We start from the raw sequence: 72089 nt of genomic DNA, 5'->3' as shown, positions 1-72089 counted from the left end.
GGTAGTCCTTTGCAGTGTCTCCCATGTCACATAATTGATTCCAAAGTTCTTCAGAGAAACCTTAAGAGTGTCCTAGTATCACTTTTTCTGACCTCCATGTGGGCACTTGCCTTGTGTTAAGTTGTCTGTCAAATAGTCTTTTAGGCAAACATATGTTTGGCATTTGAACAATGTGGCCAGCCCATTGGAGTTGCATGCTCTTACAGTAGAGTTTGAATACTGGGTAGTTCAGCTCAAGAAAGGACCTCAGTATCCAGTCCTTATCCTGCCAGATGGTCTTCAGGATCTTCCTAAGACATTTCAAATGGAAGCAGTTCAGTTTCCTGGCATAGTGTTGGTAGACTGTCCAGTTTTTCCAGGCATACAACAATGAAGTCAGCACAATTGTTCTGTAGATAGTTTATTCTGATGTCTCATATTTTCCTGTTCTTTCTTTCCACTTTTTTTCTTTACCTCCTTTATCCACTTTACAAGATCATGAGTGAAGCTACAAGGTAACTTACTAGTCATCTAGTCTAGTGGTTCCCATTTAGTGGTTCTTTAATTCTTTGGGAGTTAGTTCATGATAATAGTGCTAGGGCTTATCACAAAAATTCTTTAATGCTTCCTTAAGCTGGAAATAATTATGTTATGAATATATATTTTCTTCTGTGACAACAAGCACGTGAGTGTTTGGAGAATTATAGGTTTGTTTCTGCAGTAATTTGAGACAGTCATGATTATGTGTGTAATGATTTTGGTGTTCATTGACTGATTACATCAGTCTCTCCCAGCTTCTAAACTCATGTGGAACCCCTATCCCAAGGCCATTAGTATGGGGCTCTTTCCTTATTGATGAAGATGAATGCCCTGCCCTATGTGAAGGGTGGAGCAAGAGTTGGTGAGAGTGGGAGAGCTCCAGTTTCCTTCTGTCCTCTTTGGGATTTTTCAGGTTTCAAGTCTTCTTTGACCTTTGAGTCTCTTTGGGTAATTCAAGCTTCAAGATTCTAGAGGGAAGATGGAAGAGGTCAAGCCCAATCCAGGTTGCCAAAGGAAAAGACATGGGAGGAGTTGGCAATCTCCATCATTTCCCCATTCCTAGCTTACTACAGTAGAGACTTCAGGGAGTTTCCCTTTATGTGAGATCAAGGATTCTCTTTTGGTTGAGCTGAAGCATCTTCCAATAGCCGAGCTCCTTTACTCTCTCTCTATCTATATCCCGTGTTTATCTTTTTTGATTTCTATTTTGCTATGATTTGGATAAACAAGTCTTCTTGTTCATTGTGGAACTGATATTTGGTAAGAAAGGGGTCAAGCCTTAGATATAGAACTTGGGGGTCCTGCTTCCCCCTAAGTAATGACAAAGCCATCAGAAGTTAGAAGCTGATCATGTACCCAAGACTAATAATATTTGGTTTTTTGGTTGTTTGTTTGTTTTTTTTTAGTGAGGCAGTTGAGGTTAAGTGACTTGCCCAGGGTCACACAGCTAGTAAGTGTTAAGTGTCTGAGGCCGGATTTGAACTCAGGTACTCCTGACTCCAGGACCAGTGCTCTATCCACTGCGCCATCTAGCTGCCCCTAGACTAATCATATTTAATAGATATAATTCTAGCTCAGTAGTCCTTCTCTCTGAGGAGAGCAGAGTGATCTCTGACCCCAACTTCCTGCTTCCTGTCCTGGCAGGAATGAAATTCTCTCTTGGAGAAGGGTGGTGGGAGAAGAGGCTAGAGATGTCTATTCTGCCTGCCTGCCTTTAAGCCACACAAAGACAATCCTTGCCACATGTGGGCCTTACTACATGTGGATCTTCTCCCTACACATGTTTTTGCATTTTCTCAACCTTTCATTAAATTGTTTCTAGACCAAGAGACAAGACAGACAAGAGTCTGAAATTCAAGCGCAAACTGATTCCTAAAAGATGATCAGATGCATGTGCATACCCTCAACTGTGTACAGAAGTACACTGCCACAGAGTAATTCCCTCATTCCTCTCTGTTATCCTAGAATCATACCTCATCATCTGTATTATCACATGATTGAGATGTTTGAATAGTTGCATTCTTGCAGTGTAAATGTTAGGCTGTTTGAAAACCATGTTCTCAGGATATGCATTAGTTGCCATCTTGAACCATCATGAACCATTACAAACATACTGCAAGAAAAAACCCAACAAAACCTCATATTGTCTTCCCCTACCATATTAAGCCTTTTTTTTTCTGCTTTAAATTTGTCCTCTGATTATGTTATTCTTCTCTCTGGAGAATTTTCAAATGTATTAGTTGGCAAAAATGGTCAGTCAGCAGAATTTTTGTGAGAGTATAGTTGGTATGCCAGTGAGAGAACAGAAGTTGTATCTGAAGAAATTCTTTCTTTCTGTAGGTCAGTCTATTATCTGAACATTGTTAAAAATGAAGGCATATCATTCAACTTTAAGCCAGTAGAAAAGTAAATATTTTTTCTATTTTAATTAGCTATTCATTTTCATTGGTTGGTTAGGTGGCTGGATATAAAAATTAATTTCCTTTCCTTAGCAAGAGAGCTTCACAAGCTTTTGTCTACCATTTCTCCTACTATTTTCAACCACATATTTTTATGAACAAGCATTTCCACTCTCTTCTTGTTTTAAATTTAAATACAGAAATAAACTTATTGTGGAACAAAATTTAAGACCATTTTGATCTGGTATTATGCCAAACATAACAAGGTTAAAGGTTTAAATAAAAATGGCTAATATTGAAATTAAACATCTGTGATTATTATATTATGTTAAACATTTTCCAAGTTGTGACTTATTTCATCAAAAATATTTATAGTAAACAAAATTTGCAAAATAAAATCAATATGAAGTCTTACAAATAATAGTAAACATGTAAGACCTTGTAAGATGACTTATTTTAATTCTTACATAATGTCTCATTTGAAATATTAATTCTTTTACAACTAGAGTTTTACAATTTTATATTTAGACTTTTCATAATTATAGGTAGAATAAAAATGTATATTTTATACTTATATAATATACATCTTAATTTGGAGCTTTTGGGGACAAAAGTTATTACTGTAACCACTTAATGGATATATCAAAAAGATTATTATGAGCAGTATATTCAATTACCCAGGGGTCTCACAACACATTTATTTTGGGAAAGGTATTCTTAGTACAAAAACCCTTGGAAACCATTGATCTAGTGCAACTCTCTAATTTTACAGATGAAGAAATTGAGGACCAGAAATTGACTTATCCAATATCACACAGGTAAGTGGCAGAGTTGGGATTTGAACCCAAGTTCTCTAATTTCAAATCTAGCAAGTAGTCTTTCCTCTCCCCCATTTTTATCATGGGTAGTAGTTTTATTATGGGTTAGTGTCCTTTCATATAATTATGGTTCTTTACTCCCCACCTTCCTACTTCCCACCCTTTTTCCAGTTTTCTGAGAGATTCATCACTTTCTTTACTAATCTCCCTCCCCATAAAAATGACAACTACCACCACCAGCACCACCACTGACTGGGAAGGGCTCCGTAACCTCTTTTGCATGGTGAGGTAGTTCTTCTTTTTCTTCTTCTTCTTCTTTTTTTTTTGGGCGGGGCAATGAGGGTTAAGTGACTTGCCCAAGGTCACACAGCTAGTAAATGTCAAGTGTCTGAAGTAAAATTTGAACTCAGGTCCTCCTGAATCCTGGGCCAGTGCTTTATCCACTGTACCACCTAGCTGCTCCTGTGGTGAGGTAGTTCTTACACAGAGGTGTTCCTTAATAAAATCAGCTGCCTCACAACAAGCTCATAGACCAATGTACGGTACTATGAATCTGATCCTCCTAACTTAAGGGAATACATAATAATAATAAAGGGAAGACAGGGAGGCAAGAGGAACTGCACCTGACACCAGGAGCAGGGGAGACAGGGAAAGGCTTTAGACATTGTAAGACACCAAAGGATCCCAGAATTGACAAATGAAGAAAGAACTTACTCATTGATCTTGAGAGTCTTGCTGAAATAAAAACAGAGAAATCATTGTAGGTTGCCTGGCACAAGGAATATACAAATTACCACTTATAAATTTTTGAGGGGAGGAGAGGGAAGAGAATAAGCATTTCTTTAGTGCCCACTATGTTCCAGGAACTGTGCTAAACACTTTTACAAATGTTCTTTCATTTAAACTTCAAAATAACCCTTGGAGGTAGTTGGTATTATTATCTTCATTATACAGTAGAGGAAACTTAGGCAAGTGACTTGCCTAGAGTCACACAGCTGAGGCCAGAATTGACTTAGGGCTTCTGATTCCAGGCCCAGCACTCTATCCACCAGTACTTTTATTGATTGTGGGAATGAATATTAAAACCAGGATTTCTAAAGAGCACCAAACCCTGAATGTCAACCATAGTGGTAATATCTGAACAAGTCATCATGTGGGTGTGATAGGACAGTTCTAGTGGCTTCATGGAACTACTGAATTTGAATGACAAAAGATAAGAGATGGATCCCCTCACTTCATTGATTTCTTCCAAAGTAAAGAAATTAGAAATATCCTATTTATGGCTATTGTCCTGTCTTTATTTCCTTCTTCCCTCTTTTCCCCCCCTCTTATTCATGTTCCACACACACACACAAAAATTCCTTTCTTCCTAACTTCCTTCCTAGCATCCATCTGTCTGGTGGGATCATTTACTTTGTTATTGTCATGTCATTATCATCATGAACAGGGCAATGTCAGTCTGTTTTTACTATTTCTCTTAATTTGTGGAGTTTTTGAGTTCCACAAAGCCATCAATACCCCCTTGAACTCCTTTTTTTCTAGTTTAGGGGACAACTGTCCATCATTAGTTGCTGTACGTAATTTTAATTTTTCATTCTATTACAAACCTGGAGTCTGAAAAAAACACCAAATCACTACATTAACTGAGTATGACTGTTCCACCTCTGCAAAGAAGGGAAGGAGGTCTATTTTCTCGTATCATCTCTGAAGCCAAGCTTACTTATTATAAATTTTTTCATTTTTCTGTTCTTTACATCTATGTTATAGTCATTGTGCATATTTATTTTCCTGGTTGTGCTTTCTTCATTCTGCCCCAACTCATAGTCTTCCTATATTTCTCTTTTTTTTTTTTCGTGAGGCAATTGGGGTTAAGTGACTTGCCCAGGGTCACACAGATAGTAAGTGTTAAGTGTCTGAGGCCGGATTTGAACTCAGGTACTCCTGACTCCAGGGCTGGTGCTCTATCCACTGTGCTACCTAGCTGCCCCTATATTTCTCTTAATTTTTCATATTCATTGGTTTTGGTTACATAGGGATATTCCATTACATTTATGTATCACAATTTATTTGACCATTTCCCAATTGACAAGTCTGCTCTCTTAAGGCAGTCTCAGGTCACATTAGCTTTTTTGACTGCTGTTTCATGTTGTTGATGAATATAATAGGGCTCTAGAGGATGAGTTTTCCTAACTCTAGGTCTGGAACTCTATCCACTGTCCACCTAGCTGCACTTGTGCATCATTAGTTCACACTTTTTCTGAATGATTATAGTTCTCATTCCATGAGTTGCTCCAGTGCCCTGGAACTTGATGCAACCACAACAATGCCATCCACAAATAGAAGCATCTGGGGCAGCTAGGTGGCGCAGTGGATAGAGTACTAGCCTTGGATTCAGGAGGACCTGAGTTCAAATCCAGCCTTAGACACTTGACACTTACTAGCTGTGTGACCCTGGGCAAGTCACTTAACACCCATTGCCCTGCAAAAAACAAACAAACAAAAAACAAAACCAAAAAGAAGCATCTGGAGGATCTATAGAGCAAAACTTCTTAAATGGTAGGTTGTGTAACTGAATGTAGGGGTCACAAAATATTTGGCAGTAAATGTTTGATTTGTATATCTATTTTATATACCTATATACCCAGGGTTATGTAAAAATTTCTTGGGTGAAAAGGGGTCGTAAGTGGAAAAAATTTAAGAAGCTCTGTTATAGAGAATCTCCATTTATTTTGGACTCTATACTTTATTGTCTTCATGACAGGGACAAATTTATCAATTATATATGTTAAATCATGCAAAACATTTCCATGTTAGACTTTTTTTTTTTAAAGTGAGGCAATTGGGGTTAAGTGACTTGCCCAAGGTCACACAGCTAATAAGTGTCAAGTGTCTGAGGCTGGATTTGAACTCAGGTCCTCCTGACTCCAGGGCCAGTGCTCTATCCACTGCGCCACCTAGCTGCCCCTTGACATTTTTTTTTAAAGCAAGAAAAAAAAAGAAAAAAAGCTTAAAAATCAAGAAAAATAAATTGAGAAAATGATACTTCAGTTTGCATTTAGAGTTCACTAGTTTTCTCTCTGGAGGCAGATAACATTTTTTCATCATGAGTCTTTTGGAATTATCTTGGATCATTATATTGATCAGAGTAGCCAAATCTTTCATGATTGGTCATCATCACAACATTGCTGTGACTGTGCACAATGATCTGGTTCTTCTCACTTTACTTTGCTTCAGTTCATAAAGGTCTTCTAGGCAAATCTCTTAATCTCTCAGTCTCCCAGACAGGTCTCCAAGGCTATAAACTGCATAGTAGGTGCCAATCTGCACTGGCAGAGAGTTTTCAAGACTTATCAAGAGTTTTCTATGCCAATAACATAATAGGTACTCTCCACTTCTCTCCATTTAGTTGGGATATATCGTGTGTGTGTGTGTGTGTGTGTGTGTGTGTGTGTGTGTGTGTGTGTGAGCTAGGTGGCACAGTGGCTTAGAGTCAGGAAGCCTCATCTTTCTGAGTTCAAATCTGGCCTCAGACAATTACTAGCTCTGTGATCCTGGACAAATCATTTAGCCCTGCTTACCTCAGTTTCCTTATCTGAAAATTGAGCTAGAGAAGGAAATGGCAAACCACTCCAGTATGTTTGCCAAGACAACCCCAAATGGGGTCACAGAGAGTCAAACATGACTGAACAATAGCAACAAATCTTGTTGAAAGAAAAACTACCAGGTGACATTTTCTCTATCAAATCAAAAGCTTTCTTTAGTTTTGTTTTGTAATCATCATAAGCTCAGTGGGATATTGTATTTATCTCTTTTAGTCAATTGTCTGATGGTGGAGATATGGTTCATTGTGGAAAGAAAGTCTTTCCTGTTTCCTATTAACATTCTCATAGATAAATAGCAATTGTTTCTGTTATGACCAGAAACCCTGAGGGTCTTCCCCTCCCAGATTGATTTTTATTTTTTGAGTAGGCAAACTAGGCCATCTTCTTCCATCTTCTTTCTTTTTCTTTTTTTTCTTTTTTTTTTTTTTTAGTGAGGCAATTGGGGTTAAGTGACTTGCCCAGGGTCACACAACTAGTAAATGTTAAGTGTCTGAGGCTGGATTTGAACACAGGTACTCCTGACTCCAGGGCTGGTGCTCTATCCACTGTGCCACCTAGCTGCCCCCTGCCTTATTTCTTATCCAAGCCTTAAATCATTTAATGGGTCTTGTCTCAGGCACATTGAGACCCGGGAAAGACAGCATAAAAAGACCAAGGTCTCCTGTTGCATCTGGGACCATCCTCTTAATGGTTAAGCATAAAGTGCTGGGAGTTTTGAGAAGGAAAAAAAAAAAGACATGGATGTGTACTGTGTATTGTGATTAGGGCTTCATCCATGTCCCATTCCTGATAGTATGAGATGGATAGTGATCTTGCTTGTATGTGTTAGGTGCAAGATAGTTTCCAGTCATGATAAGATAGAACAACAATGCCACATTAGAAGCTAATGTATGAATTGGCTAACAGGTCCCATAATTGTTTCAGGTGTGTCTCAGCCTTCCCAAAACCTATTGTCAATATCCAAGTCATAATAATGAATAATTGCTTTGCTTCCCCTTTTGTGACTTGGAAGCTGTATGAAGAGCCAAGAGCAATCAGACTCTAACCTGGAGGGAGTCAGGGAAATACTGATTCTAGCCAGCATAGGGTGTGTGTGTCAAGGAATGGAGATATAATGGGGTATTGGAGATGGTTTTGGAGTTGAAGTAAGTGTGATGGCCATTTTTTGTTTGTTATAAAGGCTGTCCCAAAAGTCTTAGTGAATTTTAGAGCTATTAAAGCTTAAAAACACATTAAGACTTAATAGACCTTATGTTACATTGCATGATGATAATTCATTACATTCCCATGCTTTTCCTAATCTAGCATTTATGTACAAGTTCGTGAATGCACATGTATGTATGTGTTAGAGACAAAGAGAGACAGAAAAAGGGATAGAGAAACCAAGGGACTGAGAGGAAATATGGTGTGACACTTTGCTTTTGGTTACTATTTGAGGTTTAAGTGATCTGTTAATAACAGCTATATCTAAGAGATAGAAGTTTCTAGTGAGAAAAATGACTGAAATAATGTATATTATATTAAATCTAATCCTGAGTAGATTCAAGAATAATGGACAGGGGGGCAGCTAGGTGGCACAGTGGATAAAACACCAGCCCTGGATTCAGAAGGACCTGAGTTCAAATCTGAACTCAGACACTTGACACTTACTAGCTGTGTGACCCTGGGCAAGTCACTTAACCCTCATTGCCCTGGCCCCCGAAAACAAACAAACAAACAAACAAATAAATAAATAAAAAAGAATAATGGACATGGAGATTTCCTTTAAATCCCTGAAGAACCTGTTACGTTATTTTAAAAAAAGTGAATTTTCTATTTTCTAATGTTTCATTAATAACGCAGAGGTACATGTGCAGATAATGGGGAAGGAAAAGCTGCTGAGAAATATAAACCTTGGGAAATGGCAGTGCATATACCCCTTCTTCTTTCTCCTCCCCTCAAAGACTAAAGGATATAAGATATGATAAACAGATAAAAATCTTACCCCTCTCTCCACCTAAAAGAAACAAAAAGAAACAAACACAAAGAGATAGATCAGTGAGATGATTTAGCACAAAGACAGAGAATATGCTTTCCATTCTTTCCACATTACCACTTTTCAGTGGTTGCTCAATATGAAATGGGGTGGAGGTTTAAGCATCCTAGTCCCTGGTCCTGCAGTTCAGGTCTAGGAAGATCTATTAATATGATTGTGAGCATGTAAGAATCACCCCCCCTCCCCCCCCCCCCCCCCCCCCCCCCCCCCCCCCCCCCCCCCCCCCCCCCCCCCCCCCCCCCCGCCACCACCAAAAAAAAAGAGAAAACTCCCTCTTCCCTGTCCTCTCAGTCTCTGATCCACAAAAGATGGAGACTCTTCAGGAAACTAGAACAATCTTACTCTTAAGAACTTTTAATACCTCTATTTTTCTCCCTATTTTTATTTTTTATTCTGTCCTTTGTTTCTCCGTCTTTTCATTGTCTCCCGTTCCTCCTCCATCTACTTTGGAGATTCATCCTGGGCCAGGAGACTTTTGTCCTTTTCTCAGTTCTTTTCTGTAACCAGTGAAGCTTCTACTTTCTGAAAACCCATCAATAACCTAAGGGCTACTTACTGGGAGATGGGGAAAATAAGAAGAAAGAGAAACATGAACTTCAGATCAGGGTAGGAAGTGGAATCAGGCAGGGCAGGGCAAGCTCTCCCCAGACACTACAGGAGATTATAGTTACCAGAATGGAGAAAAAAGATAAGGGACTAAGGTTCAGCTAAAAAAAAAAAAAGCTAGACAGTTCAATGAGGCTTCTGTGGCTCAAGGAAAATTTATTCTTCAGAAATATTTCTAGGGCCATTTTCATAAATGGATCATAAGATCATAGATTTAGAACTGGAAATAACCATAGAGATAATCATTTCCAAACCTCTCATTTTACAGGTGAGGAAACTGAGGGACAGAGAAGGTGAGTGACTCAACTAAGGTAGCATTTGAAGCCAGAATTTCCTGATCTCATCTTGACTGTCCCATTACCACATCACACTACCTCTTCTAGTCCTCAGGTTGCACCAGATCTTCCTCTGTCAGCCTCAGTATTTGCAGAGTGGAGGGCTTGCTAGAACCTTAGTAAGGAGGGCACGAGTCTTTGGCCAAATTTCATGTAGAAAATCTTTAGCAGCCCTTGGAGTTTTTCCACATTTGGGAACTCACTGTATTTTCTTCTCAAACCACTACTCAGGTTTGGAGTCTTCCATGAGATTGAAGGCATTTCATAAAATTTAAAATGCTGTCTACATTTGCCTCTCCCATCCTTTATCTCCTCATTCTTTGCTGCCTGCCTCCTTGTCACCTTTATTTTTCTCCTACTCATTGTCTTTTACCTTGGAAGATGTTTCAGTTTGATATCGATTTCTTTTTTTGAACAGACTTGTGATTTCACACTTAAAGAAATCCTGGGTGAGGAAACTCCCTCTACTGATGATCACCGATACTTAAACATTTAAAGTCTTAGGGATTTGCCTAGAACGTTAAGTGGTTACTTGCCTTTCCCAGAATCACATAGCCAGTATAGAATCTGAACCTAAGTTTTCCTGATTTTGAGATCAGTTTTCTATCTATTATGCCTTGTTGCCTGTCCTTGATATTGATAAACTAGAAAATAATAGTATCACCAAAGTGTTTGCCTCTGTCCTTTCTTCTTCATTTTATCTAATGGGATTTATACTGTGTAAAAATTACTTATAACCTAAGTTAAATAATGACAAAGCAAGCCAGGTTGAGAAGCATGGGCTTAAGTCTCATAAATAGAAATAGAGCCAGTGCAGGAACATTTCCTTTAGACACCAGAAGAGGTCAAAGGGCACCAAAGTGGCAAAACAGATGAGGAACTTACTTAGGCTGGTTGAAGATGCTGCTAAAAAAGAAACAGAAACAGAAAAATCAGTGTTGCTCATCTGACATAAGGAGAGCACAGTTCACACAAACACTCTATCCAAAAAAATATTCCAGTGTGTACCAGACCCTCCAATGTAAGCTTCAGTGAAATGTGGATGATAGAGGTGGGAGACAGGGAGATGCTCAGAAGAGTGGTTATACAGTTACTATGTCTTCTTCCTGTTCCTTGGAACAATCCTACCAAAAAAAATGGGGAAAAACAATCTCTAGCAATATCAAGAAAAATGAAAATAATCCTTAAAAAAATCAAAGGAAGAGTGAGAAACAGAAAACATACCCTACTGTGTAGACAAAAAGGCAATGTATAGTGAAAAGAGAAAGGACTTGAAGTTTGCGAGACCGGGATCTGAGTCTTTGTCTTGCCACTTATTCAATTCAATAAACATTTATTGGTCACTTTTTGTGTGCCAGACACTGTGCTAGGCACTAGGGTTACAAAGACCAAAAAAACCAACCAAAACAAAACCCCAAACCCCCCCCCCCCGAAAACCAAAAAACAAACAAGGCTATTCTTGCCCTTTAGATACATTCTGCTGGGCATAGAACACATCCTCAGACAACTAAATACAATATTTATATAAAATAAACATGAGTAATTTTGGGCATGGGAACATTAACAACTAGGGGAACGAGGAAAGGTCTCTTGTAGGAGAAGGCACGTGAGCTGAGTCCATTCCTCCTTTGAGACACAGTCTGACTAATCCAGTCCTTAGAGACAATCTTTATTCTGAGTTTTGAGATTAGAGCCTCATAAATAAAAGAAGATCCTGTGACTTAGAGTGGAAACACACATGACTTTCAGCCCCTGAACATCTAGACAGGAAAATGTCTGGGAAAGGGAAGAATCGCACAGATACTGTAGTACCAGAGGACACCAGAGTTAAGCACATACAGACACACACATACACACGAAACTTACCTGGAATGTAAAAGGAGGTTGTAGATTGTGCTATTTAAATGAAAACAAAGAAATCAGAGTGAACTTTCTGTTAGAAGAAAATTGCCATTTCTATTATTACTTTGTCCAAGGGGGAAACCTCAGAAATGGGAACTTCAGAGAATACCAAATCCTCTGTGACACAGAATCATGGAATTTAAGATTTGGAAGAGACTTTTTTTTTTTTTTAGTGAGGCAATTGGGGTTAAGTGACTTGCCCAGGGTCACACAGCTAGTAAGTGTTAAGTGTCTGAGGCCGGATTTGAACCCAGGTACTCCTGACTCCAGGGCCAGTACTCTATCCACTGCGCCACCTAGCTACCCCTGGAAGAGACTTCAGAAAATGTTTGGTCTACCACATAGAAAATATAATTATAATTATATATTATAATCATTATATACTTTTATTTGTATTTATTATGTAATAATATTTTATTATATATTTATATATTATAAGCGACAAGTCTCTGCTTCAAGCCTCTGCTTGAAGACCTCAAAGGAGGGGGTGTTAACACACTTCCTTGAGAAAGCCCCTTCCAGTTTGGGACATTTACAATTTATTTATTTGGTTTTTTGGTGAGGCAATTGGGGTTAAGTGACTTGCCTAGGGTCCCACAGCTAGTAAGTGTCAAGTGTCTACAATGAGAATAAATGATCACTTAGGATTCTCTGACCAACACAGCAGAACATCTCATACCTTCAGTCCTCAATGTCATTACTACTAATGGGTCCATATAGAAAGGACCTAGGAAAGGTGTTGATTGGGCTCAGGTGCAGTTCTCATGCATATGAAGTGACTCCAATTCCTGATCTCATTCATGAAGCCAGTCTAGTCCCACTCAATTTCTTATAAACTAGGACCTGATTCTTCTTTCAAGTACCCTCAGAACATGTGTGGCCATCACATCACATTTGTGGCAGATGATAGCTCTATCTCATTGGCAATGTTTTGGTATTGATGTTTTTACCTTGAGCTATCATGACCACTGGAGAAGGAAATGACCAACCACTCTAGTATCTTTGCCAAAGAAACACACCATAGACAGTATGCTCCCTGTGGTCATGAAGAGTCAGACATGACTGAATGATTGAACAACATCACCACCACCATGACCTCTGGTCTCATAGTACTTTGTCTTTCTGGGAAGATTAGTTTTGCCCACTGTTCTATGTTTCAGAAGGCTTTCCCTGAACTTTTTACTTCTGATCTAAGGTGATTACAGGTGATCTCTTGTCATTTTCCCATTACACATATGTGAGAAGATGCCTTAGAGTCCCATTGCAGGCGTCTCTTTTCAATAAGCTTCCCCCCTCAAATGATTATATTGCCTCTAGTAATTTATTACATCTAATCTATGGTTTCACCCTTTTAAGTCCAATAAGGCACCCTTATAGCTGTGGCTACCTGACATATAGTTTGCTATTTATGTGGGATACCTTAACAGTGCCTACTTCCATCTCTGCTGCTTTCTTGACTACTAGCTCTTGAAACAGGATGTCTGCACACAGTGGGAACTCTGATTAGAAATGTCTCAAGGAACTGGACACAAGCTCATCGAGGAGTCTCTGCTTTGTCAAACAGCTTCTCTAGACTTTGTGATCCTTTTAACCTTGCCATAAGAAGGTGCTCTGATTTCAGACCACATACAAGATCAAATGTTTGAAATTTAAAAAAAAAATTTGAAATTTTGAATTTTGAAATTTGAAGTTTGAAATTTCCCATTCGTCTCTGTCATTTCCCTGCTTTACTCTACTTTCTTTACTGCCACCACTGTTGGTTGTTGTCCTTTGTACTTGAAGAGGACCAAAATGACATCAATATGTCAGGGTCAGGGTAGTGTGTGTGACTTTTGGCAGATCAGACCAATATGAGCTCAGAAGGCTCTACTACAGATTGGGTACAAATATGCCATTTGGAGTGGAGGTGTCCCTAAAGTTGCATATCTCACATTTCTTTTGAGGTACTACAGTTCTGTTTTGCTCATAGAACACAGTGCCTTCTGTGATTGTGGGCACTCCATGCTGGGTGGTCCTGTGCCAATGTCTTTCATGTCTCACAATTGATTACAAAGTTCTTCAGAGACCTTGAGAGTGTCCTTGAATCACTTCTTCTCATCATATGAGCACTTGCCTTGTGTGGGTTCTCTGTAAAATAGTTTTCCAGGCAAATGTACATTTGGAATTCAAACAATGTGGCCAGCCTATTGGAGTTGTACTCTCTGTAGTCTAGTTTGAATGCTAAGCAGTTCAGCTCAAAAAAGGACCTCCGTATCTGGCACCTTATCTTGCCAGTTGATCTTTAGAGTCTTCCAAGGACAATTCAAATGGAAGTGATTCAGTTTCCTGGCATTGGTATATTGTTCAGGCTTTAGAGGCATACAGCAATGAGGTCAGTACAATGGCTTTGTGGGCCTTCAGTTTGGTAGGCAACACAATAACCCTTTTCTCCCACATGTTTCTTCAGAGCCCCCCAAATACTCAGCTAGCTGTGGCTATGTGTGTGTCAACCTCATCATCTATATGTACATCCCTGGAAAGTAAGCTGCATAGGTAAGTGAACTTTTCCACAGCATTCCAAATTTTTCTTTTTGTTGCATGGTCTTGGCTGGTGAAGGACCTTTGTTTTCTTGGTGTCAGCCAAAATTAGCACAAGCAGCTGAGAATCAATTCATACTCAGTTGTATCTCAGAGGCTGCATTGAAGGCACAATCTGTAAACAAAAAGTTGTGTACCAACTCTCCCTCCACTTTAGTCTTGGCTTGTAGCCTTTCAAGTTAGTTACTGTCAGTGAAGTAGTTGATGTTGATGCCTTGTTGAAGCCATCTGACATCATCACTGAAAACATTATCTAAAAACATGGGAGTAAACATATAACCCTGCATCAGTCCATTGGTGAATAGGAAAGTGCAAGAGTATTGTCCATTATCCAGAACGCATGCAAGCATGCTGTCATGAAACTGACGTACAACCACTGCTGTACTATTTTAATGTCAATTCTTCTCCAGAATTCAAATGGTTCCTTTCCACATGGCCTCAGCATCTCTCCTAAGGAAGCGTGTAACTTACAAAGCAGAATTCTCACACTGGCTTTTATCCAATGTGTTCTCCATCTCCAGATACTGATTTTCTTTCATACATGGGTCTCACAGCATCCTCAGACAATTCCTCACACTACAGCAGAGTTTTCAGCTTTTTTATATCTCTTCTTGAATATATATTTCTGTGCATGTTGTATATATGTTTATGTATGCATGCATGCGTGTGTGCATGCATGTGTGCATGCATGTATTTGGGGGTAGAGATCTAGTGTCAAATTTACAGATATTTTCCCAAACATTTATTTCTCCAGGGATGCTGGAATATGCAACTGATTCAACTAACATATTACCGAGTTCCCTGTTTGCCTCCTTGAGATGTTGAATAAATATTTCTCATTCCTCCTAAAGTATTTAAGGAGTCATGAAGGGCAACCTTAATGTCTTTTCCCTCAGTACTTGGAGGCCCTTCTAATATAAAAAATTCTTCGTGGAGACTTGATTCTCAAGTCTTGCAGCTGTGCTCTAAAGTCTGCTTATTTTACCTAAAATCATGCACAAGCATATGTAACAATGCATATGTAACAATGCAACAGATTTCAATGCTGAAGCACAAAATCAAGCAAAGTAATAAGCAAGATGGTACAGTTAAATAATGAAATGAGAGGCACAGTTAAATTCAGCAGGTATATTCAGAATGGGATTCCCAGTAAGAATAAACAAAGAAAAATTCTTTCAAAAAATTTCTAGGTAAATATGTAGACTGCTTTAAGCTTATTAAAAACCCCATGTTCCAATAACAAACAAGTAAATAATAACTCATATAAAGTACCATCAGGTGAGCAAGCTAGGGGATTTTTTTTTTTTTATTGCCAATGGCTGACCCTATACTACAGTGAAGACCAGGTGCTATCAAGCACTTATTAATGCTATAATGCACATGACCTATCAATAGAGGGTGATCTGAGGTAACTTTAAACTCTGGTTCCCAGTTAACTGCTTTCTTCCCTTCCCTTAGTTCTGTCCCTTAGTCTCTGCAGTCCAGATTTATTATATGTAGATTACCCAATCAAATTTCATGGCTTTACTCCTCATCCTACTGGCTTCTCCCTTTTATCATGTCATTGGCTGTGTGCTTCATTGATTCAGTTACAAAATATCCCATAAAAATATTCATCAGAGGGCAGCTAGGTGGTGCAGTAGATAAAGCACCAGTCCTGGATTCAGGAGGACCTGAGTTCAAATCCAACCTCAGGCACTTGACACTTACTAGCTGTGTGACCCTGGGCAAGTCACTTAATCCTCATTGCCCCGCAAAAAGCAAAAACAAAAAATATTCATCAGAAAGGAATGAAGTCAATGATATCAAAGAATCAATTCACTGCAAAGACCACCCCAAGCCATGAGCTCTTCCTTTAATCAGACAGCAACTCTTTGTAGTAAGCAGGTCCTTCCTCAAACTCCTTCAGTTCTCTCCACCCCACCCCTCCCTACTGTTCCCATGGAGAGGGTTTTTTTTTCCTGGCCTCTCCTTCCCATAGTGACAAAAAGCTCCAATGTTCCAATCTGTTGGAAGTGATTCAGGAACTCATGGGACTTTCTGTTCATCCCTGAAGGTGGCCCAGGCTCTGCAGACAGACTGCTGCCCTTAACTTTGGATCTTTATCTACAGCAATTTTCAGATTCATTCCTGCATTACAGAGGAATGCTCCCTTATGGGGCACAGCCAGCCTGGGCCTTGCAGTCTTTTCCAGGCCCTTGGAGGAGGAAAAATACCCAGACTGCCCTAGCCTGCCATGCCCTCAATATTTCAAGCACTCTTTAAATCTACTTTGGTGTTTTCTGTCATGGTCTGGCTGGAAGCTTTGTAGGAGGGGCAGGGACATAATTCTGGCACAACACTGATTTTTACACTTCCTTGCTGTTACTTTCCCCCTCTTCATTCCTTTCTATTTTTATTTCCATTTCTGTCTTTGTTTTCTGAGTTCCATCAACTTTTTTGTTGAAAAGCTACAATAACCATTTATATCCAGCAGATGTCACTGTGACTGTTATGTAGCATTGATAGAAATTTTTTTTTTCATCTCTAAATACTATGGCTAATTTAAAGTGTGTGTGTGTGTGTGTGTGTGTGTGTGTGTGTGTTATGCATGTGTGCACAATGATCAGTGACAACTGGTGAAGACTAAAGTCTTTCTTAGAGTGATGTTTTTGAAATAGTATTATAAAGGAAACCAATCATATTGAAATACCGTCATCAAAACACATATTTTAAAAACATTTCCCAGACCCCAGATTAAAAATTACTGCCTTGGGGTGAGGCTGCTAGGTGTTGGAGAAGATAGGTTCCATTTTGGCCTGGCAAGGGGAATATATAGTAGGAACCCTGAGAGGCATAATTTCGGTCTGAATGAAATTATCTCCAGTAGCTGTCACAGGTGAAGATGGGACCTAGTCCCAGAAGGTTTCTACCTTAAATGGTGAAATTGGGGCATCCGGGCAATAGCGAGGCAAGGGACTGAGGCGAAAATCCTTTTGCCCAGAAATGAACATAGGTAATGTCAGGAAAACATGCCAAATTCTCTAGGGCATTATTTCCCAGTCTAAATGAAATGATGGTAAGAAAACATTTCTCTACTTTAGACCATGCTACACCCAGCAGCTTCAGCTCTGTGATCTGCAGACCAGCAAGGCCTTGTAGGGAGGGTCCTTGTGGCAACTGAGGGTGGGAGGAGCTCAAAGCAAGAAGAATCAGTTTTCTAGCTTATGTCTCTTCAATTTGGCTTTGATAGTCATTTCTTGTTTAGAACAGGTGGTTGGGAAACACTAGATGCCTAGAGGTAATAAAACTGATAAAACACTTACAGATGGATCTCTCACACCGAGCTAAAAATAAAAAACACAAAGATACACGTTAAATAAGTTTTTGGAAATAAGATGAACACAGTTATTTCTCAGGGTGATGGAGGGGACCCTTTGGAGAAACAAGTAAACTGTAAAGCATTGAGAAATGGAATGTGTGCTTTTCTTTGGGTAGAGGGGTGATATTTTTTCCCCACCATTCCCACTCCCACAAGATAGCCCTAGTAGGCCTGGGTCCAGTTAGAGGACACTGACTGTGAGAAATAATACAATTGATCAACTTGTTGGGGTCAGTTAGAGGGTACTCTTCCCTTGAAAAAGCAAAGCAGTTAGTCAACCAGATAGTGAAGTAGTCGTGTCAAGGGTACTCAGAAATTAGGCACCTTGAAATTTATAGCAGGAATCTAATAGGAACCCAGATATTCTTATGATGTGACTTTGACCAGGTAGTGAAGATAACCTCATGGCCCCTACCTGTTCCTACTACCTAACAGCTGTAACTTTTCATTTTCAAGTCTCCCCTAACCTCCTTATAAAAACATTGTCTTTCTTCTGGCTGATTGAGGAACATGCCATAAATCTGCTCCTCTCCAGAAGTTGAATTCTAGACTTCTTCCAGCCATATCCCCTTGTGCCAAATAAAAAAGACTTTTACTTTAAATTCTGATTGGATCTTGTGTGCAAGTAATTCTTTAATAGAGGAATATCTAAGATCCAGTTTTCTGGTGACAATAAGTATTGAATAATATTGTTTGATGAAATGCAAAGAATTGCACTGTTATCCCTTTATTAAATGTAAAGATTTCTCTCTGGTAGGATTAGAGGATCACAGGCTATTGGCTGAATGGAGATTGGCCATGCCTGTCTCTAACTAATAACTGTCTGCTAGTGTCCTACTCCTCCTGTAATTTATTTTGCATCCACTTATTTATATAAATAGTTCTCCCTTGATAGAATAGACAGGGGGAGAGAGTAAGAATCTGTGCAGTGCCTACTATTGTGCCAAGTGCTTTAACTTTACAACAACCCTGAGAGGTATGTACAGTTATTATCTCCATTTTTACAGTTGAAGAAACTGAGGCAAGTTAAGTGAACTTGCCTAGGGTCAAACAGCATCTGAGGCTGCATTTGAATTCAGGTTTTCCTGACTCCAAACTCAGTGTTCTATCTATTGGGTCACCTAGTTGCAACTTCAGTTTTGTCTTTATTTCTTTACTGCTTTCATAGTTCCTGACACTTAGTAGGCACTAGTAAAATTCTTATTAAGAAAAGTTAATTGTGAGTCCAAGATTCCTTCTATTTGGCTTTTCTGAAAGAATACATAATCCTTTCCTATGAGTTGATACATAGGTAGATGAATATTATAATAGTCAGACCTACACTAATCTAGCAAGACATGCTGCAAAGGAGACACTATTTTATTTTGTCCTTTGGTGCATATAAATCTTCATTTAGTCACCTATCAGTTTCAAGTCTATTACCTTTCCGATCCTGGCAATTCAAAAGACACTCACCTGAAAAAGAGAAGAGAGATGAGATTCCATTATTTTAACTTATTTTACATAATATGTAGTAATGAAGTCTACATTTATCTATATAGACCCTAGTGGGCTTTATTTAAGACATTCAACGAGGCAAATAATTCATATTCAAATAGTTCTTTATGTTTGCAAAGCCCTTTACACATATTATCTCATTTAAACTTTCCAACAACCTCATGAGGTAGGAGTTCAAGTATGATTGTCACTACTTCAACAATGGAAAAATTGCCTAAAAAGAAAGAATTTTTTATTCAACTTCAGTCTTTTATTTGGTATCATCTTCTCATCAGAGCTCTCTCATCTCTCAGCTCCCAAGATATTATACTACTCTGGTTCTCTTCCTACCTTTCCAACCAATATTCTCCTCTGTTCTTTTTGCCCCTGCATTACGGGGGTGTTCCTCAAAATTTGATCCTTAGTTCTGTGATCACAACTTCTTAGAAAATTTATCTATTCTCTTGACTTGGACTCTGACTTGCAAATATTCCATTCTTGAACTTTCCTACAACAGGATATTTATACCTCAAACTCAAACTAACTAAAAGTGAACTCATTTTCTTCAAATCAGTTTCACCTCCTAGCTCCCCATTTCTGTGTTACCATTCTCTTCATAAGCATGGGATTTTTTTTTACTACTATATCACTATTATTTATCATATGCATTCAGTCACCAAGTTCTATTATTTTGAGACCTCTTTTTTCTCTTGTCCATTTTTCTTATTATTACTCTGATTGAAGTCTTCCTACTCTATAACCTGAATTTTTGTAGTTATCTCCTGATTGGACTTCTCTCTCTTCCTACTTCATACCACTGCCAAATCATCCCCCAACTCATTTCAGCATGTAACTCTCCTACTCCCAAAATAGAATGTGTTGTTTACCTCAGCAACTAGTGAGATTTTCTGGCTGATGAGTAACTATTAGAAGCACTCTTGTGATGCATGTTGTGGGAAACAATACTCAATGAGCATCAGATATGCCCTTAACATTGAACTAGGTGGGGTGGATGGAGGAGTACAAAAGGAGAGAGAGAGTCCCTGTTCAGGGGCACAACCAATTCATGATCATGAAAAAGGTATTCAAGCATTTCTGAAGCGGTGTCCAGGTGTATACAGAAATAAAGAAACATAACATCAATCATACCACATATTCGCTGTGTGACTTGATGCTAGGAAACAAAGCACTATTGTAATGATTAGTGATTATCTGTGTAGGGGCATCATTAGATAGGGAAATTCTAAGGAACTGAGTCACCCTAACCTATTTGTTAAAATTTAGGATATAAGAGTCAGGTAATAAAGACAGTAAAATGTAAGCTTTCAGACTTCAAGTGGTAATATATGCACCTTGTAAAGGATAGTCTCTTTTTAGATTTTGAACTTATTCATTTGAACCTCACAAATTGCACCCTCATAGCCTATAAATTACCATTTTTAAAAAAAACCAGATTTTTCTTGTTATCTTTTGCTTTGACATTGCCTGAATTTTACCCTGTATCTTCCTCCCTTCCTTCCAGAGACTAATCCTTTATAAGAAAGAAGAAACAAGAGAAATGTTTTGGTTTTGTTGGTTTTTTGGTTTTTTGTTTGTTTGTTTTAGCAAAAGAAAGAAATAAAAAAAAACCAAACCAAAACTTGTAAGAAATGTTCCCTATAACTTGACCCCACCTCTTCAAAGGATGTGGAGTTGAGTGAACTTATAATTATTACTTCTTTGGTAGCAAACTCTCTATTTATAATTTCAAATCATTCAGTTTCAATTGTTTTGTGGTTCTTTCCATTTACCTTATTGTAGTCAATGTATACATTATTTTCCTGGCTCTGATTACGTCATTTTATATATTTCATATAAGTCTTTCCACATGTAATAAACTGAGCCAGTAGAGGCCCAGTCCTTGGAACATGCTCTATTTACTCTGCCTGGTGGCAACCCATATGGATAAGGGAATAAACATTTATATTGTACCTACATGCCAGTCACTGTGCTTTTTACAAATATGATCTCATTTGAACCTTACAACAATCCTGTAAGGTAGACAATATTATTATTATTTTTTAATAATAAATATTTTAATTAAAAATTTTGAGTTTCAAATTTTATCCCTCCTTCCTTTCCTCCCCTACTTCCTCCCTGAGGCAGCAAGCAATTATATATAGGTTATGCATGTACAATTATGTAGAACATCACCATAGTAGTCATTTTGCATAAGAAAACTTGAATAAAAGAAAAAAGAAAGAAAGTGAAAAATAGCGTGCTTCAGTCTGTGTTCCATCAATATCAGTTCTTTCTTTGGAGGTGGATAGTATGCTTCATCATTAGTCTTTTGGGATTGTCTTGGATTATTGTATTGCTGAAAATAGTTAAGTCATTCACAATTCTTCATCAAACAATATTCCTATCTCTGTTCACAATGTTCTCTTGGTTTTGCTCACATCACTATACATCATATATATCATATATCAATATATATAAATATATCTCTATTTCTATCAGTTCATACAAGTATTTCCAGGCTTTTCTGAAATCATCCTGCTTGTCATTTCTTATAGCACAATAATATTCCATCACCATCATATACCACAGCTTGTTTAGCCATTCCCCAATTAATGGACATTCCTTTGATTTCTAATTTTTAGCCACCATAAAAGAGTTGTGTTAAGGGCTAAAATTCTAGCTAAACTGTCTAAAATATCTAATGAGTGGTCGCCAATAAATTATAAGCTTTAGCAAGAGTTAGACTTTTAAACATTTATTAAGGAGAATAAGAATTTGGTAAAGAGAGAGAGAAAGGCCTAGATTTCTATCTATTAAAGGGAGAGCACATTTCTAGCTCCACTCTCCACCAGCGTCCTCAGGAAAGAGAGCCCGAGACAGAGTGTCAGTCTCTTCCTTCTTCCTCCCACTATCCAACGTCACTTCCTGATGCCAAAGAAAAGACTCTTGGTCTTGCCCTCAAAGACTTTTGCTTCATGGGTGGAACTCTTCTACAGTAAGTCTCCAGCAGGTGTTGTCATTCCAATCGTTACAGTTGCTATAAATATTTTTGCACAAATAGGTCTTTTTTTTTGTATGAACTGATATATAGTGAAATGAGGAGAACCATGAGAACATTGTGCACAGAGATGCACATTGTTTGATGAAAAATTGTGAATGACAACTAGTCTTAACAATACAATGATCCAAGACAATCCCAAAGGACTATTGATGAAGTATACTATCTACCTCCAAAGAAAGAACTGATACTGATGGAACACAGACTGAAGCATGTTATTTTTCATTTTCTTTCATTGTTTTCTTTTATTCAAGTTTTTTTGTCCAGAGTGACTAATGTGGTAATGTTTTACATAATCATACATGAATAACCCATGTCTGCTTGCTGCCTCAGGGAGGGAGAGGGAAGGGAAGGGAAGGAGGGATGAAAATTGGAACTGAAGTTTATAAACGAAGACTTTTTTATCTAAAAAAATAAAATTTAGAGTGGAAAAAAAGAATTTATTTGCCTCACAAAAGGAACTTAATAGATTGCTTTCCTTCTCAAGTTAAAAAAATTTGTAGTAGTATGGATATTAGTTGTTTTTTAAAAGTTTGGCAGAATTTTTCCACAAATTCATCAAGACCACTACTTTCCCTTTCTTTGATAGTTTCTTAATAGCAAGAACTTTTGCGAGATTAGATTATTGGTGTTCTGTTATCTTATTCTAAAAGTAATCCTTTATTTCTTTTGTCTTCTTAGTTTTGTTGATATATGTAAGTTCTAATAATTATGTTTCTTTTTATTTTGTTGCAATTTCACTTTGTTCACTTATTTTATTGATCCGATTTTCTTCACCTCTTTTAAATCAAATTAGGTAAAGGTTTATCAATGTTAGTTTTTTCAAAGAACCCGTTTTTCATTTTATTTGTAAGTTCCATAATCTTTTTTGGTTTCATACACATATATACACACATATATATTTCTCCTATGATATCTGAGATTTCCTTTTTAATCATATTTGTTTTCTAATTTAAAAAGGATATTTAATGCATTAACCTTCTTTTTTTTCTATTTTTGTTAACATAAGTTTTCTGGATATATATTTTCTTTTTCTTTCTTTCTTTCTTTCTTTTTTTTTTTTGGTGAGGTAATTGGGGTTAAGTCGCTTGCCCAGGGCCACACAGCTAGTAAGTGTCTGAGGCAGGATTTGAACACAGGTCTTCCTGAATTCAGGGCTGGTGCTTTATCCACTATGCCACCTAGCTTCCCCTTGGATGTACATTTTCTAAGACAGCTTTAGCAGCATCCCAGACATTTTGGTATATCGTCTCATTGTTTTGCTTTAAAAATGTTTTTGTTCTGAACTTTACAAAAAACAACAAAAAAAGCCAACTTCATAAATCTTGTAGAACAGAAAAAGTAGATTGTACATGAAACTACAGATCTCTATTATGTGCAGCTTACACTTCTTTTTTAGGTATGTAATGAGTACAGTCTGTAGTTTTCAAAGCTTTCCTACTCATCTTGCATTTTTCCGGCCTTCCTTCTGTTATCTACCCCGAATTTTTTTTTCAGGGCAATGAGGGTTAACTGACTTGCCCAGGGTCACACAACTAGTAAGTGTCAAGTGTCTGAGGCTGGATTTGAACTCAGGTCCTCCTGACTCCAATGACAGTGCTTTATCCACTGTGCCACCTAGCTACCCCTACCTTGAATTTTTAATAAATGTTTCTATGACCTTCTTTTCTTCTGTTCTTCTCCACCTCCCCTTATCCCTATCCACCATTCCCTTCCCATTTTCCTGCTCCCACTGGGAAAGGAAAAAGAAAAACAAGGTCTTTGTATTAAATATGCATAGTTAAGCAAAACAAATTGCCACTTTATCTGTATCCAAAAATATATGTATTTTGCATTTTGAGTTCACCACTTCTCTGCTGAAAGGTAGATAGCACACTTCATAATCAGTGTTCTAGAATCACAGTTGGGTATTATATTTATCAGAGTTCTCAAGTCTTTCAAAGATATTTTCCTTTATAATCCAGTTAATCATATTGAGTGCTTATTTTGTGCCAAGTACTGTAATAAGCATTGAAAATACAAAGAAAAGGAAAAACATGGCTCCCTCAATCAGCTCGAATTCTTATGGATGAGACAACATGTAAGCATTCAAGACATACACAGTGTTAAATGGGAGGTAATCTTAGAGGGAATCACTAGCAATTGTTGGGGTGGAGAGGGAAGTGGACGACAACTAGAAAATACTGTTTTTAGAAGATGAGATTTGATCTGATTCTTGAAGAATGCCAGGGAATCAAGGAGCCAGAAGTGAAGGGGTGTGCATTAATATTTTTGTACGTTATTCTCTTGGTTCAGTTCACTTCATTCCGCATCAGTTCCTGAAACTGAGCATTTTATCCTTTCTTAGGATCCAATAATATTCTTTCAAAGTCATAGGAAAAACCATTCTGGAGAGCAATTTGGAACTATGCCCAAAGGGCTGTAGAACTGTGCATACCCTTCAATCCAGCACTTACCACTTAATATATCCCACCAAAACAGAAAAAAGACCTATTTGTACAAAAATATTTATAGCAGCTCTTTTTATGGTGGCTAAAAATTAGAAATCAAAGGAATGCCTGGCTAAACAAGCTGTGGTATATATGATGGTGATGGAATATTATTGTGCTATAAAAAATGACAAGCAGGATGATTTCAGAAAGGCCTGGAAAGAATTGTATGAATTGATGTATACTGAAATGAGCAGAACCAAGAGAACGTTGTGCACAGAGACAGCAATATTGTTTGATGAATGACTTAACTATTCTCAACAATACAATAATCCAGGGCGGCTAGGTGGCGCAGTGGATAAAGCACCGGCCCTGGATTCAGGAGTACCTGAGTTCAAATCCGGCCTCAGACACTTGACACTTACTAGCTGTGTGACCCTGGGCAAGTCACTTAACCCCCATTGCCCCACAAAACAAACAAACAAAAACAATACAATAATCCAAGACAATCCCAAAGTACTATTGATGAAACATACTATCTACCTCCAAAGAAAGAACTGATATTGATGGAACACACACTGAAGTATTCTATTTTTACTTTCTTTCATTTTTTTCTTTTATTCAAGTTTTCCTATACAAAATGACTAATATGGTAATGTTTTACATAATTGCACATATCTGAGTGCTTACTATCTCAGGGAGGGGACAGGGGAGTGAGGGAAGGATGGATAAAACTTGGAACTCAAAACTATAAATAAAATATTTTTAAAAAACCAAAGTCATAGGAATTTTTTTTGTTCCATCTCCTCATTTAGGTTATCCTTTGCCCTCTACTATTCATTTTGATTAATCTACCTCAATGCAACCTTATTCCTAGAGGCTGCCCTCCTCTGCTTGCTCCTTCCCTTCTATTTTTTCATTCTTTTCAATAGTTTTGGAATTTTATTTCAGTTGTTGATTTCTTTTTCTTCCCTTGTTCCTTAGATGATTCCTGTGGGTATTAGTGGGGGAATGTAGGACAGAAGGAGTGCTACATCATGAAAAAGCTAACTGGAAGAAAAATTTGAGCTAAGTTTTGAAGAAGGAAATAACCTTTGAAGTAGTAAACTGGGTTACAAAAGATAAATTGGGAAAGGATGGTATTTTGTAAGGGAAGAAGTTGGGAATGGTGCATTTAATTTCCATTATGACAGAGTTATTATTTTGGTAAGAGATTCCAATGGATATATCTTATACACATATTGTAGGGATAGGGATAAACATTAAATAACAGCTCACCTGACCTGTCACTTTCTCATGGATATAGATACTTACGTAGTTCTGCATTGCAGGGTCCAAACACTAGGGAAGAAATAAGGAAAATATTTTTTGTTGGCCACTTGCTTATGGTATCTACAGCCCTGAGTCATCCCCATTCTAGAGTGTGTTCTTTGCCCCAAGGGTACCGATTTATCATCCCTTCTTGTCCCCTGCATTTCCTCTCCTTCACCCTAATCCTGAACCTGTTCCTACCCACTTCCTGCATTTCAGTGAGTGAAAAGAAGGACTTAAGAGTTATTGGCAGAGGGGCAGCTAGGTGGTTCAGTGAATAAAGCACTGGCCTTGGATTCAGGAGGACCTGACTTCAAATCCGGCCTCAGAAACTTGACACTTACTAGCTGCATGACCCTGGGCAAGTCACTTAACCCTCATTGCCCCGCCAAAAAAAAAAAAGTTAATGGCAGGGTGGGGATACAGGTGACTAGGAGTAAGTGGGCAAACACCAATCCTCAGTGCAGGAAATATGTGCAATGGCAATTGGTTTACATTGGTTCCATGGCCCCTTCTTCTTCTTCTTCTTTTTTTTTTTTTTTTTTGTGTGAGACAATTGGGGTTAAATGACTTGCTCGGGGTCACACAGCTAGTTAAGTGTCAAATGTCTGAGTCTTGATTTGAACTCAGGTCCTCCTGAATCCAGGGCTGGTGCTCTATCCACTGCATCACCTAGCTTCCCTGATAAGCCCTTTCTTTATAGAATTATCTAAACATAGAATGTCAGAGGTGGAAGTGACTGTTATTGCCTTGTCCAACCTCCTCATTTGAAGGAGGTGAAAACTGAGGTCCAAAGAGGGGAACAAAGCCACATGATTAGTAAGTAGTGGATTCAAGAATAAAACTAAGGTCTTTGGACTCTCAGCATAGTGCTCTTTACCCAATACCATATTGATTAATGCTTCTCATTAGTCTCTATCTCCTAGACTCTCTTTATTTAAAAAATTTCTGCAATTGCCTCTCTCCATACAATTCAGCTGCCGCTTGCAGTTTTCTTTTTGGTGTAGCCCTATGACTGTTACTATAGGGAATCCCCTTAGAAGAAACTGAAGGAAAAAAAAAAACTGAGGAAACTTCCTCTGCTAATGAAAATTGCAATCATTCTGCCATTTATAGGCTTTGAGAATTGTCTGGATGTACTAAGAGGTTAAGTGACTTGTCCAGTGTCACATAACCAGAATGTGTCAGAGATTGGGCTTGAATCCAAGTCTTCCCAATTGAGACTGGCTTTCTATCCATCATGTCATGTGGCCTCTCTCTAAATCACTAATATAAAGGTCTTCCTCTTCTTTCTTCTATCTGCTATTCAAAGGATTTTCTTATGATTTAATTTCTCCTTAAAGCATTATTTATTGACTATGTGTTGATTTGTTGTCAGCCTCAGTTGGGCATTATTTCTTTCTGGGTTGAGATAGTGATAGTAAACTATGAGGTGAAGTGAGAACAGAGGATCCAGAAATCCAAGAAATTTCAGGAGTCTGCACTAGTACCAGTGTCCAAGGCATGAAGACTAGTTACCAACCAGAAACACACACACACACACACACACACACACACACACACACACATATATATATATATATACTCACACACATATATATACTCACACACTTATATATAGTCTTAAGATACACACACATATATGTCTTAAGATACACACACACACACACACACACACATACATATATGGTCTTAAGATACATTGAGAATCTTAGCATCCCTCTTTCCCTTCCCCTCTCAGTTTTTATGAAGATTGTCATCCTATCATGACTCACACTTTTTCTTGTGTCGTATGTATTTCAGGACTACAGCTGTCACTGTGGCAAGTGCCAGAATGGTGAAGATCAAAGCCAGAACAATTGCTGAAAGAGAAATTCACCTGAATTCACTTTATGACCAGATCATCAGATATAGGTTATTTCTACTGGTTTCCAGCATCCTTCACCAAATAAGGTCTGCAGTAAGTGGGACATTACAGAAAATTGCAACAGACATATTCCCTTCAGTCAATAGGGGATCCAAATAATTATAACACTATTCACTATGTGATAAATGGGATGAGATAGCTACAAACATAGGAGCATGTTTTCTGCTGGGGAATCAATGAAATTTTCACAGAGAAGATAGAATTTGAGCTGGATCTTAAAGACTGGGTAGAATTCCAACTGGTTGAGACAGCAAAGTCAGTATTTTTGATGGAAGATAAATCATGATCCAACATAGAAAGGCAGAAAAACATGGAATGAGCAGGACATGTAGCCCAATTTGTCTGGAATACAGATATGTGTCAAGAGGCAGTTGGGTGTCCTAGTGGGTAGCTCACTGTACTTGGAATCAGAAAGAACCTAGTTTGAATCCTGAATTAGATGGTGATTAAGAAGAAAAAGATGATTAACAGAGTGAAATATCATAGAAGTGACAAAGATGAAAAGAATTGAGGGAAGACCATTGGTGACATCTAAGAGATCATTTTCTATAAAGTGATGGGGTTAGAAATCAGTTTGTAAGGATTTAAGTAGTGATTGAATAGTGAGAAAATGGGGATAGTGACTATAGACTATTATTTTCAAAAGTTTAATGGCAGTAAGGGAAGAGGCAGACAGACAAACAGACAGAGATGGAGGGAGAGTTATGGCTTGGCTCAAAGGGTAAGTAGAATGTAGGGATTTTTTTTTTAAAGAATAAAGCTTGGGGGCAGCTAGGTGGCGCAGTGGGTAAAGCACCAGCCCTGGATTCAGGAGGACCTGAGTTCAAATCTAACTTCAGACACTTGACACTTACTAGCTGTGTGACCCTGGGCAAGTCAATTAACCCTCATTTCCCTGCAAAAAAGAAAAAAAAAAGAATAAAGGAAGCTTGGGGCAGATAGGTGGCACAGTGGATAAAGCACTGGACCTAGATTCAGGAGAACCTGAGTTTAAATCTGACTTCAGACACTTGACACTTACTACCTGTGTGACCATGGCAAAGTCACTTAGTCCTCATTGCCCTGAAAAAAAAAAAGAATAAAGGAAGCTGAAGCATATTTGTAGGGAAGAAAGGAATGTGATTGAAGATATAAGAAGCACAAAGGTTATTTGGAAGAGGCAGTAGGAGGGCAACAAGAACGAAGGCACAAATGAAGGGGTTAGAGACACTTTTCCCTCTGAGAGCAGAGGGAAGTAAGAGGAAGGATAAAAGGAGGAGTTTGAGAGGTGGAGGATAGGAGATGAGAAATCTTTTGAAGGAGATTGACTTTCTCCAGCAAAGATTAGCACCTTGAGTGAGAAAAAGCAGCTAATGAGAGATACCAAGAGAGGGAAATGAATCAGATTGATTGGGATATGGGGTAGAAGAGATAGGTAAAAATGAAAGGGTCATGATAGAAAAGAAAGCAAGGGAAGATGAAGGTGTGAGTTTAGAGAATAAAGGAGAGGGTGGCTCTGAAAAGAACTCTGAACCAAGAAGTGCTAGAGGGAAAATTCATCCCTACCCAGTAAATTTGTGTTCCACTCCATCTGAATTCTTGCGTCTGAGAGATGTCAATGGTCAGTTTCCAGTGCTGCTAACCATTATCATCCTCTTTCTGGTTATGTGGTTCTAGGAATGACCTAGGTCTGGGAAAGCAGTAAAATTGAGGAGAGTAAAAGAGAATAGAGGTGTTGCAGGTTGAAAGCAGCTCCCTCTGACCAAGTTGAAACAGAATGTGGGCATGTGACCTGAGAATGTTCCAGAAACTATGTCACAACAAAGGACTAGAACCTTAGAAGTGGAAGAGCTAAGTAGTGAAGTGCCAAGAAACAAGGCAGGTCATAGGAGGACCCTCACCTCCACTACTCTGGCTTCCAGCAGCTGAGAGTTCTTTTTTTCCCCATTCATACTTTCTTAGATCCTTTGTATGGATCAGTCCTTTACCCAGATAACTTTCCAATTTGTATTACACTTATTTATTTTCAAGTTTTATCACTCTTCCCCCTGAAATGTAAGCTTTTGGAGGGTAGGAATCACATTATTAAAATATTTTTTTTATCCCTATTGCCTTGTACATAGTAGACACATTGATATTGTTTGTCTATTCGAATTGATTGTCAATTTGAATTTAAATGATTGGATGCTGGAGTTGTTTATAATAGGTCTCTTGGAATATTTCTGATTTTCTAGAATATCTAGAAGAGAGAATCCCTCCAAATGTCTGAAAAGAGGACCCTCAAAGTAAATGAGAGATGGTTCAAAGAAGAAGATTCACTGGTGCTCCCTAATAGTAATAAGATTTCAGCCAGTGAGAAAAATTTCATAAACCTTTGTGCTAAGAAGGGAAATGGAAGAAAGGAATCAGAACTGTTCTGCCCTTGAGTATCAGGTGAACAGTCAGCTAAATAGATAGGAAACAGGTAATATTTCTAAAAAGGAAAGAGAGAAGAAAGGTAACAAAATATGTTATCTGAGAAATACATATATGTTTTGATTCTGCTTCCTTGTAATGTCAAACTCATCTCCTTCCCCCAATTCTCCACCCTAGTTTGGACTCTCATTACTTGATTGCTATAGGAGCTTTTTGTTTCTGCCTCAAGTCTCTCTCCCATTTAATCTATGCTACACACAGATATCTTAATTTCTTTTCTTTTTTGGGGGGGGGTGAGGCAATTGGGGTTAAGTGACTTGCCCAGGGTCACACAGCTAGTGAGTGTTAAGTGTCTGAGGCCGGATTTGAACTCAGGTACTCCTGAATCCAGGGCCAGTGCTCTATCCACTGCGCCACCTAGCTGCCCCTATACACAGATATCTTAATAAATTTCATAGTGAATGAATCTGATTATGGCATTCCATTGCTGAAAAGAACTTCAGAGTCTCCTCACTGATGATCAAAAAACCCCCCAAACTTATTACCTTAGTGTCCAAGGAGCTCGAAAGCCTGGCTCTGCCTAGCATTCCCAACTTTATTTCATAGTACACATCTGATTCAATTTAACAATCATTTTCAAAATGACAATAGACTTCTTAGGCTTGGTCAGACATCTTCAAGACTCCAAGGGCATTCACTCTAACCTGGACCATGGCCAATCATCTTAACTTTTGTCCTACTGCTGGACTTGGTTGAGTCTGGAAGAGAGATCGAGGCTGATGACTTTGTGCAACTCTGCCTCACTTAAATCCAATTCATGAGTAAGTCAACACACCCGATGTCATTGATCCTCTTCAAAAATGAAGGGTGGGGGGCAGCTAGGTGGCACAGTGGATAAAGCACTAGCCCTGGATTCAGGAGGACCTGAGTTCAAATCTGGCCTCAGATACTTGATACTAGCTGTGTGACCCTGGGCAAGTCACTTAATCCTCATTGTCCTGCAAAAATAAAAATGAAGGGTGAACAACAACATTTGCATGCCCAGTGCTTGGTATAGTGTCTGGCACTTAGCACTTAATAAATGTTTATTGACATTGTCAGGGAGGATGAAATAAGCAAAGCAGTTCAGGCAAAGTACAATGAAAAATTTTAAGAGGGAAAGATTGCTTTTACCTAGGAATGTAAGGGTCAGAGAAAGCTTCATGAAGAGGTTAATCTGAGTTGGGCCTTGTAAAAAGGGAGGGGGCTCCAACGGCAAGGATATGGGTGGAAAAGTGCATTTCCAGGTTTGAAGGCAGTATGAGCAAAGACACAAAGATGTGAGAAGGTGGAAGAACAGAGTAGACCAGTTTGATTGGAATACAGATAACACAAAGCTGAATAAGATAAGTGGTCTGGGACCAGATTCTGGAGGACCTTCAATGCCAATTGTCATTGTTGTTGTTCAGTTGTGTCCAACTTTTTGTGACCCCCATGGGTTTTCTTGGCAAAGACACTCAAGTGTCATTTCCTTCTCCTGTGTGATCCCATTTTACAGATGAGGAACTGAGGCAAATAGGGGTTAAGTCACTTGCCCAGGGTCAATCTGAGGCAAGATTTTAATTAAGATCTTCCCGACTCCAGGATACACTGTGCTACCTGAATACTAGAGTAAGAAGTTAATAGTTTTTTTTTCCTGTAATGAGTGGGGAAAACCCTGAAGCTTTTTGAGTAGAGGAGTGTCATTAGCAAGGTTGTGGAGGGTGGATTTGAAAAGGTAGAGCAGAATGACAATTTAGGAGATAATTATGAAGCCTTAGACAAGAAATTGAAGGACAAAGTGACACAGATTTTGTTGTCTACATTGGTGCTCATCGAAGGTGTCCTCTTCCCTGTACAATGTTGGAAAAACTCTCAAATTTTCTCTCTCTTTGGTCACCAAGAGAGACACAATATGGTATAATGGAGAGAGAGCTGGCCTTAGATTCAGGGTTCCGTCTCTGATATATTCTTGTACTCTGGGCAAGCAAGTTTCTCTCCATTGCTCAGGTAACTTTCTAAGACCTGCATTAATAGAGTTGCCTATACCAATAGATTCATAGGTGGAGATGGAGAAGGAAAAAAATAACCATGGCAATTAGGGCCCTTTTTTGTACACTTATCATAACAACACTCCCAATTACAATACCAGTCCCTTCCCATTCTAAATCTTCTATTGCCAAGGATATGACTTTTTTTGGGGGGGGGGGCGGGAAATGAGGGTTAAGTGACTTGCTCAAGGTCACACAGCTAGTAAGTGTCAAGTGTCTGAGGCCAGATTTGAACTCAGGTCCTCCTGAATCCAGGGCTGGTACTTTATCCACTGTGCCACCTAGCTGCCCCCTGGCTTATTTTTTAAAATAATATTTTCCCCTAAATTACATGTTAAAACAATTTTTAAACATGTTTTTAAAGTTCTGAGTTTTAAATTCTAACCCTCTCTCCCTCTCTCCCTTCCCTCCTCCCTGATATGGAAAACAATCCAATATAGGTTATACATATGCAATCATGTAAAACATTTCCATATTAGGCATTTTGTGAAAGAAGACTCAAACAAAAACAAGAAAAAGAATGAAAGAAAGTGAAAACAACATGCTTCAGTCTCTATTTAGACATTATCAGTTCTTTCTCTGAAGGCAGACAGCATGTTTCATCATGAGTCTTTTGGGATTATCTTGGATCATTATATTACTGAGAATAGCCAAGTCATTCACAGTTCTTCATCATACAATACTGCTGGTACTGTGCACAACATTCTAGTTTGGCTCATTTCACTTTGCATCATTTCTTGTAAGTCTTTCCAGAATTTTCTGAAATCATCCTCCTTGTAATTTCTTATAGCACAATAATATTCCATCAGAATCATAGCATATGGCTTATCTTGAATTAATTAGATTATCTTTTGACTTTGACCAGATGTATTTTAATCTCATTATTTATTGTGGGACATAGAGCTGTGGGAGTGGATTCCTTAAAGAAAGGTTTCTTCCTGCTGTATGTAAATCAGATGAACCTCTTGTTTTCCTGGAGAGTGGTCTTTGAATGTTGCACTTGGAGCCCAGAAGACCCAACTTTAGTTCCCACCAGTGACATTTGAGTATTATCACTTAACTTTCTCTCAGTTACATCTATAGCTTTCTCCAGTCTTATCTGCTGAGTTAGAATAGGGTTCTTTTTCATTACACCAAGAAATCATAACCCAAAATAAGATGGTCCACAAAGGGATCTGTGATTTCATAGTGGGGTAACATCATATCTCTAGCTACCATTCACTCCCTGTATGAAATAAAAAGAAATCAGCAAATAGAGTTACTGGTGGACTTTATTGCCCTCACACCCTACTGATAATAGAGATATATATTTGGGAGTCAGAGTTCTCTGAGAATGTAAATACCCTCAGAGTAGTTTATAGCATCTGAAGGGAATAAAATGGCTCTGTTAATCACAGGTGCTATCTATGTTTGGCAATGTCCTTCCTGTCCCATACCAGGATCTCTTTGTTTGCAATGTATTAGTTTGAAGCAGTTCTGAAGTACCCTTGATAAAATGGAAAGATATTTCATAATCTCCCTCCATAAAAATAACTGTCTTTGGAAAAATGGAATCTAGTCACAAACTCTTAGTAGATGACCTCTTAAATACTTTCCAGCTTCATGGGTTTATGACTCTATTGTGACTTTTGGAGTCCTCATGTCACCAATACTTTATCCTGGTAGCGGCCTGATTTATTAGTATTAGGTAGAATGGCAGCAGTGACCTCCAGAATGATTGTAGAGTAGAGGAGCAAACAGACTCACAACATTAATATTTTTCAGAAATTTACTAATCACAACTATAGATAATTATAGGTGGGAGCCCATGATCTCCCCCTGCTCTTCCCATCGAGTGATACCTCTAGGCATTCTGAACACTCAGTGAAGGCCAGGACTGAAAGATTCAACTGAGTCTCTTTGAAACCTGATAGATGACAAATACTGTGTGTGGTTCTCTTCTCAGATTTGGGATAAGAGTGAGATATGATTCCTCTGAGGGAGAGGACTTCCAAATATCTTTCCTTGTGCGCAGAAAATCTTGCCATAGTTTCAAGAATTTGGCAAATCAACTTCCCTAAAGGTATAATGAGGCCTCTTTCCTTCCCTTTCCTCCAGCTAGGTTGCAAGATGGATAGAATGATGAACTTGGAATCTGGAAGACCTGAGTGGAAACCCTGCCTCTCATTCTGATGTGATCCTGGGCAGAGATGTATTAGACTGACTACCAAACTGAAGATCTACAGAGCCTTTGTGCTGACCTCATTGTTGTATGCCTGTGAAACCCAGACAGTCTACCAGTGCCATACCAGGAATCTGAATCAAGTCCATTTGAATTGTCTTAGGAAGATTCTGAAGATCAACTGGCAGAAGAAGATACCAGACACTGAGGTCCTTTCTCAAGCTAAACTGCCAAGCATTCAAACTCTACTGCAGAGAGTGTAATTCTGATGGGATGGCCATGTTGTTAGAATGTCAAATGTACCCTTACCTAAAGGACTATTTTATGGAGAACTCACAGAAGGCAAGTGTTCACATGGTGGTCAGAAAAAGTGATATAAAGACACTTTCTTTTTTTTTTTTTTTGTGGGGCAATGAGGTTTGTTAAGTGACTTGCCCAGGGTCACACAGCTAGTAAGTGTCATGTGTCTGAGGCTGGATTTGAACTCAGGTCCTCCTTAATCCAGGGCCAGTGCTTTATCCACTGCACCACCTAGCTGCCCCCATAAAGACACTTTCAAGGTCTCTTTTAAGAACTTTGAAATTGGTTGCATGGCATAGGAGACACTGACACAGACCTGGCCGGCATGGTGTGCCCTCATCAGAGAAAGTGCTGTGCTCTATGAACAAAGTGGAATTGAAATAGCTCAAAAGAAACGTGAGATGTGCAAATTTATTGAATCCAACCCAAATGTTCACATGATTATTTGTGCCCGACCTGTGGTAGAGCATCCCGAGCTTATACGGGTCTGATCAGCCACAGTCGGACACACTGTAACTTGACTCTAACATAGTGATGTCATTTTGGTCCTTTTTTGAGAATGAAGGACAACAAACCAAACCAATGGTAGCTGGAAGGAAGCAGCTCCACTAAAGCCCTTTGAGTTTAAATTGGCCTTGGCTCTGGCTTGGGGCTGCCAACGTCTTTATGATGGAGCCAGTTTCCCTAGCTCTTGTTCTCTGAGCATAGGCCTCATTGTTGGCATCTCCTGCTGAGAAAATGTCAGTCCATGACAATAGCCAATTCCAGCTTGGCTGATGTCAGCTCAGGAGTACCCCCTGACACCCCTGTGCATGCTGTTCCCCTTCTCCTCACTCCTGTCTCCTCTTCCAGCTTGGTACCTTATGATATACTCAGTGTGAAAATTTCTCTCAATGTTCAAAAAAGCCTTATGTTCCAAGGGAGGCAGGCTTGGATGTCAGGTGGACAGGATAAAACTAGGATATAACGATTGGAATGACGCCACCTGCTGGAGAGCTACTGCAGGAAGGCTCTGCCATGAGGAGAAGTCGTCTGAGGGCAAGCCATGCAGTCAGGTCCTTGGTGTCAGGAAGTGATGTTTGCTTGTGGGTGCTATCAATCAAGGCTACCAGCCAATTAGCTTGGAGATGTGTGTGCGAGTGGATGGAATGTTCCCAGTTTCACAAGAGGCTTGTGGGATGAAGGAGGTGTGGCTCACTCTCTCTTGTCTGGACTCTCGTGGAGAGTGTAGCTAAAATGTGCTCTCCCTTTGATAGATAGATGAAACTAGGGCCTCTTTCTCTCTCTCCTCGCCAAATTCTTATTCTCCTTAATAAATGCTTAAAAGTCTAAACTCTTGCTAAAGCTTATAATTTATTGGTGGCCACTCATTAGATATTTTAGACAGACTAGCTAGGATTTTAGCCCCTTACAAGGCCCATACCAATTATTTAATAAATACTTCCTGAATTATAGCAAATCTGGTCTTTTCCTCTGTTCCTCTCTCAGGTAGTTTTAATTCATTATAACTAAGCTCAGCAAGGTCACTCACAGGCCATTTACTACTTTACAATTAAGATTTGAGAATTGTGTTTGTTGAAAAAAAAAAAAGATTTGAGAGTTGTGTGGCCTGGGGAAAGTCATTTTACTTTTCTGGGCTTCAGTTCCCTTATCTGTAAAGATGAAATAAGGGGATGGAACAGCTAGGTGGCACAGTGGATAAAACACCAGCCCTGGATTCAGGAGGACCTGAGTTCAAATCCGGCCTCAGCCACTTGACACTTACTAGCTGTGTGACCCTGGGCAAGTCACTTAACCCCCATTGCCCTGCAAAGAGAGAGAGAGAGAGAGAGAGAGAGAGAGAGAGAGAGAGAGAGAGAGAGAGAGAAAGATGAAATAAGGGTATTTATACTACCTTCTTCATAGAGTTGCCATGAGGAAAATGCTTTAGAAATAGTAATAATCACCAATAATAATAATAATGGCCAAAATTTATATGTGCTTTAAAGTTTGCAAAGTGCTTTACAAACATTATCTCATTTTATCGATTACAACTCTGTGATTTCCTCACTTTACAGATGAGGAAACTGAGACAATCAGAGGCTAAATGACTTACCTGGAGCCTCGCAGTTAGTAAGTTTGACATATTAGCAATATTATGGAAATAATGGTGCCATTCTGATGGGATGAAGTAGTGAGCCCTTTCCTGTGTGGAGACTGGCTGATAAAATAACGTAGTGGACTTAATTTCTTAAGTTCCTGTCTTGTGAGTATAGGCTCTTGTACTGGCATCTCCTGCTTATTTGACTTCCTCCCATGGCAATAGTATGTGGGGTAAAGGTGGTGGAGAGCCCTTGTCCCAGAATTTATTTCAGAGTTGAGTCCAGAGTTCACCCAGACACAAACTAGAAGGGATCTTAGAAGTACTTTAGTCAATCCCCTTTATTTTACAGATGAGGAATCTGAGATCCAGAGAGTGAGTTACCCAAAAAAGGTCACACAGATAAAAGAAGAAGAGGTAAGATTTGATCCTAGATCTCTCATTTCACGCACAGCACTCTTTTTTTGTTTGTTTGTTTTTTTGAAGGGCAATGAGGGTTAAGTGACTTGCCCAGGGTCACACAGCTAGTTAGGTGTCAAGTGTTTGAGGTCAGATTTGAACTCAGGTACTCCTGAATCCAGGGCCGGTGCTTTATCCACTGTGCCACCTAGCCCTTAAACATAGCACTTAAAAAAAAAAAAGTATTTTATTATTTTCCAGTGTATGATATGATTATGGATTTGAGTCAGATTAAACTCTGAGGATGGGGTCTGGAAGGTACCCAGCCCTGCCCCAGTATAGTTCGTTTAGAAGTTTATTGCTTGTCAAATTCTCACTGTCTCCTTTAAGTTTTATTGCCAATTAACAGTATTTTTACTTCTGCTCAGTCTCCCCACTTGTCAGCTACATATTAGTTTTGTCTGCAATCCATCATGTGTCAGAACCCCAGTCAGTGGGTCAGGGAGTTTGCCCACCAATTCAATACTTGGGACTCAAGAAGAAAGGACAGGGCTCGGCACAGGATGCAACAATTAAGTTGAGACCAGATGTTAAGTGACATGTCTCTTTTTCTCAGAGCAGAATCCCCTTGACCCTAGGGTCCCAACAATGTGTTATTCTTTTATTCTTTATTCTATTTCTTTGACTTCCCAACGTAGCCGAAGATAAATTTTAACCCTGTCATCCTTAACAATGCTGAAGTACCTGAGTGACTCTTCCAGGTTGAATATCTTTAGAGACAGGGGCCTGGAGAGGGGAGTCAGTGGGAACTGTGATATCTGAAACATCTGACTGTCACTCCCCTGTTTCCTCTTCCTTTGGTTTGACCTTGTTCCCCCTCCCCTTTTCCCCCTTGCTCCTGGAACACGTATGCATGTCTCCATACATTGATCACGAGCTGAACATGCACCCTGGGTGAGACAGGATTGGATGTTAGATTGTAAGCTCGACCTAGTGTGCGTGGGGACTTCCCCTCTGACCAACATTCCTATATAAAGTCAAGGCATGTATTAGCTGGTGCAGTTCAGGTATTGAACTTGCCCATTCCTATGGGAATGTAATAAATATGTCTCTGCTTGACTTGGTGGTCTCCTCGAGTTATTTGGGTAAACTGAGGCAATTTGCTCCATACACCAGTTACATGTAGAGATAGTGTTCAACATTTGTTTATATAAGATTTCCAATTTCAAATTTTTCTCCCTCCCTCCCCTCCATCTCCCCCTCTCCTAGACAGCAGATAATCTGATATATAAAATAACATTAAACATATTTCTGCATTAGTCATGTTATAAGAGAAGAATCAGAGCAATAAGGAAAAACCTCAAAAAAGAAAAACAACAGCACCCAAAACAAAAGAAATAATGTCCAATCAGCATCTATATTTCACAGTTGTTGTTTTTTTCTGGATTTGGAGAGCCTTTTCCATCATGAGTCCTTTGGAACTTTATTGTACCGTTATATTGGTGAGAAGAATTTAGTCTATCACAGTTGATCAACACATAATGTTGATGATATTGTGTACAATGTTCTTCTGGTTCTGCTCATCTCACTCATTATCAGTTCGTGCAAGTCCTTCCAGGTTTCTCTGAACTCCTCCTGCTCATCGTTTCTTACAGCACAATAGAATTCCATTACATTCACATACCACAACTTGTTCAGCCATTCCCCAATTGATGGGCAACCCCTCAATTTCCAATTCCTTGCTACCACAAAAAGAGCAGCCATAAATATTTTTGTACATGTGGGTCCTTTTCCCTTTTTTATGATCTCTTTGGGGAAAAGACCCAAAAGTAGTATTGCTGGGTCAAAGGGTATGCACAGTTTTATAGCCCTTTGGGCATAATTCCAAATAAGCATAGCACTTTTAAAAACGAACCTAGTGTCCCTATCATGGTGTATTTGTTGAATTGAGATAATTAGAAAGCTACTTGTAATTTGAAAGTGCTCTTTGGCAAGAGGTGTATTCCAGTCCAAAGTGTTTCACAATCTTAGGTCTCAGAGCAGGTAGATGAGAAGCCCGAAGCTTTCAGAAGGTCCTTGACAAAACGTTGAAGCTGACTGTGAATGGACTCATTTGGAAATACAACTTTCCTACGGGGGTGGTGGAGGACCTAGAGCCCCTTAGCCTCCCCACCAAGATGTGTGTGCTGAGCCTTCACCTGAGCATGGAGGGAAGAGTTGAACAAGGATTATGAAGGTGATCCTGAGGTGAAGTGGGGTGAAAACTCAGGTCTGTCAAGTTCTAGTGCTGAGTGGAGTCCAAGTGAGGAAGGTGCCCACTGGATGAGAGGAGAGATTTTTTTCCCCCTTATCATAAAGGAGCATTTGACCTTTCTAAGGAACCCTCTGATTAGGTAAGACTTGATACAACTACATAAACATTTGTTGAATTAAATTAAGTTGGTTATTATTAATTTGGGAGTTGTTTTTTTAAACACAAGAAATACCAGGTTTTATTAATTCTAGCCAGACTTACCTGGTACATAGAAACTGTTTTCTAGTTCCTGTTTGACACTGACTGTGGGACCATGGAAAAGTTATTAATTTAATTTAATTTATTTTTCTTTTTTCTTTTTCTTTTTTGGGAAAAGCTATTTCAACTCTCTGAACCTCAGTAAGGTGGAGGTATTACTTTATAAATGATATTATGGTTGATATTTTATGATTTTGTTGGAAAAGAGGGGAGAAGGAACAAAATCACATTTTTATTCTGCTTTGTTACTTAAAAGCCTGCGATTAATTAAATTAGTAATTATTCAAATCATAGATTCATATTAAAGAGTTGGAAAGGAGCTTGGAACTTTTCTAGTTTACGCATTCATTTTTTTTTTTTTAAGTGAGGCAGTTGGGGTTAAGTAACTTGCTCAGTGTCACACAGCTAGTAAGTGTTAAAAGTGTCTGAGGCCGGATTTGAACTGAGGTACCCCTGACTGCAGGGCCCGTGCTCTATCCACTGCACCACCTAGCCACCCCCACATTCATTTTTAAGAGGAGGAAAATGAATTCCAAAGAAGGGGAAGTGACTTGCTCAAAGTCATGTAATTATTGACTCTCTTCTCTTAACAGCAACAACTTTGTTTAGATTTTTTGCTTGAGATTTTGGGGTGCCTCCTGACTTGATCCCTATGCTTCTTAGAAAGTAAGCTTTCACATTCTTTTTCTTTTTACACTCTACATTACAGCCTAGTTGAATGATATTTCCCAAACTGGACAGTCTTCCTCCCTTCTCTTATCTCTGAGCTGTTCTTTATGTCTCTTTGTTTTGTTTTGTTTTGTTGCTGGGCAATGAAGGTTAAGTGACTTGCCCAGGGTCACACAGCTAGGAAGTATCAAGTCTCTGAGGCCGGATTTGAACTCAGGCCCTCCTGAATCCAGGACTGGTGCTTTATCCACTGTGTCACCTAGCTGCCCCTTCATGTCTCTTTACTGCTACCTCATGGAACAATTAATAGGTAAAATAATATGTGCTTATTTTAGTCTAATTTAATTTAATTACATTCCAGGGTCCACTCACTTAAACATGCCCTTGATCCTTCTACCACTCAACAAAACAGCAGCAGCAAAAGCAACAACAACTTTGTTATTTTTGCCACTCTGATAGGTGTGAAGTGATAACCTCAGTGATCAGAGTTTTTTGTTTGTTTGTTTTTTGGCAGGGCAATGAGGGTTAAGTGACTTGCCCAGGGTCACACAGCTAATAAGTGTCAAGCGTCTGAGGCCAGATTTGAACTCAGGTCCTCCTGAATCCAGGGCCAGTGCTTTAATCCACTGCACCACCTAGCTGCCCCAGTGATCAGAATTTTAATGACCTGAAAGAGGGGCAGCTAGGTGGCGCAGTGGATAGAGCACCGGCCCTGGATTCAGGAGTACCTGAGTTCAAATCCGGCCTCAGACACTTAACACACACTTACTAGCTGTGTGACCCTGGGCAAGTCACTTAACCCCAATTGCCTCACTAAAAAAAAAAAAAAAAGACCTGAAAGCTAAATATAATCCAACAACTAAAGTGATCTTAGATCACATAAAGAAAAACCACAGGAATGAGGAAAGTGATGGGACCACTGTACTCAGCTCTGGTCTGACTCCATATATTCTAGGTGCCACAATTTACAAAGGACATTGACAAATTGGATCACACCAGAGGAGGGTGATCAACATTTCAAGAGGTCTGGAGACCATGACATAGGAGAATTAGATGAAGGATTGGGGTTGATGAGGCTGGGGAAGAAAGACTGGGGATGGGGTGGGAATATGATAGTTATATTAAAATATTTGAAGACTTGTTATATTGGAAGGATGAAAGTTGTTGCCCACTGCTTGGATATAGAAGGTAGAACTAAGAATAATATGTGGAGCTTGTAGAGAAGCAGATTAAGGCTTTATGTAAGGAAAACTTTTTCTAATAAGTAAAACTATCTCAAAGTGAAATGGGTTAACTTGTTAGGTAATGAGTTTCACCCTCACTGGAGGTCTTGATTTGCAGACTAGATAACCACCTGGAGATATTTTAGAGGGGATTCTGATACAGGCATGGATGTGTGCTGGAATCTCTTTGAACCCTGAGATAGTGTGATTCTGATTCTTGCTCTCTGACATAATTTACCCTTCAGATGAGATGTCCTTCCGTTATTTCATTTAGTGAAATTAAACAACTGCCTCCTCCAAAAGCTTCCGCTTTTCCTGCTCACATTAAGGATGCTTCTCTAACTGCTAAAGTATTTGTTTGGTTCCCAAGATAAAGAATAAATGAAACAAAAGCTAAAAAGAATAGATAACTAAACTGACAAACACAAACAAATGAATGGATGAATAAACAAACAAACAAACAGGCATAGAACAAGATAGGACCATAGGGGTCATCTAGCTCAAGCCTCTCATTTGACAGATGAGGAAACTGAGGACAAGAGAAATTAAGTGATTTGTCCAAGCTCACATAAATAGTGAAGATTGGGGGCAGCTAGGTGGCACAGTGGATAGAGCACTGGCCCTGGATTCAGGACGACCTGAGTTCAAATCTGGCCTCAGACAGTGCACACTTACTAGCTGTGTGACCCTGGGCAAGTCACTTAACCCTCATTGCCCCACAAAACCAAAAACAAATAAGTAGTGAAGATTTGAAGTATAGTCTTCTGATTTAAAAATCTGTATCTCCTTCACATCCATGTGATACTTTTGCTAATACCTTATTTCTCTTTTCTCCTTCAAAACAGCAATGGCAGCCACAGTTCTTTTCCATCTTTGTGTCTCCTTTAGTTCATGGTGCAGTTCCCTGTCCATATTTCAGTAAAAAGATTGAGTGGCTTAGTATGGTGTTAGGCACATAGTTTGGCTCTTAATAAATGTTCGACTGACTGGTTGAATGGATGAATGATTGTGCTCCTTGTTAGGGATACAAAAGAAGTTTAAGGCACAGTTCCTTGAATGTCTTCTTCACTGATATTTAAGGACTGTTTATTATGCATTTTATGTTATGCATATTATACCATCAGGGAATAATTAGGTTTTGATCTCAAAACACATAAATTAGTTAAGACATGAAGAAGATACATCTGATTGTTTCCATGGATCTTTCTAGCTGAAATAATTCCAGACTAACAAAATAACTGAAAGATAACAGGTGTAACGATTGGAATGACACCACCTGCTGGAGACTTACTGTAGAAGAGTTCCACACATGAAGCGAAGGTCTTTGAGGGCAAGACCAGGAGTCTCTTCTTTGGCGTCAGGAAGTGACGCGGGCTAGTGGGAGGAGGAAGGAAGAGACTGGCGCTCGCTCTCGGTCTCACTCTCTTTTCCTGCGGACGCTGGTGGAGAGCGGAGCTAGAAATGTGCTCTCCCTTTAATAGATAGGAATCTAGGCCTTTTTCTCTCTCTTTACCAAATTCTTATTCTCCTTAATAAATGCTTAAAAGTCTAACTCTTGCTAAAGCTTATAATTTATTGGCGACCACTCATTAGATATTTTAGACAGTTTAGCTAGAATTTTAGCCCTGAACACAGGTAATATTTAAATTTAGCAGCAGGAAGTTATGTGTATAAGTCATTGCATGAAAAGGCACATAGTTTGAGACTATAGCTAAAAAAGGAACAACTAGGACAAAACACTTGCCTGTGGTCCCTTCCTTTCTAGAAATACATTCATTATAAGCTGGTTTTCTCTTTTCAAATAATTTCTCTCTCTCCCTTTTTCACTTGGCCTTCTTTAGTCCCATCACAAGTGCTAGATTTGATATTCTGCTAAACAATTAACTTTACTACTTATTGTGTGGGCCCATCATTAGGCTGTCTGTTCTGTCCCACTTCCCTGCACCTCTTACTCACAGGATCTCTGACTCTCTTTTTAGTCACCTGGTTGTCCTTCACTCTCTGCTTAGCGGCTATAGTTACAATCCTGGGAATGGCCCACTCTGCATATTCCCTAAGCCATTTCAAAGCATGACCAAGATGGAGAAAGGACCTTTAATAATAATAATAACAAAGACTCAAAAAGTACTTTCCTCATAACAATTCTAAAAGGTAAGGGAAAGGAAAGAGAATAAGAAATTACATAGTACCTAATGTGCTAATAATAAATATCAGCACAGGTACTGTGCTAAGTGATTTTTATAAATGTTATCTCATTTGATCCTCACAACAACCAGGCAAGGTAGGTGCTAGTATAATCCTCATTTACAATAGATGAAACAGAGCCAATGTTAAATGACTTACCCAGGGTTACACAGATACTAAGTGTCTGACTGATTTGAACTCAGATATACCTGACTCCAAGTCTCATGCTCTATCCATTATACCACCAGGACTATTATTGCTTGAAGATGAGAAAGCATCGAGAGAGAAATTGTGTTCCTTTTTTGCCACTCTCATTTGTTCTAATTGCTCTTTTTTTTCAGGGCAATGAGGGTTAAGTGACTTGCCCAGGGTTACACAGCTAATAAGTGTCAAGTGTCAGGTCACATTTGAACTCAGGTCCTCCTGAATCCAAGGCCAGTGCTTTAACCACCGAACCACCTAGCTGCCCCAACCAATTACTTCTTTATTTGGAATTGGATAGCATGTTTCATCATGAGTCCTCTGGAATCATGGTTGGTTCCATTGTGTTGAACAGAGTTTCTAAGTCTTTGAAAGCTGTCATTATAGTATTGTTATTGTATAACTTGTTCTCACTTTACTTTGAATCAGTTCATACAAGTCTTCCTAGGTTTTTCTAAAACCACTCCCCTTCATCTGATTTGTTTCTGTTATTGTTGTTCAGTTATTTCATTTGTGTCTGACTCTTCATGACCCCATTTGGGGTTTTCTTGGCAAAGATACATCTCATCCTACAGATGAGAAACTTGGGCAAACAGGGTTAAGTGACTTGCCTAGGGTAACACAGCTACTAAGTAAATGAGGCCACTCTATCCACTGAGCCACCTAGCTTATTTCTGAGGTTTAAATGCTCATGCTGAAAATTTAACAATTGTCTCTCCTCAGCCTGTAGTCATTGCTTACAACTGTAACTAACTCCTCAGTCTATACCAAGCATCTCTCCATCTGTGACATGAGAGTCGGAAAACCAGTCAGACAAATCTCAGAACCTCTTTCCATATTCTCCTATGTCCCCTCTCCCCAATTCCCCAACCTTTGGCTTTCTTAGCATTTCCAATCTTTTAAAGACTAGGATAAATAATGGAAAGCTCAGTGGAACTGATGTGCTGATTCTGAAGTCAGCCTTTCCAAATGATCCACTTTGAATGCCTGAAGACCAGCCCCACTTTGGGCTTCTGGATTACCACTCTGCTTGTATCTTTCCCTGTTCTTTGTTCCCACATGCTTATGCCCCTAGGTATTTTGCTTTGAATCCAGAGCCTCTATTTGTATGAGTTAAAAGAAGCAATAATAAAATGATTTGCTTTATATGTTACTAATATGTCTGATTTTGGTGGGGATGAAATGTTTTCTCAGTGCTATAACTGATACCAAGTACTAGAATGCACAATTTGTTGGTTTTATTTTTCTCTCTTTTGTCAAAATACATGTTCAGAAATATTCATTTTTCTCTGAGGATTACTTTAGCTACCTTCCACAAATTTTTAGTTTATTGTCTCACAAATAGATGTTTCTACAATCCTTTGTTGTTTTTTCTTTAAATTACTTACTGCTTATTGCTGTGTCTTTTGTTCATATTTAATTTAAAAATAAATTGCATTATTGCCTTAAAGGATGTGATTATTTATTTTGACCTTTTTTATTTCATGAGTTCTTTATGTCCCAGCACATGATCAATTTCTGAAATGCCAAAAAATCCATATATGCCTTAAGGTTCCCTTAAGTAATTGACCAAGGTCTATCATATCGATTTTTTTTTTTTTTTGCGGGGCAATGGGGGTTAAGTGACTTGCCCAGGGTCACACAGCTAGTAAGTGTCAAGTGTCTGAGGCTGGATTTGAACTCAGGTACTCCTGAATCCAGGGCCGGTGCTTTATCCACTGCGCCACCTAGCCGCCCCTATCATATTTAATTTGATCATGGATATATGGGTCAGAATGTGGGGCAGTGTCAGAAAAAGCCATATTATTGAGAACCTATGCACAGATCTGGAAAAACAGAAGTCCCAGAAAATCCAGAGAAAAAATTGAAATGAGGTCTTAGGTATGCTGAGTCAGAGATTTTATGATGACAGGGTACAAATGCAATGCTCACAGAATTTTAAAATGTAGGTAGTTTTAGCTTTTTTGAGGGGAAAGAGGTAGAAAAGGGGAGGGAGGAGGAGAGTATAAAAGATGGACTCTCCCAATTAAAATCTCCTTTTCCTTTGTTATAGTCATTGCCTGAATGCCCTATGCTGTTTGCTGGCCTTTGGTTTCTACAGACATGGCGGTTGTCACATCCTGGACTGTGCACAGTGTCACTGTTCCCATAGTAATCTTTATTATACTTCTGCTCATGAGACCTTCAGGTGAGTATTTTTTCTCTCTCCTTCTCTTCAAGTTAATGGAATTCATAGTCAACCCAGTCAAGAATCCCCCTGGGAAAACTGAAGGCTTCCTAACAGTTCATTGTAGCAGATATGATCCTACTCCTAGGACTATGTGTAGAGATGAATTCTTCCACCCCATTGATAAGATCCACTCATAGGAAACTAGTACATGATGGAAGAATCCTAGGCTGCTCTGTCTCTGGTTGTGGTTCCCTCTAGCTTAGTATTTGTTTTTTTTAACCTTGTAACCATACCAACTGGACAGTTTCAAGGACGACTAAGTCATGAGGAGTCAGACAACTAAACAAACTTCACAGTAGATGAATTTGCAAGGCAATCACCAATTTATTGATTAATTTTTCTTTTTCAAAAAAATAATTCTAATAGATAATTATTGGTATTTTTTGTAGTGACATTACCTATCCTTTACTCTGTTTTCTTCCTCTCATCTTTCCCAGAGGGCCATCATTTATAGCAAAGAGTTTCAGAAAGAGGAAAAAAAAAAGGAAAAGGAAGAAGAGAGCACCTGCTATATAGCTAGGTAGTATGAACAATGGATTCCCTAAGTGTTTACATTATTTGAAGTCCCACATTGTGCTGGAAATAACTACTGTATTTTGGATAATTATAACTTTGAATAGTACAATATGAACATAGGCAGCCATATCTGGAGATTGATTATTTGGGACTTAGCTGTATTGAAAGCACTACCCTAGGCACTAGAGACACAAGGGCAAAAATCAACAGAGTACTCAAAGATCTACTGAGGTGATCCAATATGTACACAAGCAATATAAGCTGAAAAAGAAGAGCAATGACAACTAGTGGGATTAGGGAAGACTTCATGGATTGCTCTTCAGTGACTCTTTTTGTGAGGCAATGAGGGTTAAGTGACTTGCCCAGGGTCACATAGCTAGTAAGTGTCAAGTGACTGAAGCCAGATTTTAACTCAGGTCCTTCTGAATCCAAGGGCCAGTGCTTTATCCACTGTGCCACCTAGCTGCCCCCCCCTTTTTTTTGGTGAGGCAATTGGGGTTAAGTGACTTGCCTAGGGTCACAGAGCTAGTAAGTGTTAAGTGTCTAAAGCCGGATTTGAACTCAGGTCCTCCTGAATCCAGGGCTGGTGCTCTATCCAGTGTGCCACCTAGCTGCCCCTGCCTCCCTCTTTAAAAATAAATTCTGCTTCCTGATTTCTACATGTCTACCCTATGAAAACACCATCATGATGTTTTGATAACTTCAGTGTCCTATTGTTCAGAGTGCATTTTGTATGTGCTTTCTTGGGACAGTTTTTGGGCAGGCTTCATAGTATATCGTTAACTGAATTGGGATTCCAGTTAGCCATATTCCCTTTTTGACCTTGTCTTTCATATTTTTCTTTGATTTTTAATGTTTCCTCTGAGGTTTACTTTATTTGGCGGCTGTAGGAGTCCCTGTTTACGCCCTATTCCAGTAATCACTGGAAACCACCATGGTGGTGGATATATCTTTTTGCTCTAGTTTCATACTCATGATAACCCACTACCAACTCATCTCTGGTTTTTCCTTGTTTTCTGCTGTACCAAATAGACCAGTTCACAGTGATAGGACCTGCTGAGCCTATTCTTGTTAAGCTGGGCGAAGATGTCCTGTTACCTTGTCACCTCTCCCCTAAGATGAGTGCCAAGAACATGGAGGTGAGATGGTTCCAATCTCACTTCTCTGATGCTATCTATGTGTACCGGGATGAGAAGGCTCAAGATGAAGAGCAAGCGGTGGAGTACAGAGGAAGGACTGAGCTTATGAAGGATACTATTGCTGAAGGGAATGTGGCCCTGCGAATCCAAAGAGTCAGGACATCAGACAATGGACAATATTGGTGCCGATTTCAGGAAAACCATGAATATGGAGAAGTTCAATTAAAAGTGATAGTAACAAGTGAGTTGCTGGGTTTTCTTTTACATTTCCAATGGCTGAAAAAATTAGAGTGTTTTTTTTTTTCCATTCCAAGTGGGCAGGTAGTGGAAGTAATTTCTTTTACGAACATCTCAGTTACCAAATTTTTGTCCATATGACCTACTCTGTGGTTTTGTCAGAAATAGCAGTGGATCAGTTTCTGGTTCCTTCTATTTCTTTTCACAGTTTGCTAATATTTTTGTCTGTGCTATTTGAAAAATGGTGAACTGAATTAAATTCATTTCTGTCCAATTCCATTTAGTCAAAATTTATTAAATGCCCATTATGTTCTCCAGTCCTGTGGATGATACAACTATATATAAATAAAACATGATTTTGTCCTCATGGAGCTCATATTCTTATAGAGGTGATTAAAACACCCACATAACTCTAAGAAAACAGTAATACATGATTTCTTTTTTTTTCCCTTTTTTTTTCAGGGCAATGGGGGTTAAATGACTTTCCCAGGGTCACACAGCTAGTGTCAAGTGTCTGAGGTAGAATTTGAACTCAGGTCCTCCTGAATTCAGGGCTGGTACTTTATCCACTGTGCCACCTAGCTGAGCCCAAGTAAACAATTTCTTTGGGAACTTTGCAAAAGGGGAGATGACTGGCTTGGTACCACTAATTAGCTTTATGATTGTTTTTTTAATCTTCATAAAGAAATTTTATTTATAAACCATATCAATAGCTAAGACAGTAACTAAGCTTTAAGCTAAACATAGGCTCATTTAATTCAACATTATATTTGTATTCCTTAACTTCTGTTGCTTGATTTATTGCACATACCAGAAAATGGGGAAAGTTACAAATCTTTCAAATTATCTACTAGAAATTTCCCAGAAATTAATAATGCACTGCATACTTTTAGGGAAAATATAAAATAGGCTACTTCAACAAATCCTTGTTCTTAAATGAAGATCACAGCAGTTTACAAAATAACCTTTTTTTTCAGAACTTGAATGAAAATTCAATGCAGTTGTATAATTTGTGCAAGAAACTTAACCTTGAGAAGTTTCCACTTTTTTCTTTGTAAAATGAGAAATCTGGAAAAGATTTTTACCCTGTTAAAACAGTTTTGTATCAAATGAAAAGACCCAGGGACAATCCTGCCTTAACTGAATTAATGGAGACCAATGGAACACACCAATACCATAAAAAACTTTTAGAGTGAATTTCAAGTTATCAGAGTCTGTTCTCATCAATATATTTCTACCTGTAAATATGTGATGTCCTTGTCACTAAGTTTCCACTGAGTGATCTAGCACTTTTCTTAGTTTCATTTTGGGAACAGAGAAGTACCCCAGCAGAGGGAAGGGCAGGAATCCAACCAAAGCCCTGATGCCAATTTGATAGGTGATCCTGGACCAATCCTGGCCTCTTCCCTCCCTTCTCCACTCTTTTCCCCTCTGTCTAATGGGGATAATTGTTCTTGGCTGACTCCCATACTCATTCATTTTTCTTTCTTTTGGGGGGGGGGGAAGCAATGATGGTTAAGTGACTTGCCCAGGGTCGCACAGCTAGTAAGTGTCAAGAATCTGAAGTCACATTTGAACTCAGGTCTTCCTGAATCCAGGGGCAGTACTTTATCCACTGTGCCACCTAGCTGCCCCTATTTTTCTTTCTTTTCTACTGGCACTTAATAGGGTCAGTGACCTTACAGACTGAACTGAAAAGCCCAGGGAACCGGCTGGGGAAGGGGAAGGGGAAGGCAGAAGGTGTGAGGGACAATGGTTTTTTTTTTTAGAGCTCTTAGAACTCAAGTTGATTGCTTTTGTTCCCCAGGTCTTGGCACTGACCCTTCTATTCGAATGGAGGGGCCTGTGGACAAAAGGATCCGATTAGTATGCAACTCAAGGGGGTGGTTCCCAGAACCCCAGGCAAAGTGGAAAAATACTGGGGGAGAAGAACCACTTTTCTCAAAGATTCAGATCCTATTCATTGATGGGCTATTTGATGTGGAGATGTCCCTTGAGGTTAGAGAAGACAGTTCTGTGAGAAATGTGTCCTGTTCTATCTATAATCCTGTGCTGGGTGAGGAGAAGGTGTCCTTCATTTCCATCTCAGGTCAGTGAGCAGAATGGTAAAGGGGTTACTGTGGCTGGAAGGCGATGGGGAAAAAAGAGGGCTTTCTGAAATTTCATCAGAGACTTGGATCCCTGAGGGAGAAATTCACTCTAAGGGGGAAAATAGCAAGGAATTAGTAGGGGTGTGCGGAATTTAAGTTCCCACTATCAAAGAAGCACCAAATTTGTGGATGCATTGTGGTTTAGGAGAGAAAATGGTTTACTTCTCTTTCCCTTATACTCTAGGCTTTGTGGATTAGAGAGGAGCCATAATTAGCAATGTAATCATGTACTGTGCCCAAAATTATTGTTAACACGGTCCTTTCATATCCTTTATAAGATATATTAAGAAAGATAATTAATTTTGCTGCCATTTCTTAACTCTGCAAATGTTAATTTTGGGTTTAATTGATCCTCATCAAATACATTTATTTTTTGTTTTTTCAGAAAAGCTTGATGAAGAACTTGGTAAGTTATTACCCCCCCCCACAATAATTAGCATTTTGTTTCTCGGGGATATATTCAAGTAATTGATTTTATTTCCACTATTTCCATTTCTTAATCACAGAAACCTATAGTCTACTTTTTTTTGTTTTTGTTTTATAGTCTACTTTTAAGATCTTGTCCTTTTTCCTTTGATATTTAGTTCAATGTCTATATGCTAAACATTCTTATTACCTTTTCTTAAAATCTGAAAATCTATGACCTCTTTCTTCTGGGGGTAGAAAGGTCATGGGGGGCAGAGAATCTCAGATACCATCATAGTGACATAAAACTCTGGAACCCTGGTTCTCCCAAGGAGAGGCCAAGGGGAAACAAAAACTCTGTTTTGAGAGTGCCCTGTACACAGTTTATATCCTGATATTTCGGTGAGCACATAATAGTAACTCAATTAATAACAATTTATTGAAATTTTTTTCACATTCTAAATGCCTGGTCAAGTATGATATTGTAGATGACTCAGCTTTTTTTCTTTTACTTGTTTAAAAATTAAATTAAAAACATTAACAAGCATTTATTTTCTCTCCCTCCCAGTCACATTGGAAAAAAAAAAAGGAAAACAAATCAAACCCTTGTATCCACTATGCATAGTCAAGTAAACAAATCCCCAAAGTAGCCATGGCCAAAAATGTACATTTCGTTTTGCATCTTGTATCCATCAGCTTTCTGTCAGGATATAGGTAGCATACTTCATCATCAGTCTTCTGGAATTGTATTTGGTCAACATTTTTAACATGTTGTCCTTTTAAAAATTGTTCTTTTGGTTCTATTCACTTTCCTGTGCATTGGTTCTTATAAATCTTCCCAGTTTTCTCTGAAACTCTCTTTCCTTATTTAGTACAGGCACAGTAGCCTTCCACTATATTCATATGCCATAATTTGTTCAGTCATTCTGCAATTTTTAGGCACCCCCATAGTTTCCTTTTATTTGCCCCAACAAAAAGCTGCTAAATTATTTTTATACAGAGGAGTTCTTTTCCTCTTTTTTTAAAAATTAATTATTTTTCTTTTCCTTGATCTCACTGGAGTATAAGCCTAGGTCAAACAATATACACAATTTAGTATCTTTTGGGGGCATAGTTCCAAATTACTTTAGAGAATACCAATTCACAGTCCCAACAATATTATATTAATGTGCCTTTTACCTCTCCTACAATCCTGACATTTGTCATTTTCCAATCTGATGTGTGTGAGATGAATCCTCATTTGCTTAATTTATATTTTTCTATTAATACATAATTTGGAATATTTTTAAAAAGTGACTATTGGTCACTTAGATTTCTTCCCTTGAAAACTTTCTGTTCATGATCCTTTGATCATTTATCAATTAGAGAATGGCTCTTAGTCTTATAAAATTGGATTGATTCCTTGTTATAGCTTAGAAAAGTTAGAGTAGGTAGATGGTGCAATGGATAGAGTGCTATACTTGGAGTCAGGAACACCTGAGCACAAACATTACCTCAGACACTAACTGCATGACCCTGGGCAAATCACTTTACTTCTTTTTTGCCTCAATTTTCTCTTCTGCAAAATAAGGATAATAATGCTTCTTACTTTACAGGGTTATTGTGAGGATCAAATGAAATAATGCATATAAAGTGCTTTTCCCCCCATTCTGCAATGCCTTTTAGGCATTCATCCTGCAGTTTCCCTAAAGTCTCATAAAGGTGGAAGACCTGGGGTTTCGCTGCAGGTCTTCTGACTCCATATTCAGCACTTCAGTTTCTGGGGGGAGGGAGGGGAGGGAGGGAGAAAAATTTGAAATTGGAAATCTTATATAAACAAATGTTGAAAACTATTTACATATAACTGGAAAATAATAAAATGCTTTTATTAAAAAAAGAAAGAAATTCAGTTTCCTCACCTGGGAAATAGGGATAATAATACTTTATATGAGCAGCCTTACCAGGTTGTTATCAGCATCGAATGAGATCATCAATCAATCACTCAGTTTATAAACATTTATTCTTTAACTTCCATGTGCCAGGCACTATCCTAAACGTTGAGCATACAAAACCAAAAGAGAAACCTCACTACTCTCAAGGAGCTTGAAATCGAATGGGGAGGACAATATGTACACATATAGTAGGTATAAGACACATTCAAAGAAGATACAAGGTAACTTTGGAGGAGAACACAGTGGCAGCTGGAGGGACAAGGAAGGGCCCTCAGAAGGTAGGACTTGAGCTAAATGCTCAAGGAAACCAAGAAGAGGAAGAGCATTCCAGACATGTATATGATATAATGCCGTTTAATAGCTATAGTAGCTGGGGGTAAATAGGTAAGAGTGCTGGACTTGGAGGTTTTTGTGAGGATTAAAAGAGATGCTTTACAAACCTTAAAGTGCTATATATAAGGGGGCAGCTAGGTGGCATAGTGGATAAAGCACTGGCCCTGGATTCAGGATGGACCTGAGTTCAAATCCAGCCTCAGACACTTAACACTTACTAGCTGTGTGACCCTGGGCAAGTCACTTAACCCTCATTGCAGAAAAGATTCTGGAAAGACATGAAAGGAGTGGGTAGTCCCCATCATGTCCCTGTTCCTAACTTGCTACATAAGAAAATTTAGGGAGTTTTCCCTTGGGTGAGATCTGGAACTCTCTTTCTCTCCCTTTTTCTCTCAGTTAATCTGAGTGCCATTTCACTGTGTGGTTGGGTATTTATTTTTGTGATGGTAAATTAGGCCATTTTTTGGTCTCAATTTTTACCAAGCTTTTAGTCATCAAATGGGCATTGACTCAGACAAAGTGAAGCCTGGGAAAGACCTCTCCTATGTAAATCTTCTCTGTTATCTGTTTTGCTACAAATTTGGATAAATAGGTTTCTTTGCTATTCTTTATGTGTGATCAGTATGGAACTGGTATTAGGTAAGAAAGGGGTCAAACCTTGGATATAAAGCTTGGAGTCCTCCATCCCCTCAATAATGAGAAAGTGATGAGAAGTTAGATTGAATCTGATCATATCCTCCATATTTAAGGGAGCAGATGAATAATTTCTAATTCTTTACCCCCTGTCTTTGAGAAGAGCAGTGCGGCCTTTGGCCCCAACTTCCTGCTTCTCCCTCTGGGGAGAATCAATATGTCCAAAAGAGAGTTTCGTAAGGTCAAAGGGCTTGGAATCAAATGCCAGTTGTGTTATTTACTACCTGTGTGACCTGAGATAGGAGCAGCTAGGTAGTACAGTAGATAGAACACTGGCTTTACAGTCTGGAGTACCTGAGTTCAAATCTAACCTCAGACACTTACTAGTTGTGATCCTGGGCAAGTCACTTAATACTGTTCGCCTCAGTTTCCTCATCTGTAAAATAAACTGGAGAAGGAAATGGTAAGCCACTCCAGTATCTTTGCAAAGAAAATCCTAAAAGGGGTCCCAGAGAGTCAGACACAACTGAAACAATTCAGATTGTATAAAACTTGTCTACAGGCTGGAGTTTAAAATGGATCTGGAATTTTCCTTTGCCCATGGCTTACTGAAATTAAATTAAATGAACTAATTTTAGTGGTCTGGCGTTAGCTGAACTTGAGTGCCTGAGGCAAGAATCTCCACCCTTTCTGGGGAGAGAAGTCTGGGGATAAGAAGAAAGGGAAGGGAGGGAACAAGAATTTGTTTACCATCTACTATGTGCTAAGCACAAGTGCTATTATGACTCCAGTTTTACAATTGAGGAAACTGAGGCAGACAGAGGCTTAAGTGACTTGCCTAGGGTCACAAAGATAGTATGTGTCTGAGGCCAGAATTCAACTCCCGGTCTTCCTGACTCCAGGTTAAGAAGTCTAAGTCCTCTATCCACTGAAGGGAATAGCAAGAGAAAGTAATACCCAAAGCCAAGCTCAGTGGGAAGAGATGGCTGTTTCTCCTTCATTTTGGAAGAGGACTGAAGACATGATGGTTTTGACTTGCAAGTGAATTGGATTTAAGAAGAGATAGGCATGTTCTGACCCCACTCCTAGAAGAGAGGAAGGAAGCAAAGTCCTCTGCACTCCATAGTTTCACATGAATTACCTGGCTAAGTGAGTCCCAAGTCTCTCATTATGAGTCACTTTACACTCCTCAACCTCCCACTTGAAATATCCTAATTTCACACTCAGCTAAATCCTGGGAATGGGTACCTATTCCAGGCTGTTCAAGGAGGAGAGACAAGGATGGGGAGCATGGACAGAGTGATTTCTTTAGACTCAGAAAGATCCCTGAGTATGTAGCCCAAACTTCCCACTCCTTTCTTCTTAAATGAATATGGAAAAATCAGGGATTTGGGAGCGAGAAGACTTGACTCTGATTCCTGGGTCTACCACTTTTTATATCAAACAGGACACTTAAACCTTCTAAAATTGAGTTTCCTTATCAGTAAAATGGTGTATTACCAACTGGGTTGCATTGTTACAAAGATAAATTGTAGTATATGTGACAAAGAAAATCAGCTCTTATTGATTACTTTGATTTATTTTTGTTTGATTATAGTATTAAGTTCCCTTAGGAAAAGCTAGTCCTAACAGCTAAGCCAGAATAACATAGTTTCTTAAATCTAGGTTACCTATAGATGTAGTGAATAGATAGGTTAAGAAGGCTTTGTAATTTAGTAGCAGATAATTTAGAAGAAAAAAATTAATCATAAGATTATAAGCAAAATTTCCCTTTCTAGCAGAAAGTGGGGCTGACCACAGGCTGTTTCCCTTTCTGTCAGCTGGAGAAAAGTTAGCCAGAGGATAAGCCCCTTTATTTCTTGAGCTAGAATCTAAGTTGAGTAATGGACTATTTTAAGAAAGGGGTGGGGAGCTGACTGCTAACTACTGACTGTTCCTCTTTCCCAGTATGCTCTCCGGTTACAAAAGGTACCACCTGGAGGAAAAGATGTCTGGTATAGACATAGTCTGGGAGACACTAATTAGTCAGGTGACCTTTCTTGTCCAATAGGATTATGATCAAAACAAGTTTCTGCAGTTTTTGCAATTCCTCTTTTTTTTTTTTTAATTATAAAAGCCATCTCTAAATTATTCCTTGTCTCTGATTCTGAGGAGTCAGTGATCTGATTTGGTTTGCGAATGCCCACTTTACAAATTAAATCACAGGTGACTTGGTAATTTTGCCCTCAGTTTCCTTTTTATTTCAGATAATCGCTTTTAACACATGTGGGAACAAAGTGCTAAATAAATGGAAAGATATTAAATTATTATGAAAGGTGTTCTTCCCTCTCCCACTCCTAGTTATCCTTTATCACCTGGCATTTTCCTACCCCCAGTTTGAGGAGAAGTAGTACCTCTGTTACATCTGCTGTCACTGATAGGGTTGGCTGTTTCCATTATTTTTTTATCTCAGGAATCTGATGATCATCACAGTCTGTGATCTTCTCTCTACTTCCTGTGGGATCAGTGGGGGTGTTTGTCCCTTCTTCTTTGTGGCACTCTTTCCTGTGAATGAGACAGCTGATATACACCTCTTACGTCAGAGAATACCTAGGCATATTGTCAATCAGCCCTCAGCTATTGATGTCCATAAAGCCCAGGGGAGTAGTTAGGATTGCTTCATAATCCCCCTTCTGTACCTGTACACAGTTCCCTCATCTCCCTCACTTAGCTCATTGAATAGCCTTTCTTACAAATTTCTTTATCCATAGTTATGACCAAAATTGCATCTCCTCAGGAGATGGCCATTTTGGGTCTTATTTCCTGGAAAGTGTGTGCCTGGACGAGCCACACTGGAAATGAAAATATAAATTCAGATGTTTGGTCTGGTAGTTGGTGATTCTCAGTTTCATTTAAAGCAATGGATATACTGAGATTCACCAACATTCTAATGGTGGCCCAGACCCAATGTGAATCATAACCCCTTCTCTGCTTCTGTTTGAAATAGAACATTTCCTAGATGTTGGATACATTTTCATTTCTTGAGCCTGACATTTAAAGTCTTCCATTACATGGCCCTAACTTAACCCTCCAGTTTTGGCACCCAATATTACTTATGTAAACCCCCTGCTCCAACTTAACTGTTTTCTTCTCAATAGAAAAGAATGAAAAACTGTGGATTACTTTCTGCCTTTTCTTACAAATTTTCTCTGTTTGGAATCACTTCCATTTATCTCCTTATCTAAGTCCTATGTATCCTTCAAAGTCCAGTTCAATCCTTTGAACCCTTGTAGTCTGTGTTGTCTGTACCTCTCATATAGAATTCCTGGGATAAATACCTTCCCTTGGGAGAAGCTGAGCTACATTCCTCTGTGTATTGCTACATAGAACTGTTCCCATGAACATTTTGTTTACAGTAACAACCTGGGTGTCTCTGAGTGACACTTCCTATAGGTGATAAAGAGCAGATGGAAAGGGGCAGGGGGGTGGGGACAATGTATATAAGACCTTTCAGGTAAAATGCAAAAAAGAAACAAAGCTCATGGGCAGAAAAGGTGGTTATGAATCTGTCCCAAGCTCTAAAGAGGTGGAAAGGACTGAGAAGACCCGTGTCTCCCTGGGACACCCAGCAGGGGTCTCTATGTTAATGGAGCCTATAAGCTAAGGGGTGGGTCTGGGTTTGCAGCTGAGCTGCATTCAAGTATGGCATTCAAGAGAAAAGTACTCTGAAACAGAAAGACATTTTATATGTGTCCCTGAGTTTCTGAATTATTTTTTTTCATTTTTTAGTTACAAGCACCAGAAAAGCAGCAGATGGACTTTGGGTATATGTGGTTCTTTTCATTTGTTTCATGATATATACAGAAATTACTTGTCAAAAAAGAGAGAGAGAAGACACTGGAAATCAGCAAGTATGCCAAAGAGAATGTTGCCAAAGAGAGACATCAGCTTGGGAGCAAAACCAAATGATTAGAGAGCCATTGGATAAAGAGAAGGAACCCTTGGCTAATGAAAGAGAATCCTTAGTGAAAGAAAGGGAATCCTTGGCTAAAGAGAGACAATCCCTGGCTAAAGAGAGGGAATCCTTGAATGCAGACAGAGAATCACTGGCTAAAGAGAGACAATCCTTGGCTAAAGAGAGGGAATTCTTGGATACTAAGAGAGAGTCATTGAATAAAGAGAACTATGCAAGTGGACGAGAAGAGCAGAAAGACTCAGTGGACTGGGGGGAAAGTAAATACCTAGCCAAGGAGAGAGAGTCACTGGCTAAAGAAGTAGACTCCTTACATAAAGAGAGAGAATCCCTGGCTACTGAGAGAGAATTCTTGGTGAAAGAGAGGGAATCCTTGAATGCAGACAGAGAATCACTGGCTAAAGAGAGACAATCCTTGGCTAAAGAGAGGGAATTCTTGGATACCAAGAGAGAGTCATTGAATAAAGAGAACTATGCAAGTGGACGAGAAGAGCAGAAAGACTCAGTGGACTGGGGGGAAAGTAAATACCTAGCCAAGGAGAGAGAGTCACTGGCTAAAGAAGTAGACTCCTTACATAAAGAGAGAGAATCCTTGGCTACTGAGAGAGAATTCTTGGCTAAAGAGAGGGAATCCTTGAATGCAGACAGAGAATCACTGGCTAAAGAGAGACAATCCTTGGCTAAAGAGAGGGAATTCTTGGATACTAAGAGAGAGTCATTGAATAAAGAGAACTATGCAAGTGGACAAGAAGAGCAGAAAGACTCAGTGGACTGGGGGGAAAATAAATACCTAGCCAAGGAGAGAGAGTCACTGGCTAAAGAAGTAGACTCCTTACATAAAGAGAGAGAATCCCTGGCTACTGAGAGAGAATTCTTGGTGAAAGAGAGGGAATCCTTGAATGCAGACAGAGAATCACTGGCTAAAGAGAGACAATCCTTGGCTAAAGAGAGGGAATTCTTGGATACCAAGAGAGAGTCATTGAATAAAGAGAACTATGCAAGTGGACGAGAAGAGCAGAAAGACTCAGTGGACTGGGGGGAAAGTAAATACCTAGCCAAGGAGAGAGAGTCACTGGCTAAAGAAGTAGACTCCTTACATAAAGAGAGAGAATCCCTGGCTACTGAGAGAGAATTCTTGGCAAAAGAGAGGGAATCCTTGAATGCAGACAGAGAATCACTGGCTAAAGAGAGACAATCCTTGGCTAAAGAGAGGGAATCCTTGAATACAGAGAAATGGTCATCAAAGAAAGAGACAAAGTCCCTGGATAAAGAGAGACAATTTTTTACCTCAAAGAAAGAAGTTGTTGGTAAAGAGAACAAACTTCAAGGTAAGAAAAAAAACCTGACTTGTTTGGTCCCATCAAATTTGTTGGTGGAAAAGAAAATCTAGGCAAGAAGGACATGGGTAACATGGTGAAGAAGGTTGTGCCACAAGAGACATAGGATTTTTTTTTTGAGACATATGAGTGTAGGACAATAAGTAACATAGTCCCCTGAAGGGGAAAAGGAGAATCAATGGAATGAAGGGGAATCAATGGAATCACTGGCATCCAGTATAGAGAATCTCTACCCACTTTCTTTCATTTAGCTTATCCCAGGGAGATCTCCCAGAGGCTGGGGGCTCTGCTTTGCTTCTCTGCTCTCCAGGCCTGTCTGGAGGTAGGAAAGAATTCCTCCTACAAACAACCAGCCCTAAACTTAGAAATCTCCTGACTTGTTGATTTCTTCATTTCCCCTCACCTTTCCCAGCACAGGCTAGGCCCTTCAAATGGAGGATAAGGGACTATGAATGAGTGAGAAAGGAAGGGAAGGAAGAGATCACGGCTTATTGGGTCAATGGATGCCCTACCTTGGGGCTGCATCCTGGGGTCTGTTCTCTTGGTCTGGGATGTGTGGCCTATGAGCAGCTGAGGGAGAAAGAGCTGAAATTAACCTGATCTTCCTGGGAATCCTGCCTAGAATCTGGGGCATTGGGCAGCAAGCTGAAGCAGACCCTTGCCCAGGAACACCCAGATAGTCAGTTGCTCTGTCCCTCTGTTGGTCCCTCCATGAGGATTATCAGCAGGACAGCTCTTATTAGCACTCTGACTGGTTCTTTGATGATCATACATATTGCCCCTCTGTAGACAAATTCTTTAATAAGATCCTCACAGGGCAGCTAGGTGGTGCAGTGGATAGAGCACCGGCCCTGGAGTCAGGAGGACCTGAGTTCAAATCTGGCCTCAGTCACTTGACACTCACTAGCTGTGTGACCCTGGGCAAGTCACTTAACCCCAATTGCCTCACCAAAAAAAAACCAAAAAAGATCCTCACAACTGAAACTCTGAATTATTTCCCCCTTTTTTTAAACAGCTAGTAAGTGTCAAGTGTCTGAGTCCAAATTTGAACTCAGGTCCTCCTGAATCCAGGGCCGGTGCTTTATCCACTGTGACACCTAGCTGCCCCCAAATTGTTTCTCTTTTACATTTTTTTTTAAAGAATGGTCTGGAGGTGTATCAAAGGCCTGGGACACTTCAAGTGGAAGTGCATCCCAGTGGACAGATTAAAATCTCATTACTAGGTTAGATTTTTTTTTTCAAATGTTCAGGAAAAAAAAAATCTACCAATCTGTCTCCCCCATTTTAGACTTCATCTTAGACTTGTTCTTGACCTTGACCCTGATGTCCATCTAATAGGAGAAGGAGTCCCGAGGGTCTCCATCTACTTCTACCCCCTTTCCTGGACCTATGAAAGATCCCAGAGGCTGGGCGCTTTCCCTTTCCTGGTATGGCTGCAAGCAGGGAAAGGATTCCCTTCTAGAGAGAGCTAGGCTGGGATTTAGGAATCCTGGAACTTTCTGGTTCTTGTCTCTCCATCCCCTTTCTCAGCACAGGTCCAAGCCTCTGAAGCTGAAGGTGAGTGAGTGAACTGAAAGAGTATGTGAGTTGATGCATGATGACCCTGGCTACCTCATTTCTTGGCTTTATCTCCTTTCCTTCTCACCCCCCCCCCCCATTCCTCACATCTCAGTTTCCTTATCTTATCATTTATTTAACCAAATCTTTATGAGCCTTAGAACCAGAGCTGCAAGAATTTTCCAGGAGGGAAGAGTCAGTCTGTCATTCAGTCAATAAACTTTTTTTTTTAGGCAATTGGGGTTAAGTGACTTGCTCAGGGTCACACAGCTAGTAAGTGACAAGTGTCTGAGGCCGGATTTGAACTCAGGTCTTCCTGACTCCAGGGCCGGTGCTCTATCCACTGTGCCACCTAGCTGCCCCTAATAAACATTTATTAAACATTTAGTATGTGCCTGGCACTGTGCTGAATGCTGGGGATATAAAAAGAGGAAAAACACAGTCCCTTCCCTCAAGTAGCTTACAATCTAATGGAGGAGCCAACAAGTAAACAAATACATACAAGCTAGCTACATAAAGTAAAAAGAGGAAATAAATAAAAGAGGAAAAGTACTAGAACTAAGAGGGGCTGGGAAGGGCTTCCTGTAGCAAGGGGATTTTGGTTTAGAGGGTAAAGAAAACCAGGGGGTCTAGGAGGTAGAGATGAGGAGGGAGAGCATTCCAGGAATGGGGATAGCCACAGAAAATGCCTGGAGCCAAGAGATGGAGTGTCTTGTTCAAGGAGTAGCCAGGTGGCCAGTGTCACTGGATCAGAATATGTGGTATATGAAGATTGGAAAGGTAGAAGGAGTCTGGGTTATGAAAGGCTATGAACATCAAACAGAGGATTTTGTATTTGATCCCCAAATTGATTGAGTGAGAGGGAAGGGGGTGTTGTGTGACATGGTCAGACCTGAGCTTTAGGAAAATCACTTTGATGGCCAGATGCAGGTTGCATTGGAGTGAGAAGAGACTTGAGGCAGACAGACCCTCCCTCCCCCTCTCTATCCAGCAGGTTACTGCAATAATCCAGGTGAAGATGATGAAGGCCTAAACCAGAGGGGTGGCAGTGTCAGAGGACAGAATGGGGCCATTTGAGAGATGTTCCAAAGGAGAGATTGAAAGGTTTTGAATATGTGAGGTTGGAGAGGGAGGAGTTGAGAGACACCTAGGTTTCAAATCTGAGGTGCTGGGAGGATGGTGTTGCCCTCTACAGTGGTAGGCAAATTAGGAGGTGATGAGAAGAGGTTTAGGGAGATAGATGTCTGCTGGAGGGGCAGCTAGGCGGCGCAGTGGATAGAGCACTGGTCCTGGATTCAGGAGTACCTGAGTTCAAATCCAGCCTCAGACACTTAACACTTCCTAGCTGTGTGACCCTGGGCAAGTCACTTAACCCCAATTGCCTCACTTAAAAAAAAAAAAAAGATGTCTGCTGGACGTCTAGTTTCAGATGTCTGAAAGGCAGTTGGAGATGCAAGATTGGAGATCAGCAGAGATTAAGGCAAAACAGGTAGATTTGAGAATCAGCATAGAAATAGTAATTAAATCCAGGGGAACTGATGGGATCATCAAGTGAAGTAGTATAGAGGGAGAGGAGAAGAGGGACCCGACAGAACCCTGAGGGACCCCTAGGTTAGGGGGAATGATCTGGAGGAGGATCCAGAAAAAGAGATAGAGAAGGACCGGTCAGGCAAGTGAGAGGAAGACCAGGAGAGAGTGTTGACCCAAAAATGTAGAGAGAAGAGAGTAAGAAGGAGAAGAGGGTGACGGTCTTTACGACTGCAGAGAATTGAAGGAGAATGAGGAGTGAGGAAAAACTATTAGGCTTGGCAATATGGAGATTATTGGCAACTTTGGAGAGAGTAATTTCAGTGGACGTATGAGGGAGTAGGGATGAGACAGATAGGACCAGCTAGAGTGATTGGAGGAATTAATAAGAAGTCTCTTCATTTTCAGTGTTCCTTAGAGAATGAACTTCTTTTCATTTCTTTTTCAGTTGAGTTGCAGGAAGAAATTGGTAAGCTTCATTTTTTCTTTTAAATCTGACTCTAATTTGATGACCCTTCTCTGAACAGTGGTTTCTGGCTTTGTCTCATGTGTGTATGCCTTTCTCTTTCTGTGTGTTCCTTTTCAGAGAGAAGAAAGGATCTATACCATGCAGGTGAGTGACTCCAGTATTTTCTCTGGGCCTCCTTTTTCAATTTTATTCCCAGAGAGGGGGAAAATACAATTCTCTATTGCTTGGAGATTGAAGATGAAGAGCTTGAGGTAAAGGTTTGGATCTCTAACCAAGGAAATGTGGTAAAATGGAAATTGCCTTATGTTTTCAGTCTGGTGACTTGGGTTCTAATCAGGAGTGTGCTAGTAAAAGTTTAACAAATCCTTTGGGGAAAAAAAAGAACATGACATCCTTTTAAGTTAATGTGCATTATTAACACTTTCCCCTCACTTTCTTTAAGCCTATACAATGACAAGACAATGAACCAAACCTTGATTTTTATTGATTTCTGAAGTGTAACTCTGACACTAAAAATTTAACAATTGACTCTTTTTTTGCGGGGCAATGAGGGTTAAGTGACTTGCCCAGGGTCACACAGCTAGGAAGTGTTAAGTGTCTGAGGCTGGGTTTGAACTCAGGTCCTCCTGAATCCTAGCTGTCCCCAACAATTGACTCTTAAGAGCTGGTATGAGCTGGCTCCGTTGAATATCTGGTCTTGGGCAAGTTACTCAACCTCTCAGGGTCTCAGTTTCTTTATCCGTAAAATGAGGGGTTTGGATGAAATAAACAAGAAGCTACATTTCGAGGGCATTTCTAGGAGTTCCAAACGGTCCTCTGTTATCACTTCTGCACATGGGGAAAGTTATAGTGAGAGGAAAATCCAGCTTAGGCCACAGAGTTGGTTTTTTTTTTTAAAGACAGGCATTAAAGTGCATGTGATACTAATAAAACAATATCTAGAATTCAGAAATTTGGTTTTGAGCCAAGATGACAGAGGAAGTGTAATGATCGGAATGATGCCACCTACTGGAGACTTACTATAGGAAAGTTCCACCATGAGGAGAATGCCTCAGAGGGCAAGGCCATGCGGCTTTTCCTTGGTGTCAGGAAGTGATGTTTGCTCATGGGTACTGTCTATTAAGGCTACCAGCCAATCAACTTGAGGAGCCTCCTATTTTCTGGGAGGGGACAGGAAGGAGGAAGGAGGGCCTGCGCGGAGAGCTCTGGGTCTTTTGGGTTCCTGACTTGGTGGTGACGGCAGAAAAAGACAGAGAGGAGCTGAGGAAAGATAGGATTGTGAGGTTGTAAGAATTCTGTTCTCAATTTCTCTCTTTCCATATTTCAATAAACCCTTAAAAATCTAAACTCGTTTTATCAGTGATTTTAGTCGGTTTCCCCCAAAACTGGGGGAACAGATTAGGACCCACATTTAGAATTTTAAATTTCACAGAAGGGTATTGAGCTCTTGAACTCATCACACGATTGCTCCAAAAAACATCCAAATAACACCGTAGGAAAATGCTTGGAGCAGCAAAACTCACAGAAAAATGTGCTGAAATCATCTTCTAACCAAGAATGGCTTGGAAGGTCAAAAGGAGGGAGCTGCTGTGCTGATACAGGAGTCCAGCCCAACCCCACAGTCACCCTGACACAGATCCAGTCCCAGGAAGGCCTCACCAGAGAAGGAGACCCCCAGAGCCTCTGAATCAGCTGAAGTGCCAGTGTCATCTGGAACTAGGCTCAGTCTGGTGAGAGGGCTGAGCCAAGGGCAGGGGGGAGACTACAGGGGTCTATGCTGGTCCTGAGGCAGAACTTGGATTTTTCACCCCTGCTGAGAACCAGGAGGTAGGCTTGAGTAGCAGTGGCCCAGGTGGGGGAGGGGCACAGGCTCATCAGAGCTGACAGCCACAACACACAAAGCTGGTTGATTAGCAAGTTGGTCTGAGGTCACCTAAGGACCAGAGAACAGACCAAGTGAGTGAAGAACCTGATCCCCCTTAAATCATACCACCTGGGACTTCTGAACCTTGGGATACTGCAACCTGGAAATAGTGCCCCACTTTAAGGAGCTAAAAGTCAATAAAAGAAAAGCAAGATGAGCAGACAGAGAAAGGTGAGGACCATAGAAAGTTTCTTCAGTAACAAGGAAGACCAAGGTGCATCCTCAGAGGAAGATGTCAACATCAGGGCCCCTATATCTAAAGCTTCCAAGAAAAATATGAATTGGTCTCAGGCCATAGAAGTGCTCAAAAAAGACTTTGAAGATAAATTTAGAGAGGTAGAGGAAAAAATGGAAAGAGAAATGAGGGTGATGCAAGAAAGACATGAGAAAAAAGTCAACAGCTTGAAAAGTCAAATTGGCCAAATGGAAAAGGAGGTACAAAAGCTCTCTGATAAAAATAATTGCCTAGGAATGAGGATTGAACAAATGGAGGTCAGTGACTTTATGAGAAACCAAGACACAATAAAGCAAATCCAAATGAATAAAAAAATAGAGGGCAATGTGAGATATCTTCTGGGAAAAACTGCTGACCTGGAAAATAGGTCTAGGAGAGATAATTTGAAAATTATTGGTCTACCTGAAAACCATGATCAAGGAAAGAGCTTAGACATCATCTTCCAATATATTCTCAGGGAAAATTGCCCTGAAATTCTAGAAGAAGCTAAAATAGAAATTGAAAGAATCCACCGATCAGCTCCAGAAAGAGATCCCAAAAGGAAAACTCCTAGGAATATTATAGTCAAATTCCAGAGCTCTCAGGTCAAGGAGAAAATATTACAAGCTGCCAAAAAGAAAGAATTCAAGTACTGTGGAGCCCCAGTCAGGATAGCACAAGATCTAGCAGCTTCTACATTAAAGGACCAGAGGGCATGGAATATGATATTCCAGAGGGCAAAGGAAATGGGATTACAACCAAGAGTCACCTACCCAGCAAAATTCAGCATAATCTTTCAGAGGAAAAAAATGGGAGTTTAATGAAAAAGAAAACTTTCAGATATTTGTGATGAAAAGACCTGAACTAAATGGCAAATTTGACTTTCAAATACAAGACCCTAGAGAACCATAAAAAATTGGAACTGGGGGACATACCTGGGGTCATACAGTGGGCAACTGTCTTGTGTCTGAGGCCAGGTTTTGGCTGGGATCCCCCTGGGTCCAGGGGTGATGCTTTGTCCACAGTGTCACCTAGCTAGGTGATGACATCTTTAGGGTTAAATTGAGGGGTGAAGGGAATTCACTGGGGGAGGGGGAAGGGCAGAGGTGAAATCCTACATGAAAGAAACTGGAAAAGGCTTATGGAGTGGGGGAAGAAATGGGAGAGGAGCAGGGCAGTAAATGAATTTTACACTCATCAGAAAAGGCTCAAAGACCTTAAACTCATTAGAGTTGGCTCAAGGAGGAACAAACACACACACCCAATTGGGTGGAGTAATCTATTTAATCTGGGCAGTAAATGAGCCTAACACTCATCAGAATTGGCTCAAAGACCTCAATCTCATTAGAATTGGCTCAAGGTGGGAATAATGTACACACTCAATTGGGTGGAGTAATTTCTCTAACCCTGCAGGAAAATAGGAGGGGAAGGGGATAAAGAGAGAGGGGCAAAAGAAAGAAGGGCAGAGTGGGGGAGGGGACAGACAAAAGCAAATCCCTTTTGAAGAGGGATAGGATGAAAGAAGATGGAAAATAGAATAAATATCATGGGGAAGGGAATAGGATGGAAGGGAAACAGTTAACAATAGTAATTGTGAAAAAGAGAAAAGGGGAAAATTGTACAAAAAATATTTCTAGCAACTCTTGGTGGAGGCTAAGAATTGAGAATCAAGGGAATGTTCATCAATTGAGTAATGATGGAAAAATCTGTGCTATATGATTGTAGTGGAATGGTCTTGTGCTATAGGAAATGACAAACAGGATGATCCCAGAAAAACCTGGAAAGACTAACGAACATTGATGTATAGTGAAATGAGCAGAGCTGGGAGGACATTGTGCATAGTGACAACAGTATTGTTCAGTGAGCAATTGTGAATGACTTAACTACTCTCAGCAGTGCAATGATCCAAGACAATCCCAAGGAACTAATGAGGAAGCTTACTATCCACCCGCATAGAAAGAACTGATAAAAAGAACACTTGTGGAGTATACATATATATCCTGGTTGCAATCTTGTGGAGGGGGGAGGAAAGAGAGGGAGGGAGAAAAATTTGGAACTCTAAATCTTATGAAAATGAATGTTGAAAACCACCCTTGCATGTAACTGGAAAAAATTAAATAAATGTTTGCTGCTAGAAAAAAGAAAAGAAAAGAAATTTGGTTTTCCTTCCTCCCATTCACATTTGTGAGGGCTCTGATGAAAAACCTTCCTCTCTAGTTCCAATCATGTTTTCTTTGTGTTTGTCTATTTCTTTTTCAGACTGGAGAAAGGCCCACCTCTATGCTGGTAAGAGATGCTATTATTTTCTCTTTTATGTCCTCATCAATATAGGGAATAGACTTGTTCTATGTAACCCCAGAGAACATTGTGGTGGTAATAGGGAGAGCAAGGGAATGACATGTCCAGACTTGGGCTGTAGAAAAATCACCTTGGCAGCTGAATGGAGGTTGCAGCTGAGAGAGATTAGAGCTAGGGAGACCAGTTGAAAAGCTATTGCAGCAAGTCTATGACATCCTGAACTACGATTGTGGCCATCTGAGTGAAAGGAAGTGGAAATATATGAGGGATGTTGTGAATGTAGACACAACAATATGTGGTGAGGAACTGGATATGTGGAGTGATAGTGAGGAATGGGGGCTGACACTGAGACTTTGAGGTTAAGTGACTGTGGTGCCCCTGTCAGTAACAGGGGGGGGGCGGGGAAGGGTTTTGGTGGAATGATAATGAATTATGCTTTGGATATTTGGACAGTGGGGTTTAAGATCCCTATCGGATACCTAGTTCAAGATATTTAAGAAGGGGGGGGGCAGCTAGATGGTGCAGTGGATAAAGCACTGGCCTTAGATTCAGGATAACCTATGTTCAAACCCAGCCTCAGACATTTGACACATACTAGCTGTGTGACCCTGGGCAAGTCACTTAACCCTCATTGCCCCACAAAGAAAAGAAAAGAAAAATAAAAGAAGGTTAAAATGAAAGGTATTTAAGAAGGAAATTGAGGTAACTAACCATACATCTGGAGAGAGGTTAGGGTTGGATACATCGACTTTGGAATCATCTGCCTAGAGATGATAATTGAATGCATAGGTCTAATGAGATCACCAAGTGAGATAGTATAGAGCAAAAGGAGAAAGGGGTCCAGGACAGAGTTTTAGGGAACTATTACAGTTAGTGAATGAGCTATGAAGAAACAGTAAAGGAAACTGAGGAGCATTTGGACAGATAGGAGGAGATGAAGATAGGAGATTGTCACAAAAATTTATGAAGGAGAAGGTATCAAGGAGGAGATGGTGACTGATAATCTTAAATACCTCAGCATGGCTGAGAAAAGGTCATTAGATTTGGCAATTAAGAAGACACTGATTACTTTGGAGAAGGCAGTTTCAGCCGAATGATGAGGTTGGAAGTCATATGAGGCATCTAGGTGGCAAAGGAGATGGAGCACTGGTCATGGAGTCAGGAAGACCTGAGTTCAAATTCTGATTTCAGATCCTTACTAGCTGTATGGGCAAGCCACTTAACCTGTTTGCCTCAATTTCCTCGCATGTAAAATGGGGATAATAAAAGCACTTTCCTTGCAGAGTTGTGAGAATTAACAGAAATATTACTTATAAAGTGCTTAGCAAAGTGCCTGGCACATAGTAGGCACTTTATAAATGCTTAAACTCTTGCTCCTTTCCCATATTTCAAAGAGTTTTGAAGAGAATGAGAAGAGAGGAAGTAGAGACTCCAACTGTAGTTGTTAAGGAATTGAATCACAAACAGGGGGAAGGTTACTTGATTGTAGCTGCTAAGAATGGTAAGATTAAGTGAGGGTTTCTTAAAGATGGGGCAGATATGGGCATTTTTAGCCTGCATGGAAGGCCTTCATGGAAAAAGTTGAAGATAAAAAAAGGGTAGGGATAATAATGGGAGCAACTCGCTGGAGGAGTCAGAAGTGTATAGGATCAAGGACACTTCCCAAGTAATTTGCGTTGGCCAGGAGAAGGGCCAATCTTAATCTGAGACTCCAGGGAAAGAGGAGATAGGAAAAATATTCAAATGTTGTGATAGGAGGGGAATGGGGTGCCATAGGAGGCTGAGGAGAGGAAAAGAGTCATTGTTGCTACTACACTTCCTTGATCATAATCAGGAATATTACTCTCATTTGTAGGGCATCAAAATTTAGTAAGAACATAGACAAGCTGGATATATCCAGAGGAAAATGATCATTGATGATGAGAGCATGAGAGTGTTTACCATATGAAGAAGAGTTAAAGGAAATAGAGAGGAATAGACTTAAGGGGTCATGATCTCAGTCTTCAAGTATTTAATTACCTATGATGAGGAAGAAAGACTGTTTTTGTTTTCCTTGACCCAAGAGGGCAGGGCTAAGAGCAACGGAAGGTGGTTGGCAGAATGAGGTGTTGGCTAACAATTAGAGTTATTCCAAAGTAGAATGAGCTAGCTAAAGAAGTAGAGAATTCTCCCTCCATAGCTACCAGTCTTCAAGGTGAAGCTGGACAACCACTCGTGCAGGATATTGTAGAAGGGTTTACTGCTCAAATAGAGGCCGAGATGATTTCTGAGCTGCCTTCCATTTATGAAATTCTATGAGGAGGGGGTTCTAGAGCTGAATGTTGGCAGAAAAGGATATGGATTGAGGGAATGGGGAGAGGGAAGGAAGAGATGGGAATGGGGGATGGTATAGTGTTGCAAAGGGAAATGGGAAGGATTGAATAAGCCAAAGGGCATACAGAAAATGGAGTAAATGCTGAAAAAATACCAAAGAAAGGGAGCTGATAAAGATCCTTCTCTCTCAAATAGTTACATGGTTTCCCATGGGGACACAAGTTTATACAAGATGTTCTCTCTCCTCACAATTTTTCCAAACTAGAGGGAAATCCTAAAAGAGCAGAGCTGTGGGGAGAGAGAAAAATCTTTGTTCAGGGTATTTTCAGAGAGCTTTCTTGGGAACACTACCCTTTAGGAAAAGATCATGAAAATAGAAGCTGAGTGAAGCTGTGAGCCCCTCAGAAGATATGTTGTGAGACTCCTCTCATTGTGTTTGTGTTGTTTCTTTTCAGACTGGAGGAAAGAACAGTTCCAGGCAGGTAAATAACTTGAGTTTTTCTTTGAAGTTTCACTCCCAGTTGCTCTGGTGGGTGAGCAACCTTGTTCCTTTCTTGGTTGTATGTGTGTGTGTGTGTGTGTGTGTATGTGAGAGAGAGAGAGAGATGGAGATTTTATTGCCTCTGAGTGGGTTAGGAGGTGATATTCTTATTCTGAAGCAAATAGAGGGACTTTCAGAAGTAGGAGAGAATGAGAGAGGGAAGAGGGCACTTCCTCAGTACATTTTCCCAGACTTCTAACCCTCAGGAATATTATGAAAGCATGGGTAACTCTTTGGGGAGGGTAATAGAACAGGTGTAACAAATTCCATACAGGTGTCAGTGAAGGAGGAGCAGCCAGAGACCTGATGGTCCTCATCACAATTGCCCAAGATCCATGGACAGGAGTCCATTATCACTGGATACTTCATTAGTCTAAGTCATACTTCTATGACCATTAAGGCCAAATTGAATTAGGCAACTCTTTCTGGGAATCACCAGAAATCCTCCAGACTGAGCTGGTTCCCCACTGCCCTTAGAATTAAGCACATCTCAGTGACCCCTTGCAAGCCCCTGGGCCTTCCTGCCCTGTACACCATTGGGACTGTTTAAAATTATCCAATATGTAAGAAAAACCACTGAGGCAGAGCTCTGAGCCAATGGTACTTTATTAAAAGGTCCACGGACCCTTCTAATAAAGTTGACCTCAGATCTTTCTCATGATCTGAAATGTCCCCTTCCTCCATGACCTTGGTTTTATAATGCTTGATACCCAGACAATGCAGGTGGAGTAGCCAAAAAATATAGAATCTCATTGGTTGATAGACCTTGCCCTTGACCCTCCAGGAGGGTCTACACAAAATACAGAATCCCATTGGTTGACAAGTAGGTTAATGAGCAGACAATAACAGACTTATCTTGACCTTTCAGGAGGTTCTGATGAGCACATCCATGGGCTGGTAGAAAAGCAAGCCCCAGGCCAGCAATCAGGGCCCTTTGTTGGTCAAGTGCTCATGGTCATCTCCCCATGTTGGGCAATAGAGGGTTGATAAGGGATGGAGGGGCTACAAAAATAGCTGGGGCTTTCCATGTAATTGAGTCACCTCTGCCATGCTGTGTTTTGTCACCATAGCAAGGAAAAACAAGGGTGGGAGGGCCTTCAGTTAGTGCTTTATGATTAAACAAGTGAAGTTACAATCTGCAGCTTACAGCTCTGAGGCCTAATATCAGAACTTATAATTACTAGCCATATGGAATCATATGAAACTGATTCATACTGATTGGAATAAGATAGGGTTCCAATAAAATGGGAGTCCAATTAATCCTCTGCCACAGGACTGATCCAGCATTAACCTCATGGCTCTTTTTGCAGTGCATGTGACTTTGGATCCAGACACAGCACATCCAGATCTTATTTTATCTGAGGAGTGGAGATGTGTTATCCGGGGAGAAAGTCCCCAGAGTTTCCCTGACACCACTAATAGATTTGACTCTCTGCCTTGTGTTCTGGGACAAGAGAAGATCACCTCAGGGAGACATTACTGGGAGGTAGAGGTTGGGAACAGAGCTGACTGGGACTTGGGAGTTTGTAGAGATGATGTGAAAAAGAAAGGCGTGGTCACTGTATCCCCTGAGAATGGCTTCTGGGCTCTCAGGCTATATGATGATGAATATTGGGCCCTCACTTCCCCTCCAACTTCCCTCTCCTTGAGACAGTCCCCTCACAAGCTGGCCATTTTCGTAGACTATGATGCTGGAGATGTCTCATTCTACAATATGAACGATGGGTCCCATATCTATAATTTTACTTCAATTTCCTTTTATGGGGCCCTCTGTCCTTTTATTAGGCTTTGGTCATATGACCAAGCTCCCGTGACCATCTGTCCAGAGCCTTAGAGAAATTTCCTCTCTCTGCCTTCCTGCCTTCCCTCTGGTTCTTGAGGGTGGGGTGCTGGGGTGCTTAAGTCCTTAAACCAAGCCCCATCCTTGTTCCCTGTCAATTCTCAGGCCTCTTAGTGGAGTCAGACAGTAGGTGCCACTCTTCCCCTCCAATTTTGTCTCTGTAATCTCTTGTATTACAAATAAACTTGTTTTTTAAATGCTTTAAAAGTTGATTGTTTTAGGTTCCTTCTCCATCAGCCTGTGTCTCCCTTGCTCTTCATGTAGGACATGATGGCAGAAGAAGGGAAAACTTCCTCTGGACTCTTCTTGTGTCAGGAAAAGTAAGACTTCAAATGTCTCAGTGGGCTTCTCTCTCCATTTACTCTTCTTAGCATAAGAGTATAGGATTCCAGGACCATGAGGAGAAAGAATCCTTAAAGATCATCTAGAATCAGGTACATTAATCATATTTAAGGTGTAAAGAGGAGAGAGACAGGGAGGTCACTAGGCTGGTGAAC

At 39.8% G+C, this 72089-nt stretch overlaps 1 protein-coding gene across 1 annotated transcript; it reads left to right on the top strand.

The window, feature by feature from the left end:
• The first annotated feature begins 46149 nt into the window (after positions 1–46149).
• Positions 46150–71732, top strand: LOC122754921 (butyrophilin subfamily 2 member A1-like). Its single transcript, XM_044003353.1, has 10 exons — positions 46150–46234; positions 47825–48172; positions 49976–50257; positions 50704–50724; positions 57389–58900; positions 62442–62462; positions 62580–62606; positions 66860–66886; positions 69667–69693; positions 71063–71732. Exons 1-10 carry the CDS (start codon positions 46150–46152, stop codon positions 71584–71586), a joined length of 2874 nt encoding a protein of 957 aa, XP_043859288.1. The 3' UTR covers positions 71587–71732.
• Positions 71733–72089: the final 357 nt, after the last annotated feature.

This window comes from Dromiciops gliroides, chromosome 4 (assembly GCF_019393635.1).
Source record: "Dromiciops gliroides isolate mDroGli1 chromosome 4, mDroGli1.pri, whole genome shotgun sequence".
NCBI classification, from domain to species: Eukaryota; Metazoa; Chordata; class Mammalia; order Microbiotheria; family Microbiotheriidae; genus Dromiciops; species Dromiciops gliroides.
Note: the sequence above shows the minus strand (reverse complement) of the source record. Positions and strands in the feature narration are given on the sequence as shown.

Excerpts from the sequence above, each read along its gene's own strand:
- LOC122754921 (XM_044003353.1), top strand. The coding sequence starts at position 46,150 with ATGGCGGTTGTCACATCCTGGACTGTGCACAGTGTCACTGTTCCCATA. Across the intron at positions 50,725-57,388 it reads AAAGCTTGATGAAGAACTTG|TTACAAGCACCAGAAAAGCA; the intron begins GTAAGTTATTAC and ends TTCATTTTTTAG. Across the intron at positions 62,463-62,579 it reads TGAGTTGCAGGAAGAAATTG|AGAGAAGAAAGGATCTATAC; the intron begins GTAAGCTTCATT and ends GTTCCTTTTCAG.